Source organism: Halichoerus grypus, chromosome 10, assembly GCF_964656455.1.
Source record: "Halichoerus grypus chromosome 10, mHalGry1.hap1.1, whole genome shotgun sequence".
In the NCBI taxonomy this organism is placed as follows: domain Eukaryota; kingdom Metazoa; phylum Chordata; class Mammalia; order Carnivora; family Phocidae; genus Halichoerus; species Halichoerus grypus.
The window spans coordinates 66,519,393-66,591,481 of NC_135721.1; the positions used below are offsets into that span (position 1 = coordinate 66,519,393).

General features: G+C 37.3%; 1 long non-coding RNA gene across 1 annotated transcript; it reads right to left on the bottom strand.

The window, feature by feature from the left end:
* Window positions 1-7,625: 7,625 nt before the first annotated feature.
* Window positions 7,626-37,770, bottom strand: LOC118548209 (uncharacterized). Its single transcript, XR_004923515.2, has 3 exons — window positions 37,729-37,770; window positions 35,652-35,759; window positions 7,626-7,677 (listed from the first exon to the last, which is right to left on the bottom strand). It is a non-coding gene; the product is annotated as an uncharacterized LOC118548209 (long non-coding RNA).
* Between the last annotated feature and the right edge of the window lie 34,319 nt (window positions 37,771-72,089).

The window sequence follows — 72,089 nt, forward strand, 5'->3', positions numbered from 1 at the left end:
TCCATATTTGAGGATTTAGTGAGGGCTCAAGCATAGGACATATAATCCATCTGAAATGGTCCAATACACAATCATAAGATATGGAATCTAGATGTGAACTCAATGTTGCAGATGTAGTAAGATCAGCACAGAAAATAATGTGACCATTACCTCATTTCTAGGCTTATGGTTTTGATTCCTATTAAATCACTTAAGAAGAATAGCACATCAATTTTTCAGGTATAGCTAGGAGAGGAAGCTTCAACAGAGAATCAAAGAAAAACATAAAGAACAACACTGAATATCTGGAGTAAAAAAAGTAGAAGATCTACTAAATAGGTGGCTGAGAGCACTGAAGAAAGCCTCATTGGATCCAGTGTTCATTAAAGTTAACTCTATTGATGACCAAGATAAAACCTCCATTCAAAGCCCCTTGAGCTTCCTGGAGAGGCAGATGAAAATTTCCACATTCCTGAAAGACAACATACCTCTCCTTGAGAATCTAGTGACAGGAGAGGAAACATGCCCATCTCTCACTCTTGTAGGTTCCTAGGTATTACTGGTGCACACACAAAAACCTATTTGAATAATATGAACTATGTTCATTAATTTTCAAGAATCTTGTTTCATTCAGGTTGGTTTTTCCTTTTTACTAGCTTCTGATGTGGAAAGGCCTTAGGGCTGGAAGAGTAAAGGTAGAGGGGTTCTGAGGACTTATATGCAGGAACTAAGAGTTCGTAATCATGGCAAGATTAAAAATCAGAAGTATGCAGTGCTACACGCTATGTATTTATACTCCAGATTTATCAAGGAATAAATCAACAGCCTAGTCTAACTCTCCTTGAACTGCCTTAGTTTGATTGTCACATTTCAAATCCTTAATAACTATCATATAGCTTATTCCATCAATAGAATACTTTAGATTAATACCTGGTTCCAGGAATTAGATCTTACCAACAACAGTAATAAACACAGGATGGACACTGCTTAATCATTGTGAGGGAAAAACGGAAAGAACTCCTGTCTTGTACAGATGCCTTGTTTTTCAATGAGATGTGAATATATTTATATGCACAACTTCCAACAGGGGTCATTGTATCTGCAGTGGCAGAAAATAGAAAGGTCAATCTTCTCTATTTTCTTTTTCTGAAAGCACTCTTCAGACTGCTGGGATGGCTTACTCCCCGGTTACTTCTAGATACTCAGATTTGAGCTGTGTGTTTGTGTCAAGCATGAGGTGATGTGATGTGACATGATGAGAGAGGCTGACCCTGTGATGCGACACGATGCCGTGACCCATCACTCAGAGATGCATTTAATGATACATACATGCCTCCTGCATTCCATGATCCAGCCAGCAAAAGAGCAAAGTCAAATGTCACTGAGCTTTGCACTCTCTGTTGTAAGTAAGCAAGGAAAGGGAGGAGAGTGTTGCAGGAATGATTTACTCAAAGCTTAATACCCAGAAAATCACCATTCGGAAGCAACCATGCAAATTAGCAGGCAAGGAAAATGGCTGGACCCAAAGCTCTGCAGCATGGCTGGTGACAAAGCATATGACGTTTGCCCTCCTGCCATTCTTTAACTGCATAGCTCATGTGCAGAGCATGCTTATATGCAGAGATAATATTTGTGGAATCCTTGAGTGCTGCACCTGGGGATTTCCTAGCTTGTGGATTCTTAGGGGATTTAAGGTGTCTTAAATAACATTTCAAGAGTTTTCATTTCAGATCTGCTTGCAGAGTGGTTTCAGTTAAGGGCCAAGCCTTGAAAATTATAATTTACCCTTAGTGCTACACTTTGTTGAAATAGAGTCCTGAATTCATTGCTGTTTTAGTGACACAAATGTCTTCTCCCAAGCCAAAAAATTTTCACGGGAATCAGAATATAGTCTAGCCCAACAAAGCTGAATGATACAGAGGTCTATGATTTGAGAGCAACTGAGTTGGTTCAATTTTCTTTTTTTTTTTTTTTAAGATTTTATTTATTTATTTGACAGAGAGAGACACAGTGAGAGAGGGAACACAAGCAGGGGGAGTGGGAGAGGGAGAAGCAGGCTTCCCACCGAGTAGGGAGCCCGATGCGGGGCTCGATCCCAGGACCCTGAGATCATGACCTGAGCCGAAGGCAGACGCTTAACGGCTGAGCCACCCAGGCGCCCCGGTTCAATTTTCTTTTTTTTTTTTTAAAGATTTTATTTATTTATTTGAGAGAGAGAGAATGAGAGAGAGCGAGCACATGAGAAGGGGGAGGGTCAGAGGGAGAAGCAGACTCCCTGCCGAGCAGGGAGCCCGATGCGGGACTCGATCCAGGGACTCCAGGATCATGACCTGAGCCGAAGGCAGTCGCTCAACCAACTGAGCCACCCAGGCGCCCCCGGTTCAATTTTCTTAATGTGATCTACCTCCAAGAACTTTTTTAGAAAGCCCCATTCAAAAGCATCACAGATAAAAGTGATGACTTCTTTTTTTTCTTTTTATTCTGCCAAGTCTGGTGGGCAGTACTGGCAAGACCAATTGACAAATGCCAATTAAAAAAAACAACAAGCAGTCCTTGGTTTCCCCCACTGAAATTTACTATTTGCATCACATCACCACACCTGTTTACTCTCCTTTGAGGTTTCTAGAATATCCTATTTGAACTTGATTTTGATTCATCTTGCTGCTTAAGAGTTTCAAAATACATTTCCCTCCATTAGGCCATGTTCTCATGGGATTTTGGCAAATGGACAGGTCTGTTGGTCCTTTCCCAAGCTGAATTTTTATTTATCCTTTTTTATTTGAGTATACTTGACACACAATGTTACAGTAGCTTTACCTGTACAACCTAGTGACTCCACAAGTTTATACATTATGCTAGGGTCACCTCAAGTGCAGCAACCACCTGTCCCCATACAGAGCTATTACGGTATCTTTGACTGTATTCCCTATGCTGTGCCTTTTATTCCCATGACTTATTCATTCCATAAGCCAAGCTGAACTTTTTACCTTGAGGATTTCAGATACAAACAATTGACCTATTGATGGTGGTTTCCCAACACTTCAGGAGAGCTGATAAAAAAAAACTTCATCTAGATTGTTATTATGCATAAATACTTTCAGTGGTCTATTTTGAGTGTCTTCCACTTCACAAAATTCAGAAATCAATAAAAGGAAATTATTTTAGAACCATGCATCTGAGAATCATAAATTTCATATCATTGTTCTCTTGTTGAAAAGTCCTATTCCAACTTGCCTGTAGGGTACCCCAGGGTGGTGATAGTTGCAGTAGCTACCAAAGACACATCTAACCATACCCCAAATACAGTTGAGAGATTCTGTATTGTGAAGTAACATTAAAGAAACTTTTTTTTTTTCTTCCAAGGTCAAATATATTCTTGTAATAAGGACAGAAATCAATTGATTTCTTCATGTAAATTATGTGTGACTATCTCTTTTAGGGGAGGGTATGTGCTATGGTGAGAGCTGTGAATTGTGTAAGACTGTTGAATCACAGACCTGTACCTCTGAAACAAATCATACATTATATGGTGTAAAAAAAAAAAAAAAAAGAAGATAGTAGGAAGGGAACAATGAAGGGGGGGAAATCGGAGGGGGAGGCGAACCATGAGAGACCATGGACTCTGAAAAACAAACTGAGGGTTCTAGAGGGGAGGGGCGTGGGGGGATGGGTTAGCCTGGTGATGGGTATTAAAGAGGGCACGTATTGAATGGAGCACTGGGTGTTATACGCAAACAATGAATCATGGAACACTACATCAAAAAATAAATAAGTAAATAAATAGGAAAAAAAAAGAAAACTACTTTAGGCTTGCTTCGTTGATCAAGACTCTTAGAAAAAAATGCACAAAGCAGCCTGTTCTGTGTGCTCCCTACAATAATTAAATAACAAAAGCCCATAGTAGATAAACAATGAAGTTTCCCAAATATCCTGTAAAATCAAAGTACAAATTCCTTCTAGCTTCCTCTTGGATCACACATTTTAAGATAGATCATTTCTCCATAGGAATCAAACACAGTCTGATCAGCACAGTTTGTAAATGTTCCAAAATAGGAAAGCAAATGAAAGATGACAATATAAAATTAGAGGTATCCTGCTGAATCATCAAAGCATTCCTTTTAGCTTAAGAATTACTGACATCCCCAACTACTGCAGTGACAATCTGCTGCTGTCTACCTTGATCATCTCTTCACACAAGTAGTATTTTCACTTTAAAAGTTATATATGCACAGCAAGCCCGTGGAAAAGTTAGCAATGTGCACAGCTTTAAAAGGAAACTGACAAGCTTCCATTTTCTTTTCAGTGGTTATATTGAAAATAAAGTGTGCTGGATGATTCACTGGACTTTTGATTCCAGTTGGAGGGTTGGCCCTTGCCAAAACTGATGAAGTATATCTTCCATTAACCACCATAGCACTTTGTAAGAAATAAGCTCAAAATTCAGTTCAGAAAAATATTTATATTTCACCAGGTAATAAGGGTAAGAGACTCCCTTGAGTCCCTAGATGTCTGTGGAATATTCTTTTGTTTTGTTTTGTTTTTTTCTCTGGGAAGAGGGTAGCTGTGATAAGACAATACTCATAAAGGGTACAGATATAAAAACTAAGGTTCTTAAAATATAAGTAATTGATTTAGTTAGCAATTAGTGGAGCTGGTTGGGATTTATCTGCAAAGCTTTTTTTTTTTCTTTTTTTAAGAGTGACGCATTCTGCCTCCCAGGAGTTAAAACACTAAACATTACTTAAGTGGCCTTCATGATATCTGGGTCTGAATCCATGTTCTAATGAAAGCTGAGGGGCATGTGATAATTGAGCTTAAGCCTTCATTCCTTACCCATAAAATGTAAAATGTTGTCATACCTGCCTTAGAGGCAAAGATAAAATAATTTAATATACATAAAAATTCTTGACAACCAACATATGAATATTTCCAGCTTCTATTCTTTATGGACCTTCACTTTGTCATTTGTAAATTGAAACAATTATATTAGACAACTGATATTCTACCTCGTGATTTAGCAATTTCTTCAATTCTGTCCTGCTTTGCGTAGTTTTGGTCCCTGTGCCTAATCCAGTGATGACCCAAAGAAGAGCCTGACTCTAAAAAAATCATTAATACCAGGTAAAGTTCAGCAAATAGAAATGGCATGGAGCAAATCAAGGCCATCATACCAGGAATGAGCACCTGCTCTCAGAAATGGCTGTGGCATTCCTTACTTTCTTTATTAATTCATTCAGCAAATCTTATTTGGTATCTACTATGTGTCAGTCTTACTCACGGGGTAGTAAAAAAAAATCTCCACCTTCATTTACTTTATATTCTAGTAGAGAAAAATGTTAAGTAAGCAAATAAAAAATATAATCTTGGATAATAATAGTTATAGACATATTTAGAAAACAGCAGGACAAAGAGAAAGAGAATGACTGGGCCTATATTCAAACATGTGAACAAGCAAGGTGTATCAGAGAAGGTAAAATCTGAGCAGAGAATGAAATAAAGTGAGCCGTGGAGCCATTTGAAAATCTAGAGGTAAAGAATTTGGGGCAAAGGAAATATCAAGCAGAAAAGTCACTGTGTCCAAATACGATTGGTATGCTCGGGAAAAGAGCAGGAAGACAGTGTGGCCGGAGAGGAAGAGCTGGGGAGAAGTTTGGGAGACAAGGTTGTGCAATGGACAAGGACCAGTTCAGGTCGGGCCTTGTAGACCATGCTTCCTGTTTAGGAGTGGTAATCTTCTGTTAACTGTAGTCTTCATCCAAAACATCTACTTTGAGCACAGAAATGACATACAATGATTTAGATTTCAAAAGTCCACTGGCTGCTATGTGGAGAAAATCCTGAAGAGGAAGCAAGAACGGAAGCAAGGAGAGCAGGAAGGAGACTACTGCAAAAGCCCAGATGAGGAATGATGGTTTGAACCAGAGAGGTGGTGTTCAATGGTTGACTGGTGATGGATGATGGTGACTTACTAAAGTGCTGGCCACAGAGTAAGAATGAATGAGAATATCAGAGAATGATTCCGCAATCACCACTTATCAAGGTGGGGTATGGAGGAAGGACACCTGCCCTAGATGCTATTGTCCACCTGCCTATACGGCCGTTGGTGCTCCTTCTCTCCTTATGTTAGCTCAGATCTGCTCAGGTCTCTTACTTATCTGCTGGGCTTTCTCAAAATTCCAAGGTAGGACTACTTTGACATCTTTTGTATCTGAAGCCATGATTGGACCTGACATTGATCAGGAAGAGACAGCACAGAAAAAAATGCCCTGGAGGCACAGAAACAGTCATTGTATTTCAACATATAGAAAACACTCTCAGGGGCGCCTGGGTGGCTCAGTCGTTAAGCGTCTGCCTTTGGCTCAGGTCGTGATCCCAGGGTCCTGGGATGGAGCCCTGCATCGGGCTCCCTGCTCAGTGGGAAACCTGCTGCTCCCTCCCCCACTCACCCTGTTTGTGTTCCCTCTCTTGCTGTGTCTCTCTCCATCAAATAAATAAATAAAATCTTAAAAAAAAAGATTAAAAAAAAAAGAAACACTCTCGAAGTTGACCAAAAGGGAAAAATCAATCAAAAGGTATTAACTAAGCATCTACTATGTTTTACCTTGTTTTAGGTGTCATCAGAAATTTAATAAAAGGATCAAATGTTAACTGCACAGAAACTAGAACTGAGTTGGAAAGCCAAACAGTATGAATAATACAATTGCAAATAAAATTAAAAATTACTAAATAAAAACTTAAGAATTTACTGTAGAAAGTTATCTGAGTTCCTACCTGACAGTACCTAGCACAGTGACTGGCATATAGTACTAATAATAATTTTTCAAATTATCAATAAATTAATTAGTTTATTAATATAATCAAACTAATTTAGATTGGCATTATGCGAGGGGTACTTAAGAAAAAATATTAAATTTACACAGTAAATTATTCTGTGCAAAAAAACCACATAGAAATGTATAAAAGAGGCCAATGATTGGAATAATGCAGTCCGGAAAGAGCATCATGCTATTTAATTAAAGAAACAATATGCAGGGCACCTGGGTGGCTCAGTTGGTTAAGTGACCGACTCTTGATTTTGGCTCAGGTCATGATCTCACGGTCATGAGATCGAGCCCTGTATTGGGCTCCATGCTGGGTGTGGAGCCTGCTTAAAATTCTCCCTCTGCCCTTCCTCCCTGTTCTCTCTCTTCCTCTAAAGAAAGGAAAGAAAGAAAGAAAAGAAAGAAAAGAAAGAAAGAAAGAAAGAAAAAGAAAGAAAGAAGGAAAAGAAAAGAAAAGCAATATGCAAGAACAGTATTTGCTCATTCTATCCTATACCACCTCATCAGCATATAAAGCTTTATCTTTTCCAGTAAGTTCATCTCCTCTCATTAGATAGATGTTCCCTGAAAGGAGACAAGACCCCCCCCCCCCCACCGACGGGATTTCTGTAAGCAGAGAGACAAAGAGCAGCATGCACTGGCCTCTTCTCACCCACTCAGCCTTGATACCACCCAAACTAGAGAAGTGAGGGCTCTGCTGCTGACAATCTCAGGCAAGTAGAGAGGTCAGTCCACCCTGAGTCTCCCTGTGAGGGTGTCGGCCATTCTATCTGGTTGGCAATTTTGAATATTCAAGACCCTCTGAGGTAAAAGCAGAAAACTTATTTCCTGGAGAAACATTACTCGCTGTGTCGATCCTTGGTATCTCTTCTATTGCCTAAAAGAGAAAAAGCCAAAGCTATTTACCAGATTGTCAACTTCCTCTCTAAACTGATTTTATCTTTGCCCTCAACTTTAAATCAAATAACAGAAGAAATGGACCACAAGTGGATTGGCTTAAAGGTGAACCGGAGACACAAAATGGCTTAGCTGACACGAGGAATTCACCCACACAATCTCTGCTACTCTGCACACTACAATTTTGAAGTAGATCCATTGTCACTTATGCAAACAGCAGGGGTTTCTGACACCTTCCAAAAGGCAGGGTACACTCCACATTTCTTTTCCTTTGTTGCCTGTTCCTTTGTTGCCCAGGCTGTTAATATCAATTTGATGAAGAAAAAGACTGGCTTCTCTGTCTACTTTCATTCCTTCAGATGGAATGACTTATATCCAAGTTCTCTCTTTAAGGAAAGCCCCCAAACAGTGCCCTTCCCTGTGGGACCCATCAGCGAGCCTCACATTCTACCCCATTTACAAGCTTAGAATCTATATTTAATCTCCACAGTACAATCGAGCAGCTTGGGGAAATTCACAGGGTTCTCAAAGGGAAAGCAAAAAGTTGAAGAAAATACTTTTCACACATCAGATGGACAATTTTACTTTCTCTGAATGACCATCAACAGAAAACTTATTTTCCAGATGGTCAAATCAGACCTTGCTCTCCTTTATTTGCTAGGACAGCCGCTTTACTCAGACATCTCTCCTCCCCATGCCCTGAGAAACTATCCTTAGTTTTTGCACCAGAGAGTTTCCCTTTATCTACGGGAAGACCCAGCTGTGATCTCTAAAGGCATTTTAAGTTATGTCTTTGGTGGCATATTTTTTCTTTCTCCTTTATGGTTGAAAGTTAGGAATGCTCTTGCCTGCATGTACAGAGGCCTCTCTAAGCAGTCAGATAATATTCCAGGACAGTGAGAAAGCCTTCAAATCAGCTTTCTCTTCACCTCTTGACAGCCAGGACCAGAAAGAAGATATCTGCCTCCCTAGAATGGTAAAGTGGCTGTGAGCAGGTGCTCTAGTGTTGGAACAGAGCTGGCTTCTCTCAAATATGTTCTCAGAGCAGAGAGATAAAGGAGATGGGGAACTGACCCCAAACAGAAGAAAAGTAAAAAATTCATAATGTTCCACAGTGATTTTTCTAGCACTCAAGTCCTGCTTAGAAACACACACATTCACACATATATACTCCCACATTCCCCACCCACATGCAAATTTGATTTAAACGCATTTATAAAGGTTGCGAGTTCTCCAAAACGAGATAGATTTGCTTTTTAAAACTGGTTGCAAAAAAAGCATCATCCTACCTTTTTCATGGTGCAAAATCACTCTTAAGACATTAATATTGGCAGGTGGTACAGGTATTGTTAAAGAAAAGTCACTCAGGACCACATGAGCAGGCAGATGTTGATTTTATTCCAGTACCACCAAAACCCAGCAATATGAGGCAGAGCAGAGATACTCAGCTCTGCTGATACAAAAGGTGGGAGGTTTTTAGGTGCTGGGGTGAGCTAGGAGCAAAGTACTGGAGGTTGTGGGGAGAGGTTGATCAATGGGATGTGTCTTGTTATTACAACATTGAGTTATTACTGAGTTAGCAACTGCTTTTTTCTGTGATTATGTCATCTGTGTTTGCTAATTGGTACCCATCGAAGATAGGCTCCTGACATCCAGACACTGGGAGATGGGGTACTATCTCCCTCTGTGTTTACATTTCAAAGAGATAGTTCCTAGGTCCCTGAGAAAAACTTTTCCTGGACTATAAACTCACAGGCTGAGAGAAAAGTCACATCTCCCAGGAGCAAAGAAAGAAGTTACAATGGCAAGTTTTCTAAAGTATTTTGACTACCTAAAAACTTGACTACTAATAGCCTACTATCGACCTGATCAATAATATAGTTGATTAACATGTACTTTGTATGATATATATAATATACTATCTTCTTACAATAAAGTAAGCTAGAGAAAAGAAAATGTTATTAAGAAAATCATAAGGAAAACAAAACACATTTACAGTAATGTACCATATTTATCCAAAAATATCTGTTTATAAGTGGACCCATACATTTCAAACCCATGTTGTTCACTGGTCAACTATATACATATTTCCCTCAATTTATGGATTCATATGTCAGAATTATTTCTTATCAAATCAGATTCTATAGGAGAAATACTCTGGATGTTAAAGTACTGATTTTAATAGGCAATGGCTTAGTTATGGAAGTCAAGAGTTTCTCTCTGCCTCTTTCTCAATCTTTATTTCTCTCTCTCTTCACATGTATATGTACACACACACACACACACACACACACACACATAAGCAGGCTTTGATTAGCTATAGAAAACTTGAGTTCTTGACACTTCATATGCCCAATCTCATCAAGAAATAAAATAAAGCTCAAAGGTCCATAATGAGGTTAGAAGGTTCTCAAGAGGAACCACACTAAAAGAACACTGCTCCTTCCCACACCTTATCTTTACTAGCCTATGAGAGGGACAACAGGTGTAGAGAACTGTTAGCAGCAAACAGCCAAGACCTTTTATTTCTATTTAGAAGACAAAGTTCTCTGTCTTATGAGGATTATGCAAAGTGGTCTAACTGCTAAATAATTCTGAAAAGGAATTTTAAAAGCCCAGAAATATAAAGAGAAAAACTCTCAGGGCACATCGAGACAGTAGCTGGGTAATCTTTTCCTAAGGAGCTTAGATACCTATACAAAGACATTAACTTTCTGTGCAGATAAGCAGGGCAAATACTTACTCTTCTCAGAGACATCATTTCCTCACTTGTGAAATCAGGAAGATAACATCTACCTTTTTGGGTGGATTTAATGAGATCATATATGTTAAGTACCTGTCCAAAATTGGAGGCTTAAGAAGGGTAGCTTTTCTAGTCGCATGGCAATTCTAACTTAAAGATTCTATAATCACTTACAATGGAAAACATTTTTAAAAATATTAAATACTTTATTGCATTATTAAACCCAATCTGCTGGACATAAAGAACTTTATGTTGGTGGCTTGAGATCATTGGCATGATCTAAGAATGATGCCGCTAAGATGTCTGAAAATCCTACAGGGTGTTTGCCTAATATCCCAGTGCACAGCTCTGTCCAGAAGTTTGAAGTTGCCAGAAATCTAAGCTCCATATTAAGTAACCACAAATTTCCTTAGTTCTGATGCTACATTTAGAAATTAATAAGGGAAGGTATATTTCATTCAAAGGCCTAAATAGCAAAATAGAATTTATTCGGATAACTGCAGTGCAAGATAAAAAGTAACCTACACTGGGAATAGAGAAACAATCATGTAGAAATAATTACAGTCCCAAAAAGAATTCTCAAATCCTGAGTTTTAATAAAAAATGTGGGTCAACCTGGGAAATAAGAGATAGCCAGAGGCAAGCAATATTGTTCAGCATATAAGATTAACAGAGAAAAAACAGAGGGTGTAGGCAAAGCGTCTGAGTTAACGGCAGATGATTTCAACCCTCCAGAAAGCCTTTCGGACAAGAAATTCATAGCTAGAGCGACAATGTATCAGAGGAATTTAAAGATCATCCTAGACTCAACTGCTAAAACCCTCTAAAATATGTATTTAGAACTAAAGCTTGGGCAACTAGAAATTTATTAGTTTGAGGAAGAAATTGAAGTGGCCCAAATGACATCAGAATTAAAGAAAATATCACAGCAGACAAAACAAATTAATCCCATAGTCAGGTTTCACATACAGATACCTGGTTGAGAAGAGGGTGAGGGGTCCTCCCACTGCCTAATGCCAAGACTGACAGCACCACAGAGAAAGGGGAGCATGGAGTTCACATTCCAGTGGGACGCGAGAGATAAATACATCACTAAGAGCTTTGTGTTTTCCAGTTGTCAGAGAAGAGGGCGGCTGGATTCAGGACAAGGTTAAAGGAGAGGACCATTCTCTGTAGATTGCAATAGGTCAATGCTGTCTGATTCCCTATCAGGAATGGGTTTAATTGTTTTTGGAAGCTAGTGGCAAAATAACGGATGCAATTATAAATAATGGGATATGCCATGCTTACCTAGAGCTCTGTATTAAAAATGAGTCGTATTAAAGCAACTTTGTATTAAAAACAACTTGAAGAAATCATTAAAAATAATGACAATTAGCATATACGTTACAATGGGTGCTTGGAGGCGAGTATAGGAATAGCAGCAAGCAAATGCTTGATTGGATTTCACGCTGGAGGAAGTCAGGGAAAAAACTGAAATCCTGAATGGTTTAAATGTTCAGGCTATGATTTATAATAATTAGAGAGAAGGCAAGCTCTCGCAGCTTAGAGGATGAGTATTTTCATCTTCTCTAATCTGCAAAGTGTTTCTCAGAGAGAATAAGTAATTCGAGCTCTCATTGGTAAAATCTTTAACATTATTCAGGGAAGATTCTCAATCAACCAACAGTTATTTCTAAAACACCGTTTATGCGCTGAGTGCCAAGATAAATACTATGAAAGGTAAAAGAGAACTGTGAGATGCTGACTGCTGCCTTTGTATAGCCCATAGTCTAGCTGGGGAGTCAAAATTGGTGTTATGAAATTATTGAAATGCACTAACAGATAACAAACTCTAGTGTGTAACATCAAACCAGAGGGAACTGTAAACAGGGAGTGCTCAGAGGAGATAAGGATAGACAAGAAGAGAGACAGACTTTGGTCGAGGGGGTAGATTTTGACTTGGGTGTTGTTCTGGACGGGGGGTGGGGAGGCGCCTGGGTGGCTCAGTCGTTAAGCATCTGCCTTCGGCTCAGGTCATGATCCCAGGGTCCTGGGATCGAGCCCCGCATCAGGCTCCCTGCTCGGTGGGGAGTCTGCTTCTCCCTCTTCCTCTGCCCCTGCTTGTGTTCCCTCTCTCGCTGTGTCTCTCTCTGTCAAAGAAATAAATAAAATCTTAAAAAAAAAAAAAGAAAAAAAGAAATGTTCTGGGCAAAGTTAGCTAGAAATACCTTGTGGAGAGAGATGACATGTTAACAAGCCCACAGGCAAAAAAAGGAATGCTACGAAAATTGTATTCTTCTAACAATAGGACAGTCTTGAAAAGGCAAACCTATGAGACAATAAAAAGAGCAGCGGGTATGGGGGTTAGTGGAGAGATAAATAGGCAGAGCACAGAGGATTTTTTAGGGAAGTGATAATACTATGTATGCTATTACAGTGATAGACACATGTCACTATACATTTTTTCCAAACCCATAGAATGTACACCACCAAGAGTGAATCCTAAGGTAAACTATAGAACTGAGGTAATCATGATGAGTTAACATAGGATCATCCTTCATAAAAACCTGTATCATTTTGGGGTGCCTGGGTGGCTCAGTGAGTTAAGTGTCTGACTCTTGGTTTTGGCTCAGGTCATGATCTCAGGATCATGAGATTAAGCCCCGCATCCAACTCCACACTCAGTGTAGGGTCTGCTTGAGATTCTTTCCCCCTTTCCTTCCCTCCCGCTCTGCTCTTCCCCCCACTCGTGCTCTCTCTCTCTCTCAAATAAATAAATGAATAAAATCTTTTAAGAAAGTATCATTTTGGTGAGTGATGTTGATAATGGGCAAAGCTATGCATGTGTAAGGGCAGAAGGTATATGAGAAATTTCTGTACCTACTTCTCAATTTTGCTGTGAACCTAAAAGTGCTCTAAAATATTTTTAAAATTTTTAAAATGGAATATGTTGGAAAACAGTTTCCATTCTGCTATAGACCTCATTAGGGAAAAATGCACTATCAGTATTAAAAAAATCAACCTGTGGATAAAATAGTTTTGATGCCAGGGCATCTGAGTGGCTCATTCGTTAAGCGTCTGCCTTCGGCTCAGGTCATGATACCAGGGTCCTTGGATCGATCCCCGCATCAGGCTCCCTGCTCCACGGCAGCCTGCTTCTCCCTCTTACACTCTCCCTGCTTGTGTTCCCTTTCTCACGGTCTCTCTCTCTCTGTCAAATAAATAAATAAAATCTTTAAAAAAAATATTTTGGTGCCAATAATGTGTCCAAAACATTCTCCAAAATCTCTACTTCATCTTCACTTTCATCCTAGTTTTCTTAAATCAGAGAGAACCTTTTCAATGCTCAGTATCACAGTGAAGGCTTTTTCTAAACATGTTCCCCTTGAGCTTTAGGGAAAAGGTTTCTGGACCATTCCTTTTGCAGATTTATAAATTGAGTTCATCTGTGAAGTGTGAACTGACAGATTCTTGGGTAACATCTCTATTTCATCCTTTGTTCAGTCCAACCCCCTCTAGAGCTCCCTCTTCCTTGCCTATCATATTGTCAGTCTGCTCTCCCTCTGTCCACTGCCCTCTCCCGGTTTTAGTAGTCACTTACTTTATCTGAGACACAGATTCAACATTTCAACAGTTCCAGTCCATTGTCCTTCCCTAGAGGGCCAGCTCGATCATTCTATAGTATCATCAGGAGAAGGCACTGGAAGTTTACCGTTCTTGAATCCTTTTAATTAGGTATTCCAACCCTGTCTGCTGTGCACCTGTTTGTTGTCCTACCTAAAACACCCCTGTGATATCTGTCTTGTTTTTCTATGTAAGGTGAGAACTACTGGAAGACAGAGAGACAGACAGACAAATCTCAATTGCCCAACTATGCAAATGGATTTCAGAAAGTGTGTAGGGGCCAGACTAATTGTTTAGGAAGCTATATGCTTTATGATCATCTCTGTGATATCAGAGAGCCTAGAGAGTGGTATAAATCCTCATTTATAATTTTAACACTTGGAATCAGACACGTAAAATATTCATTTTTTGTAGATATCCAATAAACAATACTTTTTAAAGTGGAACAATAATTATGTATTTCTAAATTATTTGTACAGTGGATTATATACAAATCCACAAGAAATTCTTAAAGGAAAAATAGTTCAAGAAACAACTGCAAAAATATAATTTGTAGAGTCTATGTGGGCTGCATTAAGTTTCTTCTTCTGAAAAAAAAAGAAAAACATTTCTGTATGTCAGATGGGTAGGTGGGAGTTTTCAGGAGTTTCTAAGACATTATTCAAAAGACCAATGTTCTTTTGTCTTGGGAGCTCCTCCATATTGGTATGGACTTGACTTAGGAAAAAATCATTCTTTTTCATTCTCTCTTTACTAGCCCTAGTCACATATTCAAGTAATCTCTATAAAGTTAGGTTCTACCTTTCTAAAAATGATGAGTTTTTTATTTCACACTTACTGAACATTTCCATGCATCAGAATCCTGATTTAATCCCGAGGGAAGTTTTACATAGGACATGAAATTAGATGTAGCTAGGTCAGGTAAATTCCTGGCACAGTGGGTCCCAATCCTGTGGGGTTTACTCCCAGCTCTATCACAGAAGAGCATGTAATCTTCGCCAAATTACTTAACCTCCTACAGTCTATCTCCATAGTAACATGTGGAACTGGATGACAACAGAAAAACTATGGCATACAACTTTTCCTTTTAAATGAAGTTGATTCTACATCTCAGTGTTGCACAATTTTTTTTTGAAATGATAAATTCAGCTGTGAATGCATAAAGTTATCCAAGGAGCTTATCCATTGAAACAAACCAATAATAAAATATCCTAATATATAGGATATTTTTGTATTTATAAGGACAAAGGAACATTAAGACTTTTTTTTTTTTTTAATGGTAATATCTACTGCATTACCTGAAATTTCTTCAAAATATTTTCAAGAAATCTTATAAGGTAATTGGAGTAGAGGAGGGCTTGGAAAAAAAAGGTTTAGAAAAGACATGTTATTTATTAAGCCTCAAGTGCTATAAATCCCAATTGTTTACCAAAATGGTAAGAAATCTGGCAACAATGTGCAGTAAATTATTAAAGCAAGGAAAATAAAATCTAGAAGGAAAAGAAAGCCAAAGCCAGGCAGAATATTAGCAGTTTCATGATACAGTTACCGTTAGGGACTACATGAACACACAAGAAAGAGAAATCAATTCAAGGTGGGCAGATGAAGGACTTCACAAAATGCTAGATAGGGTTTGGCCCTGACAGTGTGGACAGAATCCTGTTATATGAGAGGAAAGAGAAGAAGGATACATTTTATGATATATGGAAAGAGAAGGGGAAATGACTCTCGTTGAGGTGGGGGAAAGGAGGGTAAGCAGAAATTACTTCTTAGGATATTTATAAATAACTATTATTTTTCCTCAAGAAGTAGACTCAATGTAAATAAATGCCTCTATATTTGACAACGAAGAAGAATCCCATGGTTTGAAAAAAGTCGTGCGGCTCTAGGGTGATCTCAGTAGCAGTGAAGAAGGGCTGGAGGTCCTCCTGCCCCGCATTCCTCCTTTACCACAGATGGACACAGGGACCTCCTGAAGTGCTGTCAGAGTTAACAAGGGAAGATGACATCCAAAGTGTCATGGGGAAAAAAAAAATCTACGCCTCCCTGTGCTTTTGTTGTTCTCTTTTCATTTAATTTAAGGCTGTTACTTATTAGGAAACTATTTAGTGCTCTCAGACTAAATGCAAAATTCAAGCCCCTAGGACCCCTATTAAGTTTACTGTTTCAAATAACTAAATGCAACCTTTCAGGAGCTTTTACCTCTCTGGAACCAAGCCGAGCAAGTGTGCTACTTTGAGGCTTCCCATAAGGATGGGGGTGAAGGGTAGGAGTAGGTTGACTATACTTTTAGCCTCGGGCTCTTTACAGAGTCCACTATCCACACCATCTTCTTTCTTTCTTTCTTTCTTTTTTTTTTAAAGATTTTATTTATTTGTCAGGGAGAGAGAGCACAAGCAGGGGGAGAGGCAGGCTCCCTGCCGAGCAAGGAGCCCGATGTGGGACTCGATCCCAGGACCCTGGGATCATAACCTGAGCCGAAGGCAGCGGCTTCACCGACTGAGCCACCCAGGCGTCCCTCACACCGTGTTCTTTCCTTGAGGATTCACCAGCCTAAATCCTTTTGCTTTCGCCAGTTTGAAGGAACACATTAGTGGCATCTCGATGATTTTTTTTCCATGTGGCTTAATACTATTAGTTCCATCTCAGATGCCTTTAAATAAATGCATCTGCAAATAATTGTTTTAAAGGATAACCAATTGTTTTGACAACTATAGAGAAAGGCTTTCAATAGATAAAGCAGAATTAAATTTGGGGTTTGTGAAGCTACTAGAGTTAGGCTTTGAAAATACATATGGTATTCAAGTATGCCACGGACATGCTGCTCTCTTGCTAAGTGGCTTATTATTTCAACTACTATAGACACAGGCATCAGAACACCTCTTGGTTCACAACCTCATTATAATGGCATCATCTAGCATTACTATGGCTAATTCCCTGGGCTTAATCGCTTTCTGGTCCCTGGGGGAGTTTCTGTGAAAAATGTCATTTTGAGGGGAAAATGTGGTAGTACTGAATATATTCATCCTAAGACTTTTGTATAAATGCCTTTCAAGGATATAGGTAAGAATCAACTCCATGGGGGAAAAAAAAAACATCTCACTCTGTGCTTATGGCACTTCCAAGAACAGCTGTGTTAATGACCAACAAGCAATTCCTCTCTTAATGAAGAGGATGTCTTCTAAAAACACGTTTTGATAGATATACTCTTACCAGAGCTAAAAGTTGGAAGTCTATTGATGGCATCTAGAAATAAGATGATCACTCTTCTTTTCCTTACTTTACTTCTAGGTGGGGCAAGAGTCCTCCCCACCACACCTGAAATCTGCAACCCTGTAAGGGTAGTGATCCTACCTTCCTTAAGCAGCCATGCAGCGAAGCACAGTTCTTCTTTCAGCTGGGCCAGCATCTCAGCAAATCTAGAGGCATCTATGCTTAAGACAGGATCAATGTTATCTCCTTCCTAGCAGCTCTCAGCTCTGGCTGAGGAGCAAGGGCATACTTCTGAATCTTACTATGTCTGCCACTTATTGGCAGATAATAAAAACAACAGCAGAACAAGGTTAGCAGTACAAACAGAATCTGTTGTTGGTTTGGGAGAGGAGAAATCCTGACCTTCCACTTCCAGGGGAGGGACATCAGCTGAGGCCTTGCTCCCCAACTCTCACTCACTCCTCCTCAGGAGAAGAGGATGGTCTTATCTGAATGGAGAGTTGGGAAGAAAAAAAAAAAAAGAGCCACATAGGTATGGCTGAAAACCATTGGCATTGTTCACAGAACACATGCATTCTGTTTCCCTCTCTGTTGTGTGGGAGAAGACTGTCCCTTTTAGGGGGTCCTTGAATTGTCAGAGTTCCAAATGGGGAATCAAGTTAATTCAGGAATATGATGTTATCACACTTACTTAGCTGCAACTCTAAAGCCACGTTTTCCATCAGTTTGTCAGTAATATTCTGATCCCCATCTAATACTTATATTTAACTTTTAATTGATTCTGAATTTGGGAAATGAATGAGGGTATTATTTATGAGCCTTAAGGACTTACTAGTGATAGCATCCAATGCTAACAATTATGGGCCATTCACTACATTCTGGATACCATACTGAATACTCATTATTATAGCATAGTGGCTAATTGCTTAGACTCTGGAGACAGAAAGCTTAGGTTCAAATCTCATACATCACGTGTTCTTTAATTTAGGAATATTACAAAACCTCTTTGTCTCTCATTTTTCTCATCTGAAAAAAGAGAAATTATACCAGCTCCTACCTCACAAGATTGTCGTGAAAATTCAGTGGATTACATGTAATATACTTAGAAAAATGCCCAGCACAGAGTACATGACATTTCTTACTACAACCCAGTAAGTCCTTAATTTGTCTTAATTTTATAGATGCGGGGACTGAGACTCAGAAAAGTTTTGTATTTCTCAGGAAGTGCTCACTGTTGGCCAATTTGAAACCAGATCTAGCTAACTGTAGTGCTCTGGTTCTGACCTCTGTATTTTGTTCTGAAAAGGGTTGTTTACTAAGACAGAACTAGTGAGTTGAAAGAAAAGGGGCAGGGAAAGCTAAAATTCCTTCATCTGTCTTGTTTTGCTATATAATAAATAAATGTCCACTGTTTCACATTGTAGCAATCTTCCCTGCATTCTCTTCTATTAATATTGTCCTTTCTTAGCATCTATATGTAATTAAATATCCACAACCATGTTTTAAGAATTGCTCACTTTAAGGCTGTCACTAAAGTTATATCTAAACTATCATTCAGATATTTGTAACAATATACAAATTCTTACACTAAAAATCCTTGCCCCTCCCCTCTTGTACAAATATGAAAAAAAATCATAGGTATATATATATATTTTTTATTTATTTATTTGAGAGAGAGAGAGCATGAGATGGGGGAGGGTCAGAGGGAGAAGCAGACTCCCCGCCGAGCAGGGAGCCCGATGCGGAACTCGATCCCGGGACTCCAGGATCATGACCTGAGCCGAAGGCAGTCGCTTAACCAACTGAGCCACCCAGGCGCCCAAATCATAGGTATATTTAAAGGCATTCTTTATAGTTGAAATTCCCAAGGATGGCATTCCTATTTTTAACAAAAATCTGTTAAGTAATTTAAGTATGTCTTGGTGAGCTCACTTACTGAATTTTCTCTGTAGACTCAAAGCCCTGAGTTGAGTCAGATTGCTTAGTAATCAGGGCATTATTCTATCAGATTCACTTTTTGGTGGAGTTTTGTTTCCAGTTGAGTGGTATGTTTTAAGGCTAAAAATATTCTGTAATGAAGAGAAATAGCATAGGAATATGGAACATAGTCATCACAGAGGCATGAATTCTCTTACTACATACGGTGTTTACTCTTAACTCACGATGGATTCTCCCAATTTACTCCCTTTCAACCTATTGGACTGTAGAAGCAGGAAAGAGAATTATGAAAGTCTGAATGATGACTAGCAGCAATTTTGTCACCCAGCAGTCAGAAAAAAAAAAAAAAAGAAATGTTAGCCTGAAAGAAAACAGAGGTCTACATGAATCTAAAGAAGACTCTGAGGGACCAGATTGGACCAGTGTAGACGATCTGGTCCACTCAGTTAAAATGTGGAGACACTCACAAGCAACCTGGTTGTCCAATCTAGTTGCTTGACATATTTCTAAGGAAACCTTGACAAACTGCACGTGCATTTGCTCTGCATCTAGCATGATTTTTTGCCAACGCATATACTGCGTACATAAAGGAACTTCACTTCCTCTGTGGCATTCCAGTAGTTTCTGCATACTTCTCGCCAATACACAGAGGAACGGGGCCAACGAAGATGCTTAGCTGAGAGTTTGACAGGAAACACCAGCTCTCCTACGTCTTGACGCCTGCCTTCCCTCACATGAAACCTTGAGCCTCTGACTATGAAGCTCGAAGTAAAAGGTTGTCACCGAAAGTAGACAGGTGGGTTGTCCAAGCCTATTAAACATGTCTATATCTGACAGTAATTGTTTCTATTATTTATCCCTACCTGAATGATAAGGACTTCTTAATTAGTGCCTGAGAAAGTAAATGAGGATTTAATTGACAGAAACAGTGTGCATGGTTTTGCTATAATGAAGTCAGTCATGTAATGAAGCATAAGCCAGTTTATTACTATACCCAAACACAAACTACTAAATTGCTACAGTAGACGCTTTCTGAATTTCACCTATCATTAACATAAGCAATGTGAGACATCAGCAGGCATATATATATATATATGAAATTTCCTTGATACAACCTTAATTTCAGCTTGTACATTTTTTAAATACAGTTTTCTATAGGATAATACCAAAAAACCTCAATGAATAAGAAGTTGGCATTCCTGCTCCTAAAAAGCTTATCATTCTTACTTAAGGAAATGTAGCATGCAAGCCAAGTCATTCTGCAGTTATAAAAGAGTAAGCCGTGTTTAGAAGGAAAGCAAGCAAGGGAAAAATTAATGAAGCCAAAAAAAGAAGCCTCCTGAGAAAGAGAAATATATAAAGAAAAGACTAACATTGAGGGTTTTTTTTGTTTTGTTTTGTTTTCCATTCTACAGAGACTTCTTTTTCTCCAACAGAATTCTCTTCTCTTAACCTTCTAGATAGAAGGCAGATTATCTTTGGTAGATTCTTGCAAGCTCTGGTTCTCTCTCTCTTTTTTTTTTTAAGATTTTATTTATTTATCGGAGAGAGAGAAAGTGAGAGAGAGAAGTAGCAGGGGGAGGGGCAGAGGGAGAGGGGGAAGCAGACTCCCCACTGAGCAGGGAGCCAGACACTGGCTTGATCCCAGGATGTAGGCATCGTGACCTGAGCCCAAGGCAGACACTTAACCAAGTGAGCCACCCAGGTGCCCCGCAAGCTCTGATTCTATCACCCTCAGCTCTCTAAGACTTATAACCGGGGTAACAAGCATAAACAGTACCCACTTAGTATTTTTCTTCATAATTTACTCCTAAGGCTCAGTGGACACTTGCCCTTGGGCATATCTCCCTTTGCCACTTACTGATTACAATAACCTCATATTATTACCTCATGTTATCCTATTCTCTCATCTATATCATAATACAGACTGCCATTTTATTTATTTATTTATTTTTTATTAAAGATTTTATTTATTTATTTGACAGAGAGAGACACAGCGAGAGAGGGAACACAAGCAGGGGGAGTGGGAGAGGGAGAAGCAAGCTTCCCGCGGAGCAGGGAGCCCGATGCGGGGCTCGATCCCAGGATCCTGGGATCATGACCTGAGCCGAAGGCAGACGATTAACGACTGAGCCACCCAGGCGCCCCACAGACTGCCATTTTAAACTCTATTATTTCTTGAATGGTTCCTCATCGACATGGCAATGTGACTTCTATCCAAATTTATTATCAATTCATTGGGGGAAAATTTATTTACATTTCTTTTGTATCATCAAATATATGAGGCAGAGCTGAGTCCATGAAAAGTGTACATCGATTATATGATACGTGTTCAATAATCTCGAACTAGGAGATCACACCTTGTCTGCTTTATAGAGGTTGAAAATTCTCTAAGTGCTGCTTGTGTGAAGAACCAAATACTCCATGCAATTGAATCTAAACATATCCAGATGATTTTCCTAATGAGTTTTCAGAATTTTAGATCTAGAAGGCAACTTACAATTAATTAGAGTCGTTAACTCTGTCTTGTCCTTTTTTATGTGAAGAGTCTCAAAGTCACAGATCTTTTGTGACTTGATCAGGATTGCGGACCATTAGTTAAAGATCCAGAATTAGTACCTTGATCTTAATCTTTGTGGCTAGTATGGAACTATGTCTTATTCTAATAGTATTCTTTTTATACTATAGAAGTTATCATGTTTTTCAAATTTAGAGATTTAAAAATGTTTTTAAAAATAAAATAAAACCTAAGCTGGTTATAATCACACCTTTCAGATATAAATATATATATATATATATATATATATATATATATACACACACACACACACATACATATATACACACATACATATACATATATATATATAGCTTTAGTATTTTCCTTACATAAATATAAATATATATGTATATTTCAGTGTTTGTCAATTGATGTCTTCTTGACTGCATAGTGTTGACTGTCTTACTGATGGCAAAATTGAATTTAAGAGAAAGATTCTGGCGGGCCTAAAGTTATTTTTTATAGGTAGGTTAAATAAGAATATTGAAATAATATGAAGGCATATAACTTTTTCCTATACAGAAATATTCCAAAATATTCTACAGATTCAAGAACTGCACTAATCTGATCAGGAAGGGGCAGGCTTGACCTTCACCCATTGTCCCTTCTCACACTGGGCTTCCAAAACGTCTTAGAGTGGTACAAGGACTATGGGAAGTTGGCTTAAAAGCCACTAACACAGGAAATTTCTAGCAGATCCATGCTGATGATGATTTCAGGGTTTTCTGACCCTTTTTATTAAGGTCCCACTCTTGTGCTATCCTCACTTTGCAAGAAAAGGTGATGCTAAGACCCAGCTTGGCCGTAGCCCCAGACAGCTTTCTGTTGCCAAGGACACTGAGGAAGTTGTCCTGCAGGTTGTGTGGCAGTTATAGGGCGGAAAGATTAGATCTGGAGAAGGAAGTCCTTCTTAGATCAAAGCTGGCAAACTCCGTAATTTTATCTGATATATATTACCATGACATTCCAGTAAGACTATGAAACAAAATGAAACATCTCACAGCCACTTCTGTCTGACCTTGAAAAGATATGGTCCCAAAACAGATCATATGACAAATTTTAAAATCATATAATTGATTCATTATATTTTATACCAACTGTTTTTAATGGGTGGAATATGCCTTCATTAGGACTATTTAGAATATTTGTGAAGCTAATAAACAATTTTTAAACAATAATTACAACTTGCTTTCTTGCTCCTATGTCTTACTTTAACATCTGTCCCCTGAACCCCCAATGTCTGATAAATATCGCTAAATCCACATGGAATTAGAAGGACAATATCGTAGTGTAGACCACCAAATTCCTACATGTCCGTGAGCATTCATTAAACTAAAACTAACAACATTGATAATACAATATGTAAATACAACTCTATTAGGAATATATATTCTATAATTTTGAGAATAAAAATACATAACCAAGAAATACATAAATAGACATATATAACAAAATAACCAATCAGATTAAGTCAAAGAGTAGTCATGTGTAGGGATCAAGGCATACATTTTTATACAGCATTTAGATTCAGAAATAAGAAAAAATGTGTTCTGTAAAGGTTCCCCTAGCTGACTCATCCTATAAACTGATAGTGTGATTTTCTCTTGGGAGAATAAACACTTTGCTAACTTTATCTCAAACTTACCACCAGACCAGAGAGGAAAGATTGCTCTAAGATGAAGAAACTAGTCTCTGAAAAGACTCTAAAATATAAACCATAGATTATGAATCCCAGTTGATTAGCTATATTTCTTCACACCACCAAAGCCATCTAAACATTTTGAATCTAAAGAAAATACTCTATGAAAAAGCAGTTGGCTCAAAACATCAATGAAAAACCACTTCTCCAGGAACATTTCTTTTATGTTAGAAATTACTATTTTTTGAAAATTTGAAAATTATAGAAATGTAAAAAATAAGATACTGTTAATCATGCCTGGTAAAATGACTGATCAAAAATAGATAACAAGTGTTAGCAAGGATAGGGAAAAATTTGAACCCTCATACACTGCTGGTACAGCTACCTCAGAAAACAGTTTGATAGTTCCTCTAAATGTAAAACAGTTACCAGAGAGCGCAACAATTTAATTCCTAGATATATACTCAAAAGAAATAAAAACATTTATCTCTATAAAATTTTATACATAAATGTTCAAGCAACATTATTCATAATAGCCCAATAAGTGAAAACAATCTAACTATCCATCAACTAATGTGGTAGATCAATAAAAGGGAATATTATTCAGCCATAGAAAGGGGTATAGTATTGATACATGCTACAACATGGATAAACTTTTGAAACATTATGCTTAAATAAAAGAAATCCATCACAAAGAATCATATATCATATAATTTCATTCATATGAAACATGCAGAAAAGGCAATTCTCTAGAAGTAGATAGTAGATTAGTGGTTGCCTAGGCCTAGAGGGCTTAAGGGTTAACAGAGACTGCCCGCTAATGGGTATGGGGTTTCTTTTGAGGGTGATAAAAATGTCCTGGAATTGATTATAGTGATGATCACATGACTTTGTGAATATGTGAAAAAAAACCAAAACAAAACATTGAATTTCTCATTTTAAATGGTTGAATTCTATGGTATATAAATTACATCTTAATAACACTGTTTAAAAAAAGTAGATGATGTTATAGTAAATGGCCATTTCTTCCACCTTTTATTTTTTAAGAGAAAAACAGAAGTTTTTCTCAGAAGTGATTCACTACATCATTGAAATCAGTGACTCTTCGAATTAACAATGTTACATTTTCTTCATGTTATCTCCAGTTAATACCAAAACACTTGGGATTAATAATCAAAACAATTTTATATATCACCCAGATTGTTCCAAAAATTAAGATGTTTAGCATCATGGAGCCAGAATGGAGAAGAAAATTAAGGATTTCCTGGGTGGTTCAGGATATTCCAGTGACTGGATCTCTGTTACCATAGGGAATTAACATGACTTTTGGTGGTGGTTGGTGGGGGGTGGGGGGGCTTCATCTGGATTTTTGTTTCCAGCCTAACATCAGAATCTGACATTGTTTTTATCTCTTATGATGATTTGGAGATTTTTATTCCCAAGTCTTTAAAGGAAAACCAGTAAGAAGGAGAATAGAGTTATTATTATTTTTTTTTAGATGCCTATTTGATTTGTTCCATTGTAACTTTTAGACCATCTGCAAAGGTACAAACTTGCAACATAAAGTCCAAGTGCTATTTGTGAACAGATAGCCAAGCTTCCATCCAGTAACAAAAGTGATCAACATATACAGAACTTATTGCCAATTTACTTTAAATAACTGGAATATTAGATTTCATTAGGATTTCTCCAGGAAGAATGGTCAGAAAAATCAAAAAATATATAGTTATAGTTGAAACAACAGAAATTACATTGCAGGTTGTTTTCTGAATATTTTAAATCCCTAAGTACCCTTGTACAGCCTGAATTTGAAAGTTAGCAACAGGTTAAAAAATATAGTTTTCTATTGGATTTAGTGAAATAAATACATGGGATTGTTTAGAGGTAAATTTTATATTAAAAAAAAAAAGACTGAGAGATACAAAAGTAAAACCCTCAGCATATGAATACCAATTTTTGCCTGCATGACCTAAGACAAGGTATTTAATCTTTATTCTTCATGTAAAAAAACGGATTTTTTTTTTTTTTTTACTTTACATGGATCTGATAAAATGCCAAATGAAATTAAACAGTCAGTATTAAACCCTCTATAATGGTCGCTGAAATGGGCCGAGCCTCCATTCAAATTATGCTAACCGTTCTTGATATCAGTTTTGTTTTTCTCTTCATACCAATAGCAGAGGTATGACATCCATCTAGAGAAATAAAGATGTTCTTAATAGTGTGAGATTAACATGAAAATGCAAGGCTTGCAAAATTCATATACATGTATATGTGTATACGTATAAGTCAAAAGTTAAATGGAATCCTCTGGAGGCTAAAAAAGATGGCATGTCAAAGAGTTTCTTTCCACTTTCAGGAGATTTAAACCCTACTTAATCTTTTGGGTACCACTTTAAAAGGAGCTTTGTAGAGATGTAACTCACTTTTATACATTTCACCCATTTAAAGCATACAATTAGTTTTTAGTATCTTTAGTGTATGTGTAAACATCACGACAATCACTTTTAGAACACTTCATAGCCTCTAAAAAATCCAGTACCCTTTAGTGACACCCTCATAATCCCTTGTTCCCTTTCCCCATAGTTCAGCAACCACTCATCTTTCTGTCTCTATAGATTTCCCTATTCTGGACCTTCATATGATTGGAATCATGCAATCTTTCTTCTTCTGTGATTGGCTTCTTTTATTTAGCATGATGTTTTCAAGGTTCGTCCATCTTGTAACATGTAGCGGTACTTTATTTCTTTGCATACCTGAATAACATCCCATTGTATAGATGTGCTGCATTTTGCTTATACATTCATCTGTTGCTAAATAATTCAGATTATATATTCTCCCTTAATTCTATACAAAATCCCAAGAGGTTTATCCATTTTGATCCCTGGAAAATTGAAGTAACTTTGTGTATCATAGTAAATTACTATGTGGAGCCTGCATGTGGCCTTCTGCAGAACCTGCACTCTGTACATGTATGCTCTACCCCCTTAAACATGTTTATCATATGTGGACCAATAGTTTCACTTCCAGGAATTTTTCAGCAGGCAATAATCAACTACTTACAGAAATATCAATATACAAGAGTTATTTATTGCATCATTTGTAGAAGTGAAAATTTGAGCTTAACTGTAACCATATAATAACTGTGGATGTGTTAAACCATGGTACATCAATGCTATGGAATATTATGCAGCCACAAAAATGGAGTTTTCAAAAAATGATACAGAAAACCGAGGAGACTATAGTCTTAAGTGTAAAGAAAAATTATAAAAAATACTATGTATAGTTATATACAACAGATCCCACTTTTTCATATGTTTACCATTTGTAAAATATGTATCATAATATCAACTTCATGGGGATATTGGGAAGATTAAATGTGTCAATATATGCGATGTGTTTAGAGCAGTATGTATACACATTTACCTGGTAGCCACAAACACACACACATACACACACAGAGAGACAAATACCAAAGAATAAATAGATACACACAAAAGTTCCCAGCAGAAAGATTGTGGATGAGTTGGATTTTTTAAAAATATTTTTCTCTATTTTTAAAAATATTTTCCATCTATTCTATAAGAAGCACCAAAAGGTTAAAATTGGTGGAAAGAAATGTCTTAAAGACAAGTAGTAAAGCAATAAAACAAACAGAATCATTTTGTTTAATCTTTTTTTCCATCAGATTGAGGGGCAATTTGAACACAAGTAACCACTTCAGGTTTATCCTAGAACACGAAGGCGGCACCATAAAAATCATTCCACAACTCTATCTAACTTACATCCCTAAGTGTGAAAAAGTGATTTCTGTTTATAGACCGAGGACTGTTTTGAAAAGGAGATTACCAAAATGATCCCAGTAAAAAACCAGATGCTTAGCAATCTTGAAATGTACGGTAGGATATGTGACAGAGTACTTTTACCACCATCAGATGTTGCTTATTAACCCCCCACCTAGCAAAGCATGCACTTAGACTGGGGAAGAGCCTGCGAAACTATTTTCTTCCCAGGAGACAATTTGTTCGGTATGTCAGTTGCAGAAGACAGTTTTCCAAAATCACTCATATCCTCCTCTTTTTAATAGCTCATACTTAATTAACACTCTTTCCCCCTCCATTTTAAACCAATATAAGACAGCTGTCAAAAGCTGATTTAACTTGCCCTAAGTAATATTTCATTAGAAATTAAAAGCTTTTCTATCACTTTTGCATCCTGCAGATACAGAGAAAAGAAAAGAAAACCAAACCCGAAGAGGAATTCATTTTCACATACCCACCTGCCTTTCAACCGCCATGCCAAAACTAATGCAAGAGGCACTTCAATGGTTCCGACTTCGGATGACGGGTTCTGCTTCTTTTTCTAAATATATTTTTAGTGTATTCTTATCTGATTATAAAATTAGTACAGGTATACAATTCCTTATCTGAAATTCTAAAAAGTCATAAATAAATAAAGCTCTGAAAACCAGAAGATTTTGCAACTCATTTTGTGGTAAAAGATGACCTGACCTGAACTGACCTAAAGCTGTATCAATGCCACTCACTGAGCATATCCATATGTTTTCCTGTGAAATATGAAGGTGCTTGATTACAAGAGGCTGTCTCAGATCCCACGGAAGGTATAGGCTAATATAAAGTGTATGTACCACAGAAACATCCTCAAATTCAAAAACTTCTCAATTCCAAATCATATTTGGCTACATGGGTTTTGAGAAAGGGAATGGCGACCTATGTATTCTTATTGAAAAAACATTATATAAAAAAGCATGAAAAGGGGTGCCTGGGTGGCTCAGTTGGTTAAGCATCTGCCTTCAGCTCAGGTCATGATCCCAGGGTCCTGGGATTGAGTCCTGCATTGGGCTCCCTGCTCAGCAGGGAGTCTGCTTCTCCCTCTCCCTCTACCCCCTGCTTGTGCACTCTCTCTCTCTCTCTCTCACTCACTTGCTCTCTCAAGTAAATAAATAAAATCTTTTTTAAAGAAAGCATGGAAAGTAAAATTAAAATAAAACTGTTATGCTACTACCAGAACCAGCAAGTGTGAACATTTTGGTGAATGTTTTTACTGTTCTTTTCCTCGAGTTATATATATCTAAACATATATTACTGTATAGGTTTTATAACCTTTGTGACTTCTTGCACTATTTAATACTATATCATAAACCTCTTTCATCATAAATATAGATCTACCACATTATCATAATGAGATATTGTATACATGTACTATAACAGATTTAACCCAACCTCTGGTTTTAGGTTATTTAGATATTTGAAATAAATATTTTAGGATATTTGTTTCAAAGTGGTCACAACTATAAGCCACACTGTGTTAAAGATCTTAATTTATTATTTTATAAGATAGATTTCCAGTGGGATTGTTAGGTAAGAGAACAGGACTATATTAAATTCTGACGCATATTTTTCAGACTGCCTTGCAGAAGCACAATACCAATTTATATCTTCAATTGCACTGTGAAACAGTGCTCCTTTTCTCACACCATCACCAAGCACTGAGTTTAAAAATCTTTCAAATATTTAACACAAGCCATACATAGCACCACCCCCCAAACAGTTTTTACTATATCATTACCTAGAGGGCTTGATTGTATTGGACAATAAACTTATCTAAGGAAAGTCATCTAGGGAGATAACCATCTAGCCTGTGTCCTATTCTGTACATTTTTTTAAAACACAGTCTATTTTTTTAAATTTTTTTATTATGTTAATCACCATACATTACATCATTAGTTTTTGATGTAGTGTTCCACGATTCATTGTTTGCATATAACACCCAGTGCTCCGTTCAGTATGTGCTCTCTTTAATACCCATCACTAGGCTAACCCATCCCCTCACCCCCCAAAACACAGTCTATTTTAAATGATTTTTACATAATATATTATCTTCCACTGGACTTCTAAAATGAGGGAATCATTAAAGACAATCTTTGTGTCCAAACCCTTTCAATAGCCAGACTTCATAATAAAATAATTTATCAAGAGTTTTATCAGATAGACTAAAACTACTACCTCCTATTTGTACCACAAAATTAATTCATGTTTTAAGACATGCAATGGTACAAAGCTCTCAGGAAAACGTGCCTATGGGAGTGGGGGACAAGCAACTACTGGGGGGGAGATAAAGTGATAGAAGGTGTTTGTTCCTTAATTTACTTACTGCTTCACCTTGGTAAATCTTTCTGTGTCTCATTTTTTTTTTTTTTTACAGATAAAATCTGATTAATTTAACCAGTAGCATAAGGTATTATGAGGATCAAATGAACTATTATATGTGAAAACAATCAGTAAAAAGTAAGTGCATGATAAATATTAGTTGGATTTGAGTAAAAGTGAGTTCTCATGATTCTATTCATTCATTCAACAGATAGGTTTGTGTGTGTGTTTCCTCTTGTTCCAGGACTCTTCTCATTGATTTTGTTCTGTAAAACACACTTGGGGAAATACAGGTTCTGTTCAAATTGCTACTCTGCTATTCAATGACCTGTTTCTCTTCAAGTTCCTCACTTGCAAAGAGGGGATTTTAATGCCTATTTCAAAGAGTAGTTGTAAAAATTAAAAGATGTAATGTATTTAAAGAACAGAGTGTGGTATACATAGTCTGTGCTTAATCATCTTAATAGTGTTGGTAGTGAGTAGTCTAAATTCCCTCCTCACTGTCTTAAATAGAGCTGAAGCCATACAATACCAACTTACTTCCCTTTTGCTTCTTCTCATGGGTTCATGATCAAAGGTGCTTACTGGCCAGCCATTGCACCAGCTCAGGACAAGTTCAAAGTTTGAAAGGTAGGTGAGAATTAATGAGGTAGACCAATTCTCACCCACAAAACAAAACAAAAATTAAAAATATGTGTCTTCCTGAGGACAACCTGTTTCTTAATAACACAAATAATGAACATATGAAAAATAATGAAATATAGAGATTATGAGAGAATGTGCCATGATTACCAGAAAACCCCAAATAGAAATCTCACTGAATAAAGAGGTTATTTTAAAAATAGCTAGTCTTCTCACCAACAAAGAAAAAAAAAATAAAAGCCTATACTTTCAACAAAGTACTTTGCTCTCCAAGGGAAATCAGATTCATAATTACATAATTATAATTTTTTTAAAAGACAATTTATTCTAAGTTAATGTTGAAACCCATTAGTTTTAAAATAACAAATTTTTATAGTGGTGTGTCTCTTATTCATAATGACTACATATTTGCCAACCATTATTTTATACTCCAAAATCATGGTCATTGATATTTAAAGAGCCATGAATATATCATCAAATAAAGACCATAGTTGCTCAATTACCTGGTAAGCTTGAATGCACAATTGACATTCAATCTAAATCATTACAGCAAAAGAACAGTAAAGTGATTCTGGCATTCAAATGTCTTTTAAGTTTGAATTAGCTATCTTCATGGAAGAAAACAAAGCTGCAATTTATTTATGGAAATACTGCCCTTGAAAAGGCCAGGGGTGAATCCCCAAGGAATCACTTGCTCAACTAGTCCAAAAAATTGTTTTCACCCTTCTACTTTCTCATTCTGAACCACAATGGGACCAGTTCATAGGACAAAAAGGCAGTAACGAGGACTATCTCTATAGCTTGAATAGAAGAGACATAATGACTGAGTGAGCAGCAGTGGCATTATGGGAATTAGCCAGACCCCTTTGTGGATTGTGTTCCTAGTTTCAATAATTGTTCTTACGAGAGAAAGAAATGCAGTTCCTTGAACCTAAAAATGTCTAGTCTGTGTTTGTGTAGGTGATATCACCTGCCCTCCTGACATTTTGGCATTTGGATTTGCTCATGCAGCTAGATACGATTGCCAGTTGTGTGAAAAATGCATTCTGAGTAATTGCTAGGTGTGAAAACCAGCTTTAGTATTTTAAGACTGTTAAGATGGAAGTACTCAATTCTTTGATCTAAAAAATCAATATGCAAGAAGCTACCATGTTGTTATCATCTTTGATAAAATGGATAGTGGCTAAATAATAAATTTTTATTTTATAAATTTGACTTCTATATTAAAACCTCTTCCCCAAGTTTTGCAGAAGAATTTTGAAGCATGCTGTGACAGAGACAGTTCAAGTGATTTTTAATATTCCATAGAAAAATGAGGGAGTTTAGATATAGAAAAGTTGTAGAACTGAAGCCACAATATATTCAGAAATTTTCCTACTGTGAAATTTTCCTAATAATGTGAAAATTAATAGGAATTAAGGTGAAATTTTCCTCATAATTAAATTATCCCTTATTTAGAAATATTCAGCCTTAACTTCTTTTCAGTTGAGATCATTAGATTTATTGATAACATCTAAAACTATTAGGCATTCAGATTAGGTTTAAGGGAGTTAACTCCACTTCTCATAATGTTTCCCTATCTATAATTACTATAGATAGAAAGAAGGACAAGGAAATAGGCTGAAAGATGTAGTCAGCTTAAGAAGCTGTTAACTATGTAAGCAGAACCAGCATGGGTGAGGGCTGGCAGTTTCCACAGGAGGAAGGAATGTGAGAGGATCAGGCTCAAGGCAGACAGAATTCAAGGATGGAGTCAAAAGATCTTTACCCCAATGATTTGATGGGAATGGTCCCAAAAAGGAGGAGAAGATAAAAATACAATCCTCAAAGCCAAAACTCACTTCTGTTAAGTGGAAAAGACCTCTCACTTCATTGGGCAATAGAAAAAACAATCTTTATTTCCTAAAGTTGTGTGAACAAAATTTAAAAAGTTGTTTATATTTCCCATCCCTTGGTGCTTTGAGGCTTATTCTTGTTCTTAGGAGTTCTAGCATACAATTTGAGGAAAGGATTTATTCTTCTCTTCACCCTGAGGATGATGTTCTAAGTGATATTCTCCCTTGTCCATGAATAGAGGTTTAGTTCATGGCCAGAACTCTAAGTGCCCTACCTAGACAGGCTTTGTAGCACACCACACAATAGCAGCCCTTCCTATAATAGAAGGAGAGGTTAAAAGTCATTAGCCAATTGCTAAGAAATTTAATTCCAGTATTAATGATTAACCAATTCTCCCTCCTCAAAAATACTAGCTCTTTTGAGCTCCCAAAATCAATTACTTCAAACATCCTCTACTGCAGTAAGAACTTCATTAGTTTCAATTCAAAAATGTGCTATAACAAAGGACATAATCTATTAAATAGCACAGATAAGTACTGGTTTATAGTTATGTCATGAAATTGCCAGCCCCTTCCCCTTGTATTCTCCTTTTCTACCATTCCAAGCTGAAGTCAGAGGCCGGGCTTCTGAACTTTGAGGTAGACTCAGGAAAGGTGTTGCTTTCATGAGGTAACACGCAGATGGAAATATTCTCATACCTTCAACTGCCTGGGCCAAAATGTTTACTGTTCACTCTGAGGACATGATTACTGTTTTGCCCACTGCTACCAACTAATGGAGTTGTGAGGTCAGCTATTTGTTGGACCACAGGCAGGAGAGAAAGTTTGTATTGGCTGCTGTCACCATTTGCAACATCAGCTGATGTCAGGGACCAGTTAGAATAACAAAAAGAGTTTAGAGGAGCAAAAAAAAAAAAAAAAGAAAGAAAGAAAGAAAAAAAATCGCTTTTACTGAGACATCTGCACTAAGAACCAGAACCATTTATCTTCTGGTGGATAGGTCCCCCTAGTTGCTTAGAATGAACAAATGTTTCTATGGCTTTATGGGTGAGCTACTTTTTGAAAGTGATCATGCTAAAATAATGTTGCCAAATTTGAATAATTATTGAATTTTAAGTTGGTCAATTAGCTATAGTATGAATTAGAATGTTTGACATGCTATGACCCTTCAGAAATTTTATCATCGGTAATGCACAGGAAGTGTTATATCAAACAACCCAATTAAATATTGGGCAAAGGACCTGAGTAGCCATTTTTCCAAAGAAGACAAACAAATGGCCAACACGTATATGAAAAGGTGTTCAACATCACTAATCATCATGGAAAAAGAAATCAAAACCACAATGATATATCACCTCATACCTGTTAGGATGACTATTATTAAAAAATAAATAAATAAACGGTAAGTGTTGCCAAGGATGTGAAAAAAAAAGAACCCTTATGTACTGTTGATGAGAATGTAAACTGGTACAGCTATCATGAAAAACAGTATGGAGTTTCCTCAAAAAACTGAAAATAGAACTACCCCAACAATCTCTCTTTTGGGTATATACTCTAAGGAAATGAAATAAGTACCTTGAAGAGATAGCTATGCTTCCATGTTCATTGAAGCAATAGTCATAATAGCCAAGATATGGAAATGGCCTAAGGATTCATCAACAGATTAATGGATAAATTGTTATAGATAGATGATAGACAGACAGATGGAAGGAAGGAAATCCCATCATGTCCAACAATGCAGATGAACATGGAAGACATTATGCTAAATGAAACAAGCCAGAAACAGAAAGAAAAAATTCATGATCCAATTTATATGTAGAACCTAAAAAATTTAAATACATAGAAGAAGAAAGTAGAAAGCAGGTGGAATGGATAGGGGAAATGGAGAGATGTGGGTCAAAGGGTGCAAAGTTGCAGTTATGTAGGATGAATAAGTATACATATCTCATGTACAATATGAGGACTATAGTTAAGAATACTGTATTGAATACAGGATTCTAAGAGAGTTCATTTCAGGCACTCTCTTCTCTCTTTCTCTCTTTCTGTCTCTCTCACACACAGATGTGTGTGCCCATGAACACACACAGAATAGTAACTATATAAGAAGATATGTTTAGCCCAAGTGGTGTATACACACACACAGTGGAATATTATTCAGCCATTAAAAAGAATGAAATCTTGCCATTTGCAACAACATGGATGGAGCTAGAGAGCATTATGCTAAGTGAAATAAATCAGAGAAAGACAAATACCATATGATCCATATGATTTCACGCATATGTGGAGTTTAAGAAACAAAACAAACACAGGGGGGGAAAAAGAGACAAACCAAGAAACAGACTCTCAACTATAGAGAACAAAGTGATGGTTACCAGAGGGGGGAGGGGCAGAATGGGTTAAATTGGTGATGGGGATTAAGAGTACACTTACAGTGATGAGCCCTGAGTCATGTATAGAGTTGTTGAATCACTATGTTGTACACCTGAAACTAATATAACATTGCAGGTTAACTATCCCAGAATTAAAATTTTTAAAACTAAGAATTAGAAATTCATTAAAAATTAAATACATTCTCTAGTTTAAAAAGATAATTAGCGTGACTGTACTAATTCATTCACTATGTATATGTATATCAAATATCATGTTATACATCTCAAATATATATAATTTTTATTTAAAACATTTTAAAAGGGTTATATTTCACTAGTAGCCATCACTTTGCTTCTTCTTTTCTTCTCCATTTCACTGCCCTCAAATCACAGTCCCACATTCTGAACAATGTGTAGTTCCTCTGACATAAAATACGTAGGAAGCTCCTAGTCTAGACAGCTACCACTGTAATACCAAGCTCTTTTATCGCACACACTCCTTACCTGACTTTCTCATAATTTATCATTAACTAGTCTTCTGGCTCATATTTCTAACCCATACTCCTATTTGCTTGCCTGTGAGCACCTAGGCTATCCCATGAGAATTGTCTGAATTTTTCAATCTAGTCTATTTAGCTTTGCTTCTACCTCCAAAGAAACTCAAGGTTCACTCTACTTAGTAGATGGAAGAAAGAAAAACGGTAGCTTATCAAACAGCACTCTTCCATTATCTATTTCCATTAGGTATCCAGACACTTGTTACAGAACTCAAAAGAAGAATGGAAATTTTAAATAGACCTGGGTGGAAGAACATGGGCTTAGATACTGCTAATATGTTTCATCTGAACCTCAGAAGTTCAGTAAGAGATCAACAATTCTTAAGACAGCCTAGAGCATTTATACCTTTATAATACAGATCAACATCTAGTCCGTCAGTCAGATTATATGAGCAAATGAGAAAGTGTTCCTTGATTCTATTGTTATCACTTCCTCAAAGGCAACTGAATTTTAGAGTTATAAAAAAAATCTTGCTGAAAAGCACTCGAGTACTCTTTAAAGTCTTTGTGCTTAAAAAGAAAGAAAATCTCACTTGGGGTTAGGTCAGAAAGCTAAAGAACACTTGAGGAGAAATTAGAACAAAGTATTTTCTCTTTTAAGCAAAATAATTGTTAAACACAAAGACACACACACACACACACAGACGCACAAACACTCCATTTCTTCCATATAAAGACAAACCTGGAGATTCTTCCACGCGGCCGCTCTTCTATGTAATACCCACACTCCAGGCCCAGCCTTTTCCAGTATAGTTTCCACATCTGGCAGTTCTCCTACTGTTGTCAGAACCTTCAGAAGACAAAAAGCACTACCGCCAGTTAGAAATAGCGTCTGAATCTTAAATCCCAGAGCCCACAACCATCAGATGAATCCAGTTTGAAGATCAATGTTTTCAATCATCATCACCTGCTATCTCACCCAGATTCCAATTTGTTTCCTCAACATGTCTTTTTTGTTGTTGTTTTTTTATTAAGCTTCTGCCTTCTTGTATATGACCTATTTGGGGGTTTTCTTTACATAGCTCACTTCTTTCTTGACTGCACATTACGTGAAAACAAAAGAAATGCAGAGAGTAAATTATCATGTAACCTCTTTAACAAAACAGTCGTAGGCAACGAAGGATATCATCTGGCACAGAGGCGATCTTATAAGTTTCTCTCCGATATGAAGTTCTGGGAATTATATCTAGACTAAAATCCAGTATTGAGTCTATACCCTGAAAGTTATATATTCCTTTCAACAATTGAGGCTTGAGGAGATTTTACAGAAACATCTTTTTATTTCTGAAATCAAATATTTCCTTCTTCAGAACACCGTGCTCCAGGGATGCCTGGGTGGCTGGCTCAGTTGGTTAAGCATCTGACTTGGGCTCAGGTCATGATCACAGGGTCCTGGGATCGAGTCCCACATCGGGCTCCTTACTCCGCAGGGAGCCTGCTGCTCCCCCTGCTTGTGCTCTCTCTCTCTGACAAATAAATAAATAAAATCTTTAAAAAAACCAAAACACCTTGCTCCTCTTTCTAAGAACATTATTCTCCCAAACACCCAAGATAAAAATTATGGACTCAAAGGTGACTGCTAGTTCCTTGCCTCCTAAGACATTGTAAAGTCTACAATTCTACTATACAACATAACTTTCTACTGTCTCCTCCCCTATTTCAGATCTCCCAAGATCTTCAGAATGTCTAAAATCTAAGTGACATCCAGTATTTTCTATGTTCTTTTCCAGTCCTGTCTTTCCAATCTATTTAGGGAGCAAATGGCTATGTTATTTCTTTCGTCTGGGCCTTGGCTCTTCTGCCCAGAATACCTACCTCTATGTTTTCCATTTGCTCAACTCTCATTCATCCCTCAGGCAGCAGTACAAATACCTCTATGCTGGAAATCCTTCTTCTGTTTCCACAAATGAAACAACAATCATCACTTCCTCCTCTGAATTCGTATGTTCATAATCATTCCCTCTCTCGTTATTCATCTATTACCTATATTTTTTCTAGTAGACTATAACGTCCTTGAAGGTAGAAACAATGATCAATTCAACTTCATTTTTCCATCATCTTCTGGAACGTAAATGGATATTTAAAACATTTAGGTAAAAAAAAATACGTTAACATTTTAGTGCTAACACTTTGATAAATTGGTCCTTGATGCTGTCTAAGTAATAAATGGGTCCACATGGGCATGGAATAAATCATCACAGCCAGGTGATGGGATTTTACTGTTTTACATTATTGCCATTTACCTGGTCACCTTTGTCATAAATGCCCCTGGCTCTACTCTAAATGGATCAGAAAGATGTAAAACCCCTCCATTGAAAAGGGACACTTAAGGTTCAGACTGGCATGAAATTCAAATAGGTTAAGGTGGCAAGTAAGGAGGTTTATTTCTTCTATCACAAGTCTAGTCAATATGACCGCCTCATTAATGCATGAAGTTAGCCTGAAACTGCTTTTTCAAGTGGAATGTTATTCACTGCAGACCTTCAATGTCCGTACTCAAGGAGCCTGTTCGCACACCTGGTTCACACCTGACGCAACTTCCTTAATCCCTCAGAAATGACCAGCCAACAGTAAATTAATAAATGACAAGTTTCTTTTAACAGGTTTTTGCATTCATTTGCAAGTTCAGTGAACACTGAAAAATCAATTATAGAAAAGAAATTTAAAGTAAAATTGGGAGAAAAGAAAAGAGTATAAAATGGTGCACTTTTGATTAAATATAACATAAAAGCAGGAGGAATTAAAAAAAAAAAACAAACCTCACTTGGCAAGAGCTGTTCCTCTCGTAGCCCTGCATTCTCAATCAGAGAACTGCCAATGGCTATTTGAAGAAGAAAAACAGGAAACGGAGCTTTTCACAAGAAAAAAATAATATTTGTCAAGGGCAGTTTATTACAGAATGTCATTTCCAGATGACTCCCTTGAACAGAGTAATAAAAATGATTTTAAAAATTAAATAGAGTCCTTGCAGACAAATATAAGACTTTGTGTGAAGACAGACTACCAAGAACCGGGGCTCACCTTCAGTCAAAGATATGAACTAGAGGAAAATAAAAGCCATATAGGAAAAAAGAACATCAAAGTCCAGTGATACTCATTGGCAAACACCGAAGGTTTAACTAGAAATATGTTTACTATTTTAATGCATCAATAATGATTTCTGAGTCTTGCTTATATTAATACACTTTTGTGTTGGCATCCCGCACCAGAACTTTCAATTCAGAGAAAATAATAAACTTTGAAAAGTTTATTTTCCTGAAAGCCAAAGAGCAACAGAAAGACAGAGGACGAGAGAGAGACAGAGACAGAGACAGAGAGGAACTGCAGTCTAGCAGGAACCAAAATGCTCTCTTGCAAAAGCAAAATGGTTTGCTTGCAAAAGAGAAAAACAAAAAGTTGCAAAGTAATAAGTTAACATCTGCTGGAAGGACAGAGATAACTTCAGGTCAAGGAAACTTAATCCCCGGTAGATGAACAAAATTGTGTCCCCCACCCCCACAAATTCCTATTTGAAGCACTAACTCCCAAAGTGACCGTAGTCAAAGGCAGGGTCTGTGAGGAGGTGAGAAAGGCTAAATGAGGTCTTAAAAGTGGGGTCCTAATCCAATGGGATTGGTGACTTTCTAAGAAGAGGAAGATCTCTTTCTCTCTCTCTCCCCCCACCCCTGCATCTGCTATGTGAGGACACAAAGGGGAAGGTGGCCATCTGCAAGCCAGGAAGAGAGCTCTTACCTAATCGGCACCCTGGTTGTGGACTTTCCCAGTCCCGGAACTATGAGAAATTATTGTTGTTTAAGCCACTCAGTCCACGGCACTTTGGTACGGCAGCCCAAGCTGACCAATACATCCAAGTAAACTGTCAACTTGAATCTAGCCTTAAGAAGAAAGAAATTAGATATGTTTCCACCCATTCAATAAATGAATATTTATCAAGCCTATTCACAATCATTGTGCTAGGTGCTAGAACTTCAGTGATAAACGACAGAGCCATGTACTTTATCTTTGGGAGTTCAGAGATGAGTTGGGACAAAAAAAAAAAAAAGATATTATTTAAATAATCATCAAAAAATGTAATTACCAACTATGACAAAAAGCTTTAAAGAAGAACTAAAAGGACCTGTGGGGCCTGATTCAGTGTGAGTGGCCAGAGCGGGCTCCTCTGAGGAAATAACATTTGAGGTGAGAGAGAAAAAAAATCAGTGTTAGTTGACGTGGCTAAAGAGAGGGAGAAAGACCAGGGCAGGGCTGGCTAGAGGGACAGCGGGCTAAGCTGGGGAAAAGGGCCGTGCAAAGGCCCCGCATGTGAGGCTTGCTCTTCCTTATGGATTCTGTGCCTCAGTATTACGTATTGAAGTACATGAAATAAAAGCTTCTGTGAAAGTATTGTCTGTGCCAGGAGAAACAAAGTGCCTTTTTTTAAAGGGGGAAGAAAATAAAAACAATCTTAAAAATCATCACCGATATTGTGGGGATGCCAAGATGATGTGACCTATGAGGCAGTGGGTAGCATTTGGAGATGGTGGCTGGACACACAAACGAAGTGAATTCCTTCAAGTTTCATTGCTCTTTCCGAGCTTCTTATCCCAAGTGGCCTGTGATGTTGCCATGGGAACAAATCTCAGCCAAAGAAATCAATGAGTTAAAAATAAGAGTGAGAACAATGGTAACCAACTTGATTTGCCCCAGTGTCCGACCTCTCCAGAACATGACTCAGTGTGGCTGGGGAAAGTGAGAGAAGAAATGAAGGTTCCACCCCAGAGAGGGATCTGCTTGGCCCGGCTTTCTCTATGCCAAGCTACATAATCCACTGTCCCTGCTAAGTGAATAAATTGGAACAGTTCCTTCTCAGGCTCCGATTGGCTATGATTACAGGGAGCGGGAGTGGGATCATGCAAGGGTTTCTTCGCTGAGTGAGGCAGATTTTATGAGAAGAAGCTTTTAGGGGAAACAATTATCCAAATCTAGTACAGTTTTACACAAAGCCAGACATGTATGCTCTTAGGGAACCTTTTAATTCTGCCAAACAAAGATTAAAAATAGAGCTCTGAATATACCACCGAAGCCTCATTCATTTAGCGTGAAGTTTTATCTATCTGTTCAAGGTCAGATACACCATTTAGGGGTAACGCTGAAAGTTGAGTTAGTCCTTTAAGCCTTAATATGGGGCAGTTTCTTAGACCCTTTCCTGAGGTCTTAAGGGGAGTAGGGTAATTTGGGGGCACTTGGCTAATGAGATTTAAAGGTATAAAGTAAACAAAGGCCAAGGAGGTGTACACTGTCCTCATACAGTCAGTAATTTGAAGGGAGGCAGGCCTGATTCTATCCCCCAATATCCTCAGCTTTATCTTCTCACAGTCCTGGCCCTCCTGATGTATTCTTTAAAAAACAATCACATGGAAGCTTTTGCATCATGGGTTTTGTTCATAGACCTACTTTGAAATGTTAACTTATTTTACTTGGAGGAACAGAACTACAGTTCCTTTTATAAAAGTCAAAATAGTACTTATTGAAGACTCCATTGCCTCTGCATCTGAAGCATCCAAAGAAAGAAGTGGTCTGAGGGAGAAATCACATTTCAGCAGTTTTATATGCAGTTTATTGATTAACAGCAGAAAGTAAAATAGGGCCCGGTCTCTGAAAATGAACACCCAAGAAAGCCAAGAGGCCACGTGCAGAGTGGCAGCAATGCATGGCAGAGCCGCTCCACGCCTACGCATTTCTGTCTGCACATGACAGGATGAGAAAATGAACATTTCCTCTCAAACCAATGACCAGAAGATATCCACGAAGGCCTCTGATTTAGCATCAGTGTATTAAGTACTTGAAAAATAGGTCATTAAACTAAAGCAAATCGGCACATGGAATGACATGGCAAACACAGTTGAAAAGTGAGAATTTACTATTTGTGGGGCCTGACTTCTTATTATCACTAAAATAATTCACTGCTTGTGAGAAGTTCTTAGCAGTGTACTAGATAAGGATTAAGGAGAATTACCTGATCATTTGGCTTGTCATCCTCCCAGGATGCCATTGTATTCAGTATAGATCTGATTCCTCTTTCCCCTGCCCTGTCTTCAGAAAGAAAGCAGGTGAATTAAGTCAAGCAGGCAACTTAAGACTTCCTTGCCATGTGGGTTGATGAACTTCTTTATCCACTTAGAACATGATGATGTTCACCCTTTAAAAGCAATGCTTTATTAAGGCCTGGCTATTTCCTATTATACTAGCTATATCTGTGCCCTTTAGAAAAATCACTCTAAGCTTCAGAGTTTTTACCTAAAAAATGATGTAGATAATGTTTAAATGTCCCAATAGATAAAGTATACACCAAAAATTTTCTTTTATGGCACATTACTGTATTTTGAAAGTAAATAAATGCACGCATGGATACACATACACAAACCTTTTGTGCTCCAAAGGAATTTTAGGTTGAGTAGAAGTTCTATATCTTAAATGTAGTGATGGTTATATAGGTTATAATTCAAAACTCACTGAACCGTACTCTTAAATGGATGGATTTTATTATATGCTAATTATACCTTAATGTTGATTTTACAAATGAAAGCAAAAGAGTACACACCAAAAAAAAAAAGATAGTTCCATTTCTAAATAGGGCTTATTAATATCAGATACATGAAAAATAATATCTAAAATTATTCTCATTTGCAAATTTTTAGTTGTTCAAATTTTAGGCATAATCTCAGCCGTATATATGTTCTAGATTTTAGGAAAGCAATAATAAATTTTTTGTACCCTCAGTAGAAGCTCCAAAAATGTTCTTTATCTTCCTTGAATAGGGTTTCTTCCACTTAGGAAAGTTAGATACATTCAAAAGTGCCTAAGAGTTGCAAAACACAAAACACAATGTTTTGAGTGATGTGCAAAGTATTAAAATTGGTCCTTACCTTAAGAATCCTGTAACTAACTTTAGATATGTGCTATATGCGCACTGGGCATACAAGTAACAAAATATTAAATAACAAATGAACTGAGTGGTACAGGCAGTAAGCATACAATGGTGTTGTTTAGAAAGGAATAATTAGTGAGTTTAGAATGGCAAAGCAGGAGAGGCTCCATGGTGGTATGTGTACATGCGGAAAGTGCCAAAGACTACATAGGGGTGTTTTCAAGCTCTGGGAAAAACTATGACTATGAGTGAGTGTACAGAATTTCCCAGAATGAAGAAAAAAGGGAAGGTAGAATACTTTGAGCTTAGCAAAGGGAATCAAAATAATAATATTCAATCCAGCCAAACCATATTGCCTGTGCTTTGAAATTGAAACCTACATACCATTAATGAAAGGTGATGACAAAGAACAAAAATAAATTCCAAGTTTTTTATTGGATTTTATTCTGTTACTTACTATAGTACCTCAGGGACTGAAAAGAGAACCTGTTTGTTGAATATCTCCAGAAAAAAAACCTTATTTTCTAATGTTATAATGCATAATGCAAGGGACAGAGATTATTTCAGCTTTCTTTTATTCTCAGGCGCCACAAAACAATCCCACAATATTAGCAAATGACTAATTTATTTAATGTATATGTACACACCTGTTCTCAGAGTGATGCTGACACATTTACTTACTGTAGGGGGAGGAAAGATTTATAAAACAAATCTCTACAGGTATCTGTGGTCCACAGACTTTTTTATTATCGTTTTAATTGACAAAATCCCTTCATCCACTAGCTTACTATAGAAAAACTGTTGCTTGCATGTTTTTGTTTTTTTTTTTTTTTTTTAAAGCAATGTAATAAGAATAAGGGGTAAAATCTGTTTCGGAGGAAAGATCTCTCCTCCCCTCCAAATTAGCATCTTTCTTTACCATTTAGTTTCAAAACATATTGAGAATTTAAACAGTGGCATATGGAGGCCAAACTACTACTTCTTTTAATTTAAGGCTAAGTTAAAAGTGGTAGCTTTGTTGTGAGAACTAAATGCACTCCTAACATTGAACCCCCAAGATTAGGCGGACTTACCCACCCAGTGTCTCTCATAGTCAGAGGAAGCAGAAACTACCTGTGGAAAAACCAAACAGCTTGTCCTCCTAGTGGGCAGCTTTACTTTAGTCCTAAAAGGAAGAAGTGGTAGCTCTGAGCTGAGCAGGTAACAGCAGGTATGCCTCTTTTTTTCTTCCCAATTTTACTAATCAGATAGGTCATTCCACTGCCCCTGGGTTGAAGTGAGTAAAGGGACAGGCAGATTCTGAGTTTCTTTTATAGGCAGGAAACATGAAGAATGAGGAGTAAGTGTTCCCCATAAAATTCCCCTACTTTTCTCTTCAAAACCCATGAAACTTTTCATAAAGCAGGAGTGTGGCTGTACTCTTTGGGAGAGGGGACCAACAGTCTGTCAGGGAAATACATTAGACTGCCTCTCCATTACCAACCACTGCTCTTTAGGAATCATCCTGGGACCACCGATACACACTTTAGATTTCGCTAAAATTGAGGAGAACAAAGTTATCATCGAAATCAGCTCCAAGGCCCCTCTGTACCCAAGGGTAAAAATCCATTTCCTATTTAGTTTGCCATCCCAACCACACTATCCACATAGCTTTCCAGAAATTCTGCAAGGACACTGAACACATTCAAATAATAAAAATACCCACAAATAGGGACATCCCAATGTGAATAAAAAAACACTCTCCCATTATCAAATTCCAAGGGAGAATTGTTAAATCACTTGGAAGTTAAAATCCCCAAATATTAAAGTTCCAATGCCTTATTATTTAGATTCAAATCATTTTGCCCTTTGGTGTGTAGTCCAAACCTCCAAATTTTTAAGTCCAAACCCCATCATTTTCAGCAAAACGTTGGTGGTGTGAAATTGAGTTTCTTTAAGCATTCTCAGAAAAGAGATGATGTTCCTTTGGGATCACAAATTGCAATGCCAGTTCTCGGGTACAGTTGGGTGTTGAACACTTTAGGGCGTGAATGGGCATGCGTGACGATGAAGCACCGCTATCACCAAGTCGTGGTGGCGAGTTACACCGAGTCCCAAGAGTGATTATGCCCAGCAAAACCACATTCCCAGCCACGCATACTTAATGTTGGAGAGGTCACAGCAAAGGCAGGTGGAGGTCTTCACGCTCTCAGCCTTGCCGAGTTACCAGTCGCTGGTTGGTGCCCAAATGTCTGCTGTCCCACACAGAGGCCTGATCAGAGAGGCCAGAAGTCCCCTGCAGTCAGCTTCACGGTGCCCCGATCGGTGAGGCCGGCCCCCCGCCCGCCGCTGCGGGCAGTTCTCCCGCCGCCCTGACGCCGCATCCCCACCTGCTCTGGGGTCGCCAACCGTCGCAGCGAGCCCTCGCCTGCCGGTCCACATCCCACTACTTTGACCGCGAAGCTGCAGCTTTGAAGAACTTGGCCAGAATTTTCTTCTCCGACCTCGTGAGGACAGGGCACACGCTGAGATACCCATGAGGCCACAGGTGAAGGCGGTGCCGCATCTTCCTTCGGGATATGGAGGAACCAGAGCTCAACGACTGCGAGGGCGGCCGAAGGCAACGGATTCTGCGTCACACTTGGAAACTAGGGTGAATCAGTCACTACTGGAACTGCACAAACTGGCCACCGACGAAAACGACGCTCACATGTGTGACTTCTTTGAGGTTCCTGGCTGAAGGAACAGGCAGGTGAAAGCCATCTACGAATTGGGTGGCCTTGTAACCAAGTTGCACCAGAGGGACGTGCCCCCTCCCTGTCCTGGCCGTGTCCCCGCATGTCCCCCTGCCCCCACCCAAGCTCCAGCCCCCACCCTGGAACCTGGCTCGGCCAAGTGTGACAAGTGCACTCTGGGAACTAAGCCTAGGTTGGCTTCCCCACCACTGTGGGGTGACTATGGTCACCAAAGTAGTGGGTGCATATTGAGCTTACATTTGCTCTTTCAGTAAGTTGTACCAGAACATTTACTTATGCTTTATCATTTGTACCATTTCGTCACATGAAATAATTTGGTACCCCTCTCCTCCAAACCCACAAACAAACAAACAAACCCAGAACCTGATTCATTTTGTCTCATTGCATACACCATATTTGGAAGAAGGAAGTGGATGGGGGAGACCTTGTTTCCCATGCTGCATGTAGTTCTTAAATTTGTTAATGTCCATTTCCTCCTGGACATGCATGATTTTTGAATCCTGGTACTTGAATAAATGTGAACTCTGATGACATGCTGGTTTTTAATTCATTATTATTATTATCTATTCTTTTCTGTTATCTTCTTTTCTTCCCTTTTCAGTTATTGCCACTACTTCTTGAGATACATACTTAGAGCTAAGGCTTTCACCACATCTCTGCATTTGGGTTAACTGCAAATCACCCTTTGCAGATTATAGAAATTGCTGTTGTTGCTTCTGAAGCTTGTGCTTAGGGAAGTGTTTCTCAAAGTGTGGTCTCCAGAGCTGCATTATCAGCATCACTGGGAATTTGCTAGAAATACAAATTATGGGCCTAATGGAAGCATCTGAATCAGAAACTTGGGAGATGAGGCCTAGCAATCTGTAAGTTAGCAGGTCCTCCTGGTAATTCTGATGCATATGCAAGTTTGAAAATCACTGCTGTCTTATAGGAGAGGCTGGTAAACATTTTCTGTAAAAAGCAAATGGGCTATATACCTTCTCTGTCACAACTACTCCACTCTGCCACTGTGGAGAGAAAGTCACCTTAGACTAATCAGTGTGGCTGTGTTCCAATACAATTTTGTTTACAACAATAGCCTGATTTGACCTGTGGCTATAGTTTGATGACCCTGCCCTAGGGGATAAGAATAGAACAATACAGTCTTGTATCCCTCAGGAGACTATCTTCCTTCCATTCTTCAAGTCCATCTAGCTGTGAAACATGTTCTCTCAGGGCATAATACCACCCAGAATAGTTCAATCATCTTGAAATATATCCACTAATTCTTGAGAATTTTTCATTCATTCATATGAATACACACACACACACACACACACACACACACACACACATATATTTATATATATATATACACACACATACACATATAGCTGCATTAAAGAGTTAAGATTAATTACCCCCAACAGTTTTTCCTTGGCTCTGAATGTATGATAGGATTTGGAACAGTCATCTGGCATTGACATTAAACTAGATTTTGTAAACTGTAAATCATAGAATTATAGGAATTTGGCTTTCTTAATGTTTAAATGTAACAAATATTTTATACCCACCAATACCAAGGACACAAGTGAAGATTCTCTTTTTTCTCTAATATAAACTTCACCACAGTTAGGAAGAGCCCATGTTTTTAAATCAAACTGTGGTCACACAACCTATTAGAGGCCTGTCCAGGCCCTATAGCAGAGCTAAGAAGCTTTGCTGAAGCAACTCTGATTCCCATGTATCTTTGCTGAGAACACTCATATGAGCTGTGTGCTTTTGCTGGGACTCTGTCTTTTGCCAGACCCTTTTGTGTCCTTGGTTAAGGCCTACACACTCTTATACAATTAAGCCAAACTTAGTCTAGCCTGCAATGGAGGGAAAGTGGTAACCAATAAAAATTGATAATAAGCCTCTAAAACCCCCTAAGGTCAGAACACTATGGTGACATAAGAAAGCCCAGGGTCCAAAGATACAGTCATGATCCCACCAAAATCTTCTCTAATATACTTTTCCTCCAGAATTCTACTCCTTGTTCTTAATACCTCTAGCCAATGCACCAAATGTTGAAGCCTCTTAGGGGACTTAATAAACAGCTTCCTTCCCCCCATTCAAGTTCTAAACACACGGAAAATTAATGTAGAGAGTAGCTATCTATCTTATTTCTTATAAATGCAGCATCAGAAAAATTAGCTTGGGTGTCAGAGCCTAGTGGGCTTCCTAACATTGATCCCCAGAACTGGGCAGAGGTAGACAGAGTCTTGATACCTGAAGACTGGGGAAGACCTCCCTATGCTCATACCCTTTCCCCAAGGAGATGGAGCCTTCTCCTGGTGGAACAACAGGTACTCGCTGCCTCTAGTCAGCTCCTCTAAAAGATCACTCACTGCTGAGCTAACATAGCCTGTTTCTTCCCAAATTTACCCAACAACTAAGTCACTTCATGCCATTTGTGGCAGGATGAGTAAAAGGATAAAGAATAGAAGGAGTTAAATCAGTTGAACTCTCTCCCCATGGGGTGGGGGGCGGGCAGTGGGGTATCAGGAGTGAGAAGTAAATATCTCATCTTAACAGAAGTTAGTTAGGCAAGGAAGATGTGTGTGAGACACGGCTCATTGTCAACCATCAGTGTGATTGTCAAACCTATTTTCAAAATTTTCCCTATGAAATGAACCCTGATTTTACAGGTAGGATGATGAGATGTTTTGATCTTAGGAAGGGAAGCTCCTACACAGGCCAAGAAACAATGGTTCAAATCAGTCACAACATTCCTATTCCACTTAAATTGAAATCAGTCTAGGGGTGGGCAAAGACCCTCTAGCCAATGAGAAGTAAGATAATATTCTTACCCCTTGAGGATTTTCTTTCCCTGATAAAAATAAAAATATCAATTGGAAAGTTTTTTTCCCAGTCCTTCTTTCTTGATGTGGCTGCCTGGAAGGGCATGAACCCTATTTTGAAAAGGAAGACAAGGTCTGACATTTTAAGCTGAATTATACCTGGAATGATTAATCCTATTGATTGACTTATTGTTAACAAACTCCTTAGTGAGTTTTCTGTCACTTCTGCTTAAAGCATTCCTGATACGGATGAAAGCAATATATTCAACTACTTAGACCCTATTGTTGTTCAGTTTACTATCTCTAGACTTGACTTAAAAATCCATAAACAAATTATGTGTCTTGAAACATATGAATTAGAGAGTTTGAGCCTCTTCATTTGAAATACTGATCCCCCCATTTTAAATTTCTTGCAAATTTAGGCATAATTTAAATATAGTGAATTGCACTAATGCTAAATGTACAGTTTGATTTTTACAGATGAATAAATCCATGTACCCTTCTCCCTATCAAAATAAAGAATTTTGTCATCACCCCTAGGAATATCCATCATTTACCTTTCTGTTCAATCTTGGCCCTGCATCCAGAGGCAACCACTGTTCTTATTTCTAGTACCATAGATCAATTTGCCTATTTTAAAATTTCATAGAAAAAGAATCATACATTATGTACTCTTTTGTGTCTGCATTCCCACAAATGGCATAATGTTTTTGAGATCCATCCATTTTGTACTTATCTATGTTTGTGAAAAGTGTTCCATTGTACAAGTATACCACAATTTATTTATACATTTACCTGTTGATGAACACTTGGTTTTTTTTTTTTCTTTTCTTTCTGTTATTTTTCTTTGCTATCATAACTAAAACTGCTACTAGCAAATGTGTAACAGTGTTTTTGTGGACATGTTTACATTTCTCTTGGATAAATAGCTAAGAGTAGAGTGCTACTCATAGCATTTGTGTATGTTTAACTTCATAAGAAAATGTCAAGACATTTTCCTACATGATTGTATTATTCTACTCTTTTTCAGCACTGTATGAAAGTATCTTTTCCAATATTTGGTATCATCAGTCCTTTGAATATTAGTCATTCTGGAGGGTGTGCAGTGACATTTCCTTGTTATTTTAATATGTATTTCTCAGATGACAAAACACGTTGGGCATTTTTTCATATGCGTACTGGCCACTTATAAATCTTCTGTTATGAAGAGTCTGTTCAAATCCTTTGCTTATTGTAATTGGATTATTTGGCTTCTTATTGTCAATTTGTAGCAGTTATTTATATATTTTGCAAATGAGTTCTTTGTCAACTATATGCATTGTGAATATTTTCTCCTAGTCTGTGACTGCTCTGTTCTTTTCTTAATGATATTTGTTTTGATGAGCAGAAGCTTTAAATTTTGAACAAGTTATCATTTCATCATTTATTTCTTCTCCTAGTTATCACTTTTTGTTTACAAAACTTTTCTTAACCACCTATCATGAAAGTATTCTCCTTTGTTTTCTTCCAGAAGATTAATACTTTTATTCATTTGGGCCACTGATTCATCCCAAATTAATTTTTTGTATGGTGCAAGGTAGACATCATATGGATATATAGTAGTACCCATATCATTTGTTGAAGAGACTTTCCTTCCTTTCTTCCACTGAATCATTTTCACACCTGTATCAGAAATTGAGGGACTGGATATGAGTTCACTTTTGACCTCTCTATTCTCTTTCATTTATGTTTGTCTATTTTTATATCAATGACATGTTGTCTTAATTAGTGTAGCTTAATAATAAATCTTAAAATCAAGTAATATAGATCCTCCAACTTTGATCTTTATTTTTAAGATTTTTTTTGGGGGGGGGGCTATCCAAGCCCTTTGCATTTCCTTATAAAGTTGAGAATAAGCTTGTAAATGTCTACCAAATAAATAAATAAATAAATAAATAAATAAGTGGTCTGGGTTTCTTATGGGGATTGAATAATATCTGTAAATCAGTGTGGAGGAAATTGACTTTTTAACAATTTTGTTTTGCAAGCCATAAATACAGTATACCTCTCCATTTACTTAGGTTTGGTTTAATATTTCTTAGAAGCAATGTTTTGTAGTTTTCAGTGTAGAATTTTGCACAACTTACATTAAGTTTATCCTTGCATATTTTATGATTTTCCATACAGCTATACATTATATTGATTTCATTATTTTAACAGTTTGTTACTCATGTATAAAAGTGCAATTGTTTTTCATATATTGACACCTATTCCATAAATTTGTTAAATTTATTTATTACTTTTTGTTTTGGTTTTGGTACAAAAATCTTAAGATTTTCTACACACAGTCACATTGTCTGCATATAGATTTGGTTTTACTTCTCCCTTTCTAATCTCAATGCCTCCTATTTATTTCACTTGCATTGTACCATCAGTACAAGGATGAATGAAAGTGATGGGTGGCTAATCTTGCTTGTTTCCAAATTTTCCATTTTTAGAGAAAAGACTTTGAGTATTTAATTTTGATCTTACCTCTAAGGTTTTCATATTTGTGGCAATTCATTTCCATTCCTAGTCAGTAGAGAGCATGTATCATGAATGTGGATTGTTTTTTTCCAAATGCTTATTTTGCATCTATTGAGATAAGTTTTCTTTTTAATGTTAAATAAATACTTCCCTTAGAATAGATGTGAGGAGAGAGAGATGTAGCTTTACTATTTGTCTGTCATATTTCAGTAGGTTTTATTTTTTCTAAGTTGAGTTTTGGATGTCTTGCATTTAAATGGAATTGGACTGATAAATTAAAAGTCTAAGACAAAAAAATTAGAATGATGAGAACAAAGTAGTGAAATATTAACAACAGTTCAAATGGAACAAATGACTAATCTTTGAAACAAAATATATTCTCAATTTCAGATTGGAGTCACTAGTAGTTACTTTTTCCTTCCTTCATTTATATATTCAGGAACAATCTAACAAGTACTTACTACGTATTAGGTATAAGTAGATGTTATCTGTGCATATATGCACATACATATAGAGAAAAGATTGCCAAAATGTACATCAAAATTGTAACAGCAGTTATCACTAGGTAGTATGACTGCACGTGGCTTATTTTCTTCTCTAAATAATTGTATCTTATGAATTCTCCCCAAAAAGGATGTTTAATTTTTACAATTTGAAGAAAGTTATTATTTTTAATAATTTTATTTTATTTTTAAATCATTCCAAGATAAAGACAGTAAAACCTATCATCTTAACATGACTCACCTATGATAGCAGTTTATATGGTACAGATTGGCAAACTGCCATGCATAATGCATAGTCTCTTCAGTCCCAAGTTCAATGTCATCTGGAGCAGCGTTCATCATGTCAGTGCTGGATGTCATACAACAGTTTCTTCCCTTTACATCATCATGCCTGCTAGTAAATTAAATGTTCAGCATATCACAAAAACAGAATGAAGGGAAGGGAGTATCTGTTTCTAATGTCCAAATTCAGCTTCACTGCATACTTTTTAATATGTTCACCTAATTTTATATACCCCTAAGTCAAATGGACTTTCAGGAGGAAAAATCACAATGCTCATTTACTAATGTCTGACTTTTCATCTGTATTCCTTAGAGCCCTCATCAGCTCAATCTGTTAGATCTAATGATAGTATTAGAGGTATCAAGAATGGGTGGCCACCATTTATTCCTTCAACAAAGAGTTAATATCTTCCTGGCAATATTCTAAATATTGAGGATATACTAGTTAACAGCATAGACAAGACTCTTGCTTCCATAGAGTTTCCATTCTAGTGGAAAGGGGGAGATAGAAAATAAACAAAGGAATAAATGGCAGTGTGTCATAAATGCTAAGAAGAAAATTAAGCATGTATCAGAAAATTACTTTCTTCTCTAGATTAGGAGATCAGTAAAGGCCTGAGTAGTGAAACTTAAGCTAAATTATAAGAAAAAAAAATAGGCATGGAAAAATCTGGGTGACAACATTCTGGACAAAAGGAATGTTAAATACATAAGTACTGAGCTCAATGTTTCAAGACACAGAAAGAAGGTGAGACTAAAACATAATGGACAAGAAAGAAGTGGAGGAGATATGGTTTAAGAGGTAGACAAGGGTGGCCCCATATGATTCTAAAATTACTACAGATCATGACATTTTACTAATTTCCCTTGCCAGCTTTTAAGATTCTTTACAAAAATGATTTATCTCACACTTTCTAAATGTAACTCATAACACTAATTCCGGGAATAATTATACAAAGGTACAAAAAATGACAAAGGGTTAGACTCATTCTAAGGTGACTTAGAAATAAAAAGCAACTAATACTGGAGACTCCAGATGTCTGTTTCATTTCTCTCTGCTCTCAGTTTTAGACTGCACTATGTGTCCTCTACTGTATCATGAATGTGAGTCACTGAACCTCTATACCCTCAATTTCCTCAGCAGTTCAAAGCAGATAGTAGCAACCGGGCGGCCATGATGTAAGATTTTAGTGAAATAATGGTTGTGAAAGAAACTTGAAGAGCTGGAAACACTAAGCCTAGAGTGAGGAACCAGACTTTAAGTGGAAAATGCTAACCTATAAAAGATCTTCTATGAAACAGGAACTAGAGTTCTTTTGCCTTTCCATTGGTAGGAGACTTTTCAAACTATCAATGAAATCACCCACCTCTATTACTTTCTTATGGCTGCAATAGCAGATTACCACAAATTTGGTGGCTTAAAGCAACACAACATGAATTTATTTTCTAACCATTATGGAGGTTAGAAGTCAGAAATGGATCTCACTGAGCTAAAATCAGTGGGCAAGGCTCTTTCTGGAGGCTATGAGGGAGAGTATAATTCCTTGCCTTTTCCACCTTCTAGAGGCCACCTGCATTCCTTGATTCATGGGACTCCATCTCTTTGGGCTGAGTCTTTCCCATGCTGCCATCTCTCTGACTCTCTCCTCTTCCTCCCTCTTCCACTTTTAAGTATTTTTGTGATTACACTGGGGCCACCCAGATAATCCAGGATCAACTTTCCATCTCAAGATCAGCTGATGAGCAACCTTAATTCTCGCTCCAATACTGCTTCTGTCTTGCATGTAACCTAATATATTCTCAGGTTCCAGGGATTAGGATATAGAAGTCTTTGGGAACCATTTTTTCTGCATATCACACCACCCTAAGATGGTTTATCAAAAAATTCATAGGTAAGTAGTCATGGATAACAGTGAGGGTTTTAATGTGGGAGTGAGATTGTAGCTAAGGTTTTGGTGCTTAGAGGAAGAGAATATTTGATGTAGGTTTGACACATTCACACAGGGAAAGAATCTGTTTCAAGGGGAGAAGGAAGCAGTTTTCCATAGGTTCTAACACAATCTATTCGAAGAATAGCACAAACCTTCTAGTGTCTACGCTTTCCTAAGAAAGGTCATGTGAGGCGAGAATGGAAAAACCTGGATTCCACCAATCAGAGGTTTGTTTCCATAGCATTTCCATTTCTTTTAGACAATTGCCCTGTAATTTGGACTAAGTCAAGCTCTGCTGTTTCTGTAAATATCTCCTTGTTTAGTCAAGAATTCTTCCTGTTGGCTTTTATTTAATAGTTCATTATTAGAAAAATTATTTTGGACCAAAACATCTACAGCTGCTTTGCCTATCTTAACATATAGTCATGACAAAAACTCTCCCTAATGCCAAGAATGTGACAGACCAGAAACTTAAGTGTAACATATGATCTGTGCATAACTAAAATTTATTAAAATTATCAGCATCAAATATTAATCACGAGCACACTACCCGCAGGGCTTTCTATATTAGGCAATAAAGATAAATAGTTATGAGACATGGTTTCTCCTCTTAAAGGCCTGACAACCTCTTTCAGGTGACAGGATCCATACATAAAATGATAAGTAAAAATGCAGGGCAAAGTGCCAAGAGAGTGGTTGAGGCAATGAGTGCTGCAGAATTTCAGAGAATGAAAAGAATCACTGGAAGAGAGAACATTTATTGCAGGCTTTATGGAGCTTGAATTCAGTTTGCCTTGCGTATGTATAGAGAAGCAAATAGGTCATTCCAGATGAGGAGGATACAGTTATGGGAGTAAAGTCACATAGGTAAAATCATATGTGATTTTTTTGATGGGCAATGAGAAATCTATTTTGACTAGCACAGGTGATATGTTAGACAATAGAGGGAGGTCAACTTGAAGCTTGACTGCACAAGACCTTCTACATCAAGGTGATTAGGTTGATCCTTAAGCTTAGACAAGAGGAGTAAGTTTTGATTAAGAGGATGTCAGTGGGAAGAGCCAGTTCAGGAAGAAAACTAGCAGAATGCATTAATGAGAGGGTATTATTATAATGATGTGGTTCTGAATGTATCATTATCCATCTCACTATCTCTATTTTTGTATCGATGCCTATATCTGTGCCCATAAACATACACATATCTGCATAATTTCACCTATTGCCCCCATTAAATAATAACCATTTGGTCCAAAGGATGCTCTTTTATTTTTATGAAGCTGAACCATGGCACCAATTAGGTACTAAGAAAAAACATTGGTATTCAGTGTGTTTGTATATTGTCTAATATTGCTGCAGTCGAAAACTGTAGAAACAATGCCTTCCGAAGCTGACTGCTTTAGTGAAAAAAAAAAAAAAACCAAATACTCCTCCAGTGACTACATTTCAGTGAACACCAGTCTCCTGGGAACAAGCAGAAAAACCATATCGTTAGTACCAGGTTTCAGTCGGCTACCTGACACACTCCTTTGAATTAATGCACCTCACCATCTTCCCAATGCTAATGCAGCTGTGCAGTGTGTCCGTGTGGGTTTTAATACGACAAGAATGCCTTCAGCTCAGGTGTGTTGGCTCGAGAAAAGACAGGGAGGTGGCCCAAAGGAATGAATATAGTAAGAATCAAGCCAACACTCAACAGTGGTTGAAAATGCAACCTGAAAGTTAAAGGATATTGTGAATAAACGAACAGGCAATTAAAATCACTCCAGCATTTCCAGAGCCTCTGAATTTGTCTGTGCCTTCAAACTGGAGGAAGATTATTGTGCTCTTACATGTAGCACCTCTCACCAGTACTGATGGCAAAATGAATGCTCAAAATTAAAGGAAGAGTCAGTGCACTGACGAAAATATTAAAGTAAGAGACGTTTCATTTCCAGTTCAAAACAAAAGTTTGATGCTTTGCACTTGTAGCTAAGATATGGTTTTAAATAAATGTTCACATCATATGTATACCTGATTTTAGGATACACAGCGTACTTTATATATGCCTAAGATCATCATAATAAACTTATGGATCATCAGTTTTGTTTTATGAATGAGAGAAACATTCACAAAGAGAGTTAATGACTCATCAAGGTTATGTGGTCATTTAACAAAATTATACTAAAATAGATAACACAGACTGTGGCTTTTAACATATCTCTATAGGATTCTTTTCTCAGTTCCCTTTTAGCCGAGAAATGTTCTAACTTAACCTTAAAGTGGGAGTAATATCTGACATACAAATTTGGGTGAAGATTTAATGAAATAATGAATGCAAAGTTTCCAGCACAGTATCTGGCACATAATAAGCCCTCAATAATTGAAGATATTTTGGTTTGCTATTACTGCATAATAAACTACCAGAAACCCAGTAGCTTATGACAAAAATCACGTATTATCCTCAACAGCCTGTAAGTTGACTGTGTTCACCTGGGTGCTTTTGCTGCAATCCTCCTCACCTTTGGCTGGTTGGAACGTCCAAGATCACTTGTTCACAGGACTGACAGTTAATGCTGGTTTGGTAGCTTGGAGCTCATCTAAGGCTGTCAACAGATGACCTCCGCAGTCCTCCATGTGATCTGTCTGTGTGATTTGGGCTTCTTTCAACATGCTGAAAGAGAAAATATTCACAGCACACGAAAGCAGAAGCTGACAATCTCTTCAAGGCCAAGTCTTTGATGTTACACAGAATCATTTTCTTCTCAGTCTATTGGTCAAATTAAGTCATAAGGTCAGCCAGACTGAATAGCAAAAGGAATAAACTCCACCTCCTATTGCGGGGTATCCAAAAAATGTATAGTCATTTCTCACCTACCATAGTGTTCCTTCTGGACACAAGTTATTTACAACCTTCCCAAAGGCAAAAATACATGCATCTTGTATCTTTTTCCTAGGACTTCCACAAAAAGTACCACAAACTGGCTTAAAACTACAGAAATGTATTGCTTCACAGTAGTTCAGGAGACTAGAAGCAAGAAGTCGAGGTATCGGCAGGGCCGTGACTCCCTCTGAAACTAGGAGAGGAGTGTCCTCAATGCCTCTTCTAGCTTCTGGAGTTTGCTAGAAATCCTGGGTGTTCTTTGCCTTGGAGATGCTTCACAGAAATCTCTGCCTCCATCATCACGTATCTTCTCTCTGTAGGCCTCTTCTCTTCTGAAAACATAGCAGTCATATTGGATTAAGGGCCAACCCACCTGACTCCACTGTGACCTCGTCCTAACTAATGACATCTACAACAACCTTAGGCCCACAAAGGTCACATTCTGAGGTACTGGCAGTTAGGACTTCAAAATTTTCTTTAAATTGTCCTTTACTTGTTGGGGCGCCTGGGTGGCTCAATCGCTTAAGCGTCTGCCTTTGGCTCAGGTCATGATCCCAGAGTCCTGGGATCCAGCCTGGTGTCAGGTCCCTGTTCATAGGGGAACTTCTTCTCACCCTCCCTCTGCCGCTCCCCCTGCTTGTGCTCTCTCTCAAATAAATAAATGAAATCTTTAAAAAAAATAAACATAAAAAATAAATAAATTATCCTTTGTTTTTAGAAAAAGTTCAAGGATACTGATTGCATGAGGCACTTTGTAGTATTTCTTCCAAATCTGTAATTATATGGTTCTGTTAGCCTATAGTAAAATAATCAGAAATTTATCTTAATCTCAAGGAAATTATATGTATTTCTCTTAAGGTTTGGGTACAGTGTAGCATTCTTTCAATAGATATAATTGTAAAATGATAATAACAAAAGTAATAATAATAGCTGATATGAAATGAATTCATACTATGGTCCAGACACTGTTTCTTGCACTTTGCACTAATTAATACATTTAATCTTCAATACAACCTATCAGATACTAGGTATTATTACTGTTATTACTACTACGAGGTAGTCACTATTATTGTCCTCTTTTACCAATGAGATGGCTGAGGCAAAGGGAAGTAATTTGTCCAAGTTCACACAGGTAAGAAGTGGTAAGGCCAGGATTTCAAGACAAATATAGCTACAGGATTTATAACTATAACTACATCTACTGAAGGAAATTTCTGTGCTGGTAAATACTTTGCCAAAATTAGTAATACAAAAGAATGATTAAACATATTTTCTACTCCCAAGGAGTTTATACACATATGAAGCCGATTTCAGTTTGGCATGTTGCTTGAGGAAATAGCGGTAGATGTCTTAGTCAACTCAGGCTGCTATAACAAAATACCATAGACTGGATGGTTTAAACAACTGGCATTTCTTTTTCACAGTTTTGGAGCCTGGGAGTCCAAGAACAAGGTGCCAGCAGATGGCAGATGTGGCTCCAAGTCAGGAAGCATGAGACTTGCAGACTGCTCCCTCCTGCTGTGTCCTCACAAGCCTGTCCTCAGTGCCTGCGCAGGAGGCACGGACTATCACCTCGCTCTCTCTCTTCTTAGAAGAACTAATCTTATCATAAGCATCCTGTGCTTGTGACTTCATCTAAACCTAGTTACCTCCCAAAGGCCCCCACATCCAAATACCAGTAACATTGAAGGTGGGGACTTCCGCCTATGAATTTTGAGGGGAACACACTCGGTCCATAACGGGAGGTATGCTGGGGATTTGGGTTTAGAAACTTTTGTATGGAAGAAATTATGTTTAAACTGAGTCTTGAAGACTGAAGAGAATTTCATAAGGGTGATTATGGTAATGAGAACACTTCAATAAAAAATATACAAAACCAAATGCAATTTTCAGAGTCATCTATTAGGTATGACCCAAATATCAATTAACATATATCCATTCAAAAATATTATAGGAAATCATTGTAAATTATGGCTCTAAGCCTAAGAAGCTCCATGAAAAATAGTCATGATATGTTTGATAAATAAAAAAAGAATGTAAAATTATATATTAATTGATTATGGAAATAAAAACCAAATCCATGGGAAAATAGATTGGAAAGAATCATAAAGTATAGAGTAAGGGACTTACCTTGCTTTTTTTATTTAAAATGTATAATGTTGTAATAATATTTATAAGGTGAAATATATACACAGTAAAAATATTGATGAGTACAGAGGAGCATTGTTATATTCATCTCTTAAAAATCCCTGTTTCTCATTTATTGCAATAGTATAAAACTTAAAAATATTGAGGATATTAAAATCTATTACAAAACAAAAATTTTACAGATGGTGTGGCTTGAAGAAGAAATCATAATAGAAAGTTATGGACTCCATAGTCTAAAACATAATGTGATACATGATAAGTGAAGCAGTACAAAATAATTCAAATGAACACAGGGTATCTGTAAAACAAATAAAACTCATTGAAGCGGTGATTTTATACCCATAACTTAAATCACATTTATGCAATAGTTCCATAAGGAGCAGTGAGATACATGTAAAAATAATCAATTGGAACTTCAGAGATTATAGAAACTAGCATGAACTGGGTAGTATGCGATTGTCTTCCTGCAGGGGTCAAGATGAGCTAAGGTTAATGCTATTCTATCAGTGACACATTTCATAGGCTTTAAATATATTCTAGAATGACATATATATGTATATATAATCTATATATTTAACATACAATATATTTACACATTTATTTAATTATATATTTAATTTAATTAAAGCAATAGATAATATAACCCAATTTAATATTTAAATATTAAAGCCTTTAATATTTAAATATTAAATCATTAAATACTAATAAATATAAATAAATATTTATTAGATATAAATAATAAAATAAAATATTATATCAAGAATATATAACAGATGTCTGGAGCTTACTCCTTGAAACATTTCTCAGCAATATCTGGACTATATACTTAATAGAATTCAGTACTCCATGGGAAAGTAGTCCTTTCTTAGCCTTAGAACAACTTGGGCATAAAATTTTACAAACCAGTTCACTCTATTTAACTAGGACTTTGGGAAGCTTAAAATGTATGTGGGACTACAGATATAGGACTTATTTATGTGTTTACTATGAAATGATATTAAGTCAGATCTGGGAATTTTGAGACCAATATGTAAAATAGGGTATATTCCAGGAGATGGGGTGGCAGAAAAAGTCATGGAAGGGGGCACATCACAAAGGAGCACAAAGTAAGTTTTGGTCCTGATGAATATGTTCACTATATTGATTGTGGTGATGCTTTCATGGGTATGATCACATGTGGAAACTCATTCAATTATACACTTTGCATATTCCCAGTTTACTGCATATCAACTATACCCCAAAAAGTAAAAAATAAACTATAGGGATTAGACATTCATTGGGTGATAAAACTAAGGAAATTAAAGTGATTTCCACAGAAGTCAGGATGCTGGTTATCCTTAGCAGGAGAGAGGAGGTTATGAGTAAGAGAGGCACATTGAGGGCTTCTGAGATTATGGATAATGTTCTATCTACTAACAAGGTAGTAGCTACTTGGTGTTTTCCTTATTTCAGTTCATTAAGGTGTACACTTTTAATGTAGCTTTTGGTATTATTTTGAAAGAAATTTAAACATACAAGGGTGCCTGGGTGGCTCAGTTTGTTGAGTGACTGCCTTCGGCTCAGGTCATGATCCTGGAGTCCTGGGATTGAGTCCCACATCGGGCTCCCTGCTCAGCAGTGAGTCTGCTTCTTCCTCTTACCGTTCCCCCTCTCATTCTCTCTCTCTCTCTCATTCTCTCTCTCTCAAATAAATAAAATCTTTTAAAAAAAGAAACTTAAACAAACAAAATATAAGAATTATATATAATTCAGACATTCAATAAAATCAAGAATGTATTTTGGAAGTTTTGACAGGAATTCAATGTAGGGTTTATTTTCAATTATTTTAGAAACACACCTTGTCCCCATATTTTTCTTATCACAACATTTATACTACTTTTTTCCTCTATGCTTTATTATGTTTGCCATTATTGTAAGGGGTTCCAGTATTGTGAGATATAGTTTGCCTGGTCTAGAGACAAACTTTGTTAAGCTGTCTTATTTGCTTTTCTTCTATCCTGACCTTCAATTTCCTCATAATAATGTCTGTTCTGTACTTAACAACATTTTCTATTAAGTTAAATTTTTTAATGCATCACCAAAAGAGTCTGAGTCAAAACAGAATGGTTTTTTGGGGTGACCATTGCTCCTAAGTCTTGTTTTTAATTTTTTTTACTTTTCATTGTTTAAATGAAATGAAAAATCTCAAAAGATCAGTTTTTATGAACAGTAATTATAAAATATACCTTCCTTCTTTGTAATTTTCAAACTTCCTATAAATTTCCTATGACATTGATAATAATATTTGTAGATGTTAATAAGGAGAACACGGACTATTGTTCAGTTATTAATTGATTGCCAATTATTGACTAAAAGTTGGATCTGTGCTATGATGACAACTCTATAAAATATTGCATGGGTATAGACAAGATGGAGAAAAGAGTATTTTGAGTATTACTGTTTTTGCCCAGAATGGGCAATTAGTGCCCAACACTGAGAAACAAGTGGAGAAAGATGCTCCACAACCTACGATTGGATCCTGGTGTTCCCCTCAGAAGAATATTAATAAGTTGCCCAACATATTATTTAACCCAACAATCAGGCCAGCCAATCCTTGCATAGTTTCTCCAAAAATAATGGAAAGCAGAAGAGAGGAATTGATGGAGTTATAGGGAATATGACCGTAAGAGAATCCCTGCTACCACCACCACACCACCACCAGGTCAGGTGAGAGTAATCTCTGAGAGGCTAATCTGTAAAGACTGGAGTTGTCTGCAAAATGAGAAGACAGACTGTCCACACCTGCCACTGACCAGAGATTTATAGGACCATCATGGAGTTGTTCTTGGTGGAGTCATGGTGGCAAAGCAGGAGACGGTGATAGTGCTGTTAGAAGAACTTGACAGTTGCTTCCAGAAATTTAAGGCCATATATGAAGATAGAGTGTGTAACCTATTACTCAGCTGAACATTTCTAAAGATGGGAGGTTTAAGGGGATAGACCTCTGCCTTGGGCCAATAAGGAAGGGACTATAGTATAGTGGGCCCAGGGAAAAGAGTTCTCCATGTTCCTAGAAGGGATAGAAGAGGAATTTAGTGGTCCCCACGGTTCCATGTAAAGGAGAGGAGCACAGAGTCTGGGGAGATGAAAACTATGTGGAAGACACTCTCAGATGTCCAGCAACATAAGCCTCCCTTTAGTCCACAGCATGGAGTTGAGGCTGGGATATAGTACAGATAAGGACTCAATTTTCTAATTCCCGTTGTAAGTAGTCAGGTAACTAAGGTTTTGTTGATAAAATGTAAGCCAAAGTGATACATACTTGTGCCTCACTTTCCTTAGAGGAAATTTCTGAGACTAGTCCTTGACTTGGTAAGATAGCAGTGACCGTGAACAATGAGCCTTAAGTCATATATTGATGGCACATCAACCTATGTGTCTAAATGACTATATGGAGCTGACTCTAACATCCACACTGAACCATAGTGGACCACTGTGCAAGAGGGAGATAAACTTATTTATTTCTTTTGTTAGAACTATTGAAGTTTGAAGTTTTTTCATTAGAACACCTTTTAGTATGCATCCTTTCTAATCAGACAGCATAAACTGTGGGCCAAAAATCTGACAGGATAATTGGACTATCAGCAGGACACAAAAAGACGTAACTGGCTGTTCAAAGTGATACATACTTTGGTGCTTCTAGCAGAGTGAGTCCACTTATGAAATCAGACAACCAAGGTACACATATTCTTTTAAATATTCAAATATTCTCTTGCCTCCAGTTAATAAGATTATTATAAACTATCTGAGATTCTTGAGAGTATGCATATCCTAAATGCTGCCTTGGTTCGCTCCACAGGGTTATGGAGAATTCCAGGAGCAGGGTAGAAAGGAGAAAGAAAATCCCCAGGGAGGATGCCAATCATTAAACTGAGATTTTGTGTTTCCAGAGCCAAGACATAGCTATGGGGGGAATACCACCAAGGAACATTAAAGAAACATCAGGCTGACTAATAATAAGAATTTCCATCCAAATCCATCTACCAAATCAAGTGAATCTGCAATAAATATAAACCCACATGCAGTAGTCTATCTCCAGGGAAATCTAGCATTTTCCCACCAGACAGAATTACTCTGCATAGCAGTCTTTTTACAGGGAGGATGACAGCTTGTCTGTCTTTGCCTGCTGGGATCACATCAGAATGTCAGCTATGCTACCAGTCAAGTCCCTGCTTCAGACTAACTGAGGTGACAATTTGCCAAAAGGAAACATTCTCTCAGCCATGCCATCCAAGGGCAGGACAATAAGAATAAGTTCAGCCGATACAAATGATATGGGAAATTTCTCAATCCATGTATAGGAAACTTTTAAAATTCAAAGTTCCAAAGAAGCACACAGTGTCGGGACGCCTGGGTGGCTCAGTCGGTAAAGCGTCTGCCTTCAGCTCAGGTCATGATCCCGGGGTCCTGGGATCGAGTCCCGCATCGGGCTCCCTGCTCAGTGGGAAGCCTGCTTCTCCCTCTGCCTCTGCGTGCTGCTCCCTCTGCTTGTGCTCTTTCTGTCAAATAAATAAAATCTTAAAAAAAAAAAAAAAAAAAAAAAAGAAGCACACAGTGTCAAGAGGGTCATTAGTAACAAGATATTATCCTGAGTAGAATTAGTGATTTCTTTAACAACAATTTGCTTTTTTTTTAAATTGAAGTATAATTGATATACATTATCCTATTAGTTTCAGGTGTACATCATATTGATTCAATATTTTTATGCATTAATGAAATAATCCCCATGATGTCTAGTTACCATCTGTCACTATACAAAGTTATTACAGTATTACTGACTATGTTCCTCATACTGTAAACTACACCCCCATTACCTATTTATTCTATAACTGGAAGTTTGTACCTCTTCAACCCCTTTGCCTATTTTGCCTGACCCCCCTCTTTCCCACTCTGGTAACCAACAATCTGTTTCCTATATCTATGAGTCTGTTTCTGTTTTGTTCGTTTGTTCATCTGTTTTGTTTTTTGGATTCCACATATAAGTGAAATCATTTGGTATTTGTCTTTCTCTGTCTGACTTATTTCACTTAGCATAATAGCTCTAGGTCCATCCATGTTGTTGCAAATGGCCAGATTTCATTCTTTTTATGGCCAAGTAATACTTCAATGTCTGTGTGTGTTTGAGAGAGAGAGAGAAAGAGAAAGAGGGAGAAAGAACGACATCTTTATCCATTTATCTATTAATGGCTAGTGGGTTGCTTCCATATCTTGACTATTGCAAATAAGGCTGCAATGAACATGCAAGTGCATGTATCTCTTTGAATCGGTGTTTTTGTTTGAGTAAATATCCAAAAGCGGAATTGCAGATCAAATTTTTGAGGAACCTCCATACTGTTTTCCACAGTGGCTGCATTCCTACCAAGTTTACATTCCCACCAAGGGTATGAGGGCCTCTTTTCCTCCACATCCTGCCCAACACTTATTTTTTCACCCTGATGATTAGTGATGTTGAGGATCTTGTCATGTGCCTGTTGGCCACCTGTATGCCTTCTTTGAAAAAAAAAAAAAAAAGTCTCGTCAATCCTCTGCTTATTTTTTAATTAGTTTTTTATATTGTTATGTAAGGTATTTGTATTTTTGGATATTTAACCCCCATTAAATGCATGATTTGCAAATATTTTCTCCCATTCAGTAGGTTGCCTTTTCATTTTGTTGATGGTTTCTTTTGCTGTGTAAAGCCTTTTTAATTTGATGTAATCTCATTTATTTTAGTTTTTGTTGCCTTTGCAGGAATAATTTATTATTTTATCACTTAGAGTGAGCCAGAAATTGAGCTGTAACTAACTTCCTAAAGGCTTGTAGATTTGAATTGTTTTGTACCTTCACCCAAGGATCTCTTTTTGTCTAATATAATAATAATAATAATAATTATTATTATTTCAATGTTTGGGGATTAGTTGTTACTGACATGAAGATGGATGGGTCAACTGGTTCTTTACATTCATCCAAATTACATTGTGATTTAAGGATTCAGTTAGGAAGAAACCAATTTACATTAATGTATTTCCTATGACAGCGGTAAAGGTATCAGATTATGATGCTTTGTAGATTCTTAGTTAATTTACCACGGAGAAGTATATATCCAACAAGAACTTGAACTAGCATTACTATTCAGTTTTGGGTTTTGTTTGTTTGTTTTGTTTTTCATAATTCTGGATGAGATGTTTTCCTTATGAAAGAGCAAATATCACTTTCCTTCAAATAACAGAAAATCATTCATCATATATATTTTTCCCTAAGTAATACTATAAAGCAAAACCATTTGTACTAACATTTTGGATCTGTTGGGTACTGAGAACCTGTCAATTCACTAGATTAAGTGAAGATGTGGGCAAAAAGCTAGACCTCGAGCTTAAGCATAGCTCACTAGAGATTATATATAAGGAAGACTACAATTCAGTCTGGAGAAATTTATCAGTATATGTCAATATGCTATAATACAAAGTTTTTAGCTAATGGAAGAAGTAATATTCAAAATGTAATTATGTATTTTTTAAGTTTTCAGCAGTATTACTAAACAAAGTAAGAAAAAAAAATCAAAATTTCCAAAGCTCAAAAAAGTTAAGGGATGATTTGACAATTTATAAGGCTATATTATTTTATTTGTATTAATAGTATCCTTGGTTGTATATCTCCTCCTTACCTGTCACTTGACAATGTTAAAGCATTCAGGGTGAGTAAGTTGTGAGGGCTAAAAAAGTGGGGAGGAAGAAAAATGTGTAGGCAACAACATAGCGACAAGAACAAAAAGAACTTTAGAAGTGCCTAAATTCTGTCCTCATTTAAGATTTTGCAAATGTAAATATGACTAAATATGACTAAGCATTTCCGTACTTAATGTCTCAACTTTACAAAGCTTCTAGAAAAACATTAGTATATACCATTAATTTACATACTTTTAAATGAAGTAAATTTTGTTCATTTTTGAAAAAAAAAACAGGAGAAACAAAAATAAGCAATATATATAAACTGTACAGCATCTCAAATCCCATCATCCACTTTGATTATTAAGACCTATGCTTGAACTGTCCATTAAAAGGAAACCCTTTTCCCCTCTCCTGGTTCCCTAGAGGAGTGATTTACCCAGCACATACTTCTGTCTTCTTTCTAGACCTTTCTCTATTCTATTTCTGGACAGAATGATTGGTAAATATGGAAAGAATATGCTGGCATATTTGGCTCAGATACTCCCACCTCCATCTATTGCTGCCTCTCTTGGGAGGGGGTAGGGGTGCTGGCCTGCTCCAGTGGGTAAATCTGCTTAATTACAAGGTTCAGTTAACAGGTCTAAAGGCTGACACTAAGCCACACTTTCTGACTAAATCATTACCAATACTGAAAAAGCTTCCATCTACTTCTCCTAGTTTTGTTTCTCAACTTGTTCAGAGCCCTGGAAGATGACAGGGATGCCATTTATTTGGTCTTCTAAGAGATCTGCACTCTTAGCTACTTTTAATAACAGTAGGGACAAATTTATAAGTAACATAAAAACATATAAGCTGGTCATTACAGGTCAGGGTTTTATAATTAGCCCCACTCTGTAATCCTAGTTAAATCACAGAACCCGTATAGGCTTCTACTTTTCATCCAGGAATTAACAAACTTTTTCCACAAACTTTTTCCAAGCCAAAGAGAACACTTTAGTACATTTTAGGCTTTTGGGGCTATAGGGTCTTTGTCACAACTACTCACCTCTGTCTTTTTAGTGAGAAAGCAGTCACAGAAAATACTTAAACAAATGGATGTGGCTTTGTTCCAACAAAACAGAAATATGTGGCCTGCAGATTTGGCCTATGGCCAAATTCACATTCCTAAATAAAACTGTTACTCTATCTCTGAATTTTTAGTTTTCCTTTTTTCGTTATATTATTTTTATTGAAGTAGGTAAGGTCTAAGAAATTATATCGTGTAACATGTAGGGTCCTAGCTCTTTAAGAGAAATTATATAACTTGGTTATGAGTGCAAAGTTCTCCTATAAATATTTCTGGATCTAGCTGAGAGATCCAAACCCATAAACTAGTTTTTTGTCTGCTCCATCTATATTGGGCAATATTGGGCCCTAGGATGACTGACATTTCCAGGACAGGGTTATGATAATTTCAGGAATCTCCCTCTTAGCTGGCACTTACTCTAAGAAGATTGGATCTGATAATGCTGATGGAATGAGCCAACCCTCCACTTCTCTGCTTCCCTAGGTAAGGCTACTTTTTCTTGCCCAGAGAACACTTCCACTCTAAGCCCCTTTTTGGCCCCTGTAGAATATGCCTTTAGTTCTCCTTGATTTAAAGCAGAAGCTGAGCAGAGGCTGGGACTATCAAAAAAAGGGAGGACATCAGCAGGGTGGTTGATCAATGGATGGGTTGAACACATTGAGTTATTCCTAAATTTGCACATGGTTTTCCCTATGATTAGGCCATCTGCGTTTGCTGAATGATACCCATTAGTTTCCTACCCTCCCAACAGAAACTTGGAGATAGGGGTTCCCTCTCTTTTCATGATTACACTTCAAAGGGATGGCTACCAGGTCCATGAGAAAGACATTTCTGGGTTGTAAAACTGGCAAGAGGTTAGGAGATTATATACATTTCAAAGGGGTAGAAAAGAGTTTTCACTTACAAGTTTTTTAAAGTAAAAGCTCTAAGAAAGGGGACCTAAGGGCCTAGAGTTAGGAAGATGCCTATCTAAAGTTTAGTTAGGCTAAAGAGAATGTTAATCCTGTCATGGCCAGAGCCAATCAATACTGCCTGTATATTTAAATTTCCATTACCTTGGAAGGAAGGGAGGATTATTGAAGAGTTTTACTACATATATATTTTCCTATAGGTGAGATTTTATGTTTGTTTCTTATTTGTATAAACAAACAAATAGCTAAACAAATGTATTTTGTATTTATTTCTAACAATAATCCAACAAATTGGTATTACCATCTCCATTTTCCAAAGGAAGAAACTGAGAAAGATAAAGGAACATCCCAAGGCTAAAGAGATAATAACTGGAAGAATCAAAATTTTAACTCAGATCTAATTCCATATCTTCTTTCTACACCAGGATGTTTCTCAAAGAAAAAAAAAGTGCCCTTTTAGAAACAAAGAAAAATAATACTCACAGTATTGTAAAATCAATATTTTTTCCAGCACTTCAGGAGAGAATTTAGAGCTGTTATGGAAATCATAGCTCTGTTTTAGAGCTGGGTTTTTCAACCAAAGCACTATTGACATTTTGGGTCATATCATTTTTTTGTTGTAGGAAACTATTCTGTCCTGTGCACCTTAGGATGTTTACCAGGATTTCTGACCTCTACCGAGATGCCTATAGCACTACCAAGTTGTGACAACCCAAAAAAATATATGTAGACATTATCAAATATCCCTTTGGGGACAAAAGAGCCCCTGTTGAGAATCACTGGTTTAGAGGAATTTTCTTGTACAGTATTTTTGGCAGTGGAACTCACTGAATAAAGAAAATTTTTATAGAACACTGATTTTTAAAAATTGGATAAAAATGAGAGAGGTTCCCCAGGAGATAGAAGTCTACCCACTTCATTTTATCCTCCCCTCTCCACCAAACTCCTGAGATACTTATAGCAATCCTAAGATTTCAATGTGACAATGTAGAGACGGCTGCTCAAATAGAACTTACATCATTGTCTTGAGACGTTGCCCAACATGGTTTTCCAATACATTTTATCTACCTTTCATCTCATTAAACATAGATTTGCCAGTCATACTTTTGGCAAGATAGATAAGCAGAGCTATTGTTACTGTTTTTGTTTTTAAAACCTCATTCTGGCCAGGAAAATGACTCCAACTGTTCAGGAAAATGGCTGTTAGATCCACTTGGGTGAATAGAGCAACTCATTTGCCACTGAGATATCTCCAACAGTGATGCTCCCAGCATGCAATGGACCTGGCTCAGATTTCATTAGGAGTAAGATAGATCCTTGACTCAGCTGGTCCCAAACTTTGTCTGCAGGTTATAAGTATTCTAGTTGCAAACCTACCTTTTCTTTGTGGTTATTGTTCTATAAGGGCTATTTGTTTCGTGACAAGTGAAATATTCCATCATTCTCAGTTTAACAAGTAGGAAAATTTCATAGTGTAGGTAGTTCCTATGGAGACGATGTTTTACACTTCACCAAATCTTCAGGCATATTGGTATAAATTAAATTTCATGCTAGCTGGCTAAAGCCAGAAGGGTCAATAATGTTTGGTATTTAGCTAATTTCACCCAAAGCTTATACACATTACTAAACCCATGTTGAATGTTCCTATTGTAAAAATAGAAATTATTTAAATTTACCTTGTACAGACCAAAAAGTATTTCAAGCTGTATATAGACCAGAGAGTAAATATTGTGAGTTACACAGAACAGAGATTGTGCACTACACAGAATAAAATCAGTCTAGATGATGTAATTTGGGGGTTAATGAAATGTTTATGTTGACCCCCAAAACAGTAGACACTGAACTGCCACTTGAAACCTCACCATTAATCATTAAAATCTTCTTCATGGAAGGGACAATACCTTTAGTCATTAACAATTCAGAGTGAATGAATACATTACTTGTTTTTTTGTTGTTTTATTTTTTTTTTTATCCAATACTTGATAAAATGGAATAAAGTTTAAAAAACAGGTTGTTTGTTTTGGCATAAAGGCACATTTACTAAGTCCTTACAAAAGTCCTAAACATTTGTTTGAGATAAAATTTAAAATTCTGGAAACTTCCTTTCTAAATTCATCAAAAATTAAAGACTTTCACCTATTTTCCTTATCTTTTTTTTTTAATTAAAAACTAATGCCAGCACTGGGTATTATATTAGACTGATGCATCACTGGCCTATACCTCTGAAACCAATAATACATTATATGTTAATTAATTGAATTTAAATAAAAAATTTTTTAAAAAAACAACTAATACCAATTCTTAAAACAGACAGGCCAAAATTTGAGTCACTTGAGAATTCTTAAGTATTATGCTATTATCATGTTGTTGTTAACCTAGACAAGACAGACAGAGTGTGGGGGGAAAAAAACAGTGAAAGAAAGAGAATGATGTTTTTCTGAATTCAGGACTCTAAAGCACAACATATAAATTAGCTTTTGATAAATTTGATAATATTTTTCTGCAGCCACTCTTTTCTGCAAGTTTGTTGGTGAGTTGTTTTATTGTTTCTATTTGTTTAATCTCAGATGTTTCAATGAAACATCTTCTACCCTAACTACAGATTTTATTTACACTAATAAAGCAGACTCTGTGTGAGACCAAATCAGACACAAGGTCAAGTCAAATTTTTATTTTACCTATTAACTTCAGCATCTTTTAACTGGTAAACAATACTTTGAAGTTCATCACAGTTCTCATATAACAAATCAACACATCAAAGACTTTGTTTAACTCAATAGTGAAGGAATGAACCAATAAATTGTTACAATTGGTTCAAAGAAGAGTTCAAAATATCATACATCTATTGGCAGATAAGGTAGGCTAAAAAGAACTTACAAATACATGGGAATCTGATAGATTACATAGTAGGAGAAGGAGAGGTATTAATTGTAATTCCACCAAACATAATTTATTTGTATGTTTATGGATAAGAATTATTTGCATTCACATCAGTTATTTACAACTTAAAAAGTTGTAAAATAACTCAAATATAACGAAAGACAGAGGAGTTAAGATGGTGGAGTAGTAGGGGGACCCTGAGCTTGCTTTGTCCCTTGAACACAGCTAGATCAACATCAAATCATTTTGAACAACTAGGAAATCGATCTGAATATTAAGAAAATAATCTGCACAATTGGAGGGAGAGAATGTGGCAGATGTGACATTCAGAGACATGAATTGGGGGAGAGAAAAACCTCGTTGCTGTGAAGAGGAGGGGGCCCTTTTCTCAGAGAGAAGTCAGGGGGAGAGGGAGATACTGGGAGAGAGAGCAGTGGTTTGCACAAGACCAGGGGGATTCCCTGGATTGCACAGGGACAGAACGTTCCCCTTCCAAGAGTACATTTGGAAGAGTGTATTTTGACTCTCCAAGGACAAAAGGCCCACCAGGCACCATGGAGCCGCATTTCAACAGTAGAAGACAGAGGAGGGCGTAGAGGGCTGATAAGCTGCTTGCAGCTTTTCACTGTGCTTCATCATAGACTCCAGGCACCTACACAGGCATGCAGCTGCTTTTCTGGGACAGAACAGTGCTGGGTGCAGCACTGTGAGGCTCTCTTCTGGGGGAGGGGAGTGGGTCTGCACCTTGCCTGGTCCTTTACGGTTTGGAGTTTTAAACCCGAGCTACCAGCCAGACATAAACCACAGGAGAACTGTGGTACAGGGCATACCAACAGCCTGGGCATGGACAGGCTGAGGGCAGGGATCTGATAAAAGCCTGGGACATAGGAGGGGAGACTGTTCGATTTTCTGTAAGGGCCTCCTGAACAACAGCAGCCTCAAGTTCCCCTCCCTGGGGACTAGAGGGCACGGTGATGCCATCTTCTATCCAACCCCACCGCCCACCCACCAGCATGGTTGAACTTCAGAGAAAAACACAGTGCCTCCAGGGGAGGCTGGAGTCACTTACACCAAACCCCGCTCCCCTATGCCCAGCAGGGGCATATTTACAAGGGCAGGTGTGACTGTGAGCCAGCACAGAGGTCCTCTCCCTCAGAAGACCAATGCAGGCCCCTTGCATGTACCAAGTCTACTGATCACAGAGTGCTCCAAAGCATCTGCTTTAGTTCTGCTGGAAATAGGACCAGGCTTTCCTTCTTTTCTTTTTCTTTTTTTCTTTGGAATTGGGCTTAGAGTTTTTTGTTCATTTGTTGGTTTGTTTGTTTCCTTTTCTCATTTTTTTGGATCAGGCTTCTTTTTTTTTTTTTCTTTACTTTTTTCCTTCTTTCTTTCTTTTTCTGTGGAATCAGGTGTATAGTTTTTTTGTTTGTCTGTTTGTTTGCTTTTTTGTTCCTTTTCCCTTTCTCTTTTCAGGCTCGCTTTCTTGCTTTCTTTCTTTCAATCAGGCTTATCTTAACAAACAAATCAAAGCACACCTAGTTAAAGGTCCAAACACTCCCCACTGCAAGCAAGAGGAATTCTGTAGGACTGACCTCTGGGAAAGAGCAGCCAAAACACAACAGCAGAGTGTACACAGCACACACCAGAAACACTTGCTGAAGCACCAGGCCCTGGACTGTGTATGACCCCTTCTTAATACAGTATTAGTCTCAGGAGCAGGAAACATAACAAGCTTTCTTAATGTGAAAAAGACAGAAATCTAGATATAATGACAAGATGGAGGAATTCTCCCCCAAAAAAAGATCAAGAAGAATTAACAGCCAGGAATTTGCTCAAAACAGATATAAGCAATATATCTGAACAAAAGTTTAGAACAACAGCCATAAGAATACTAGCTGGCTTGAAAAAAGCATAGAAGACACCAGAGAAACCCTTGCTGCAAAGATAAAAGACCTAAAAACTAGTCAGGCCAAAACATAAAATGCTATAACTGATATGCAAAACTGACTGGATATAATCACAATGAGGATGGAAGAAGCAGAGGATCAAATAGGTGTATATAGAAGATAAAATTATGGAAAATAATGAAGCTGAAAAGAAGAGGGAAAGAGAACTATTAGATCATGAATATAGACTTAGGGAACTCAGCGATTCCACAAAGTGCAATAATATCCATATTATAGGGGTCCCAGAAGAAGCAGAGTGGGAAAAAGGGGAGGAGGTTTATTTGAAGAAATTATAACTGAGAACTTCCCTAATGTGGGGAAAGAAAGAGGCATTCAAGTCCAAGAGACACACAGAACTCCTCTCAAAACCAACAAAACAGGTCAACACCAAGACATATCATAGTGAAACTTGCAAAATACAAAGATAAAAAGAGAATTCTGAAAGTAGCTTGGTACAAAATGTCCTTAACCTACAAGGGCAGATACATAAGGTTAACAGCAGATGGGTCCACAGAAACTTGACAGTCCAGAAAGAAGTGGCATGATATATTCAGTGTGCTAAATGGGGAAAATATACAGCCAAAAATACTTTATCCAGCAAGTCTGTCATTCAGAATAGAAGGAGAGATAACAAGTTTCCAAGACAAGCAAAAACTAAAGGAGGTCATGAATACTAAACCAGCTGTGCAAGAAATACTAAAGGGGACCCTTTGAATGGGAAAGAGAGACCAAAAGCAACAGAGACTAGAAAGGAACAGAGACAATCTACAGGAACAGCGACATTACAGGTAATACAATAGCACTAAATTCATATCTATCAGTAATTACTCTGAGTGTAAATGGACTCAGTGCTCCAATTAAAAGACATAAGGCAACAGAATGGATAAAAAAAACAAGACTTATTGATATGGTGCTTATAAGAAACTCATTTTAGACCA